Source organism: Zonotrichia leucophrys, chromosome 12 (assembly GCF_028769735.1).
Source record: "Zonotrichia leucophrys gambelii isolate GWCS_2022_RI chromosome 12, RI_Zleu_2.0, whole genome shotgun sequence".
NCBI lineage: Eukaryota > Metazoa > Chordata > Aves > Passeriformes > Passerellidae > Zonotrichia > Zonotrichia leucophrys.
The window spans coordinates 14,393,811-14,465,899 of record NC_088182.1 but is presented as its reverse complement, the minus strand read 5'-3'; the positions used below and the strand labels follow the sequence as shown (position 1 = coordinate 14,465,899).

The 72,089-nt window shown below is 45.5% G+C and overlaps 1 protein-coding gene across 10 annotated transcripts; it reads right to left on the bottom strand.

The window, feature by feature from the left end:
- Nucleotides 1-19,784: 19,784 nt before the first annotated feature.
- Nucleotides 19,785-69,272, bottom strand: POC1A (POC1 centriolar protein A). 10 transcript variants are annotated; one of them, XM_064724230.1, is made up of 11 exons: nt 69,138-69,245; nt 62,399-62,483; nt 61,565-61,736; nt 60,512-60,691; nt 59,305-59,412; nt 57,934-58,049; nt 53,575-53,708; nt 45,699-45,767; nt 44,391-44,486; nt 31,717-31,857; nt 19,785-20,069 (listed from the first exon to the last, which is right to left on the bottom strand). In XM_064724230.1, the coding sequence occupies exons 3-11, from the start codon at nt 61,723-61,725 to the stop codon at nt 19,971-19,973; spliced, it is 1,104 nt and encodes a 367-aa protein (XP_064580300.1). In that variant the 5' UTR covers nt 61,726-61,736; nt 62,399-62,483; nt 69,138-69,245; the 3' UTR covers nt 19,785-19,970. The 10 variants fall into 10 exon arrangements, with proteins under 10 accessions (XP_064580300.1, XP_064580301.1, XP_064580299.1 ...); XM_064724231.1 differs by lacking the exon at nt 69,138-69,245 and adding an exon at nt 67,314-67,334; XM_064724229.1 differs by lacking the exon at nt 69,138-69,245 and adding an exon at nt 66,101-66,194.
- Between the last annotated feature and the right edge of the window lie 2,817 nt (nt 69,273-72,089).

Sequence of the window (72,089 nt, the reverse complement as noted above, 5' to 3'; positions counted from 1 at the left end):
CAGAGTGGCTCTGTGAAGCCATTCTCTGCCAACAGCCTTCTCCTCCCTGCCATCCTCAGGGGCACAGCAGCAGTGCCCTGCTGCAGGCTTTGCTTCCAGAGGCACCCAGAAGGAATCCTGGCTGCTCACAGAGTGCATGGGGCACCCAAACGAGGGCACTGCCATGGAGCAGCAGCCCCCAGGGCTCCTGTTCAGTGGGCTGGGTGACACTGCTGGGAAAAGGCTCAGGGAAAGCAGCAAGGAAACAACTCACCCAGCTTGGTCTGTCTTGAGCCTGATGCTGTGGACAACCAGGAGTCCATGGATTCAGCAAAGCCTCTGCCCACCCCAAGGACAAGAGCCTGGAGCAGAGACTCATGTGGTGCAGAGCAGGAATGCATGGGGATGCAGAAACCTTCATCTAAACGAGAGAAACAAGCATTAGTGATGAACACCTTCCAGAGGGGCTCCAATAGCAAAGGAGGCACTCACCCTCACTGCAGCAAGGGTTTCTCCTCCACTCTCTTTGGTGTTCAGCACACACCCAGGCACAGAGGGCAGGGAGGTGCTGGGTGCCCAGGCTGCTGACCCTGGGAGCAGGGCATCCCTCAGAGCCAGGGAGAGCAGCTGGGAGTAGCTCCCAATTTAACAGGAGTGGGGGCTGAGCTCCTGTGTTGAAGTATTTAAAGATTTTCTGGGCTGGCGTCTTCACCTCCTCGTCCACCCCAGCAGCACCCGCCGTGGTTCTACCAAAGGCAGTCCCAGTATAGCTCACCCTGCAGTGCTGGGGCTGCATCCTGCCCTTCCACAAGCTTTTCTCTGCTCAGAGTGCCCCTGCCAACACACCCACAAACACTCACCTTCTGCCCCAGTTTCCAAATCAAATGGTTTAATTTAGGGCTGGATGAATTATTTCAAGTGGGGAGGAAAAAATGACAGGCAGAAACTGGAATTTCTCTGCCTTTTTCCAAAAACTAGCACGAGCCATTTCTTTAAAGTTCTTAAGAGATTGACCAGAAAATTAAAAACACTTGGTCTTTTCATGACTTCTTCCATTTTTTCCTCTCATTTTTTTGCTATGACAGAAAGCAAAAGAGAACACTGAAACCACTGAAAATCATTTACAAAAGGGAAGAAAATCTTATTTCTCAATTACAACACACAAGATTTTTAGTCTTTTTTAGCATCTTCACTTTCTACCTTCTTACTCCTAGAATACAGCAGAACAGGGAGATATCTTAAAAAGATTCAGGAAAAAAAAAGCTCCATTCCACAGATTCTGGCTTCTCATGCCTGAGAGAAGTTGCCAAAACTTTCTGATACTTGAAGACAACATACTAGCACTGGAGCAGTGATGGTGGTGGCAATAGCCAGGAATTGATTTGGAATTAATTGGGTTTGATGGTGTTTTTACCATTTTGTGTTCCCTTCCATGCCATTGGGGTTCAATAAGAGGCTGCAACACAACTCCTTTGGGGCTCAAAACTGCCAACCAGAGACAGTAACTTTTCTCCAGGCTGGGGACAGCAAAGCCACACACGACTGCTGTGGAGCTGCAGAGCTGGGGTTTGCTCATTTGACTTCCAAACACATTGCAATTTGAGAATCAGCCTCCTCTGAGCAACTTCCATGACCAAGTCTGAGATAACCACAGATCTCTGGACCTGCTGGCTGCTGTGCCAGCAAGAGAGGATGCACTCAGGAATGAGTGGATCTGTCCTGAATGCCGGCAGTCAGCTGCCCACAGTTTGTTCAGATGGCCAGGGGACACCAGCTTGGCAATGAGGTGTCCTTGCATGTCCCAGAGTGACAGAAAGAAAACACATCACATGAAAGTTGTGTGTAGCTCAACGTGCTTTAGAGGTGCTCTTTAAGAGGCCTACAAGCTCTTGCAAATCAAATGCACCTAAATACCAAACGGATTTCAACCTAATTCCAGAGGTAACACCACCTACTCACATGCCAAAGCAGGGAGCAGACAGCTTGCTAATTAACGTGTCTCCTTCATGAATATTGCACTTCCCGAGGAGGAATTTGGTGCTCAAGCAAGAGGCTGCTGAAAGGGAGCCAAGCCAGGCTGAGCAGCGAGGATGCTTTGAAACTGCTGAGATCCCTCTGGCAGGGCTGGTGCTAAAGCCAGCCCCTGGTTTCACACCCACCAGCTGAGTCAGTGGGTGCCACCCGGGTGCCACCTCCAGAACACACTGTCAGCTCACAGCCACATCTTGGGGGCCACAGCAGAGGCCGTGGCTGCCATGGGAAGGGGAAACACAAACCACAGGATGTTTGTGGTACTGAACCTCTGTGACATTTGACAGTACCTGGGGCCTGACCTTTTCTAACCCACAACCAAACCCCTCCCTAGAACCTTCTGGAGCTTCCTCAGGCTGCAATACCTGCCCCAGCACTGCCCTATTTTCTGTTGTAAGCAGCCACCAGGGCAGTGTCCCACAGTCCCATCCATGCACAGCTGTCACACAGCCCCACACACTGAGCTGGGAAGAGCCAGCTTTGCCAGCCCCACTGGAGCCCATCAGGCAGGTTTCCCTCAGCCAGGGCTTTCAAAGCTCTCCCATGATGAGGCATTACCTTGGTCTCTGTTTCCCCTGGCAGCCTCCTTTGATGTTACCCCATGAGACTGAGTGAAGAGCCACCACAGAAACCTCACCAAGATACACCTGGCACTTTGAGAATGCAGCAAGGTTCCTTGGTGTCCTTCCCACACCAGCATCCCCAGCACAGCTCAGATGCCTGGTGCTCCAAAAACCCATGTGGTGCCTAAATCCTGTTGGTCCTGTGCATGGCTTGATACTGAAGTAGAAATGACACTCCTGAGCCCACCCAGGAATCTCACTTTACAAGTTGTAGTTGAACTGGACAAGGAAAGCCAGGTTTGACCACATTAAAAGGGTTCCTGCTTTTTTACCAAAGTGCTGGAACTGCTGGGGTCAAAGGACTCATCATTTCAGATCCCTGCAAACTCAGCCATGGTGCTGACAGTGCTGGAGAGCAACCAACCAACAGCCCCAACCACATCAACCAGCACCAGTGACCTACCAACAGGCCTCATGTGGAAGAGACCTCCAGAGGTACCAAATGGACCCCCTGGGACTACACCACATCTCCAGAGGAGACCACCTTCATCCCTGGCCAAGCAGAGAGTCCTGCCCAGCTCCTGCTCTTCACAGATTAATTTCAAGGGCTGTGTGTGAGCTCTCCCCACAGCCTGGCTGTTGGCATTCAGCCCATGACAAACAGCAGCAGGCTCCAAGCTGAGACTGAATCCCACAGCATTAAAGCCACTTCTGAGAAAATGCACAGCCCATGTTATTACCCTGTGGGACAAGCAGGCTTCAGAGACCTGTTCTGTAGCCCTTTCTGGACAATCACCCCTTAAATTTAGCTCCTACTACACGTGTGCATGAAATCTGCTTGGCAGAGCAAAAAAAAAAAAAAGTCCCAGAAAATTCACTCAATCTTCATTAGCATTTCCAGCATTGCACAAACAGCCTCCCTAGCCACTGGAAAGTCTGCCTTTACCCAGCCAAAATGCTCCTTTGCAAGTCATTTGAGCTCTTACCTCAGAAAACTCCTTTCCTGCCCACACACACAGGGAAGGAGCTGTAATCTGACTTTATTATGGTCACGCACGTGCTGTTGCCATGGAAATGGACACGATGCTACTGGATCTGACTGCAGCACGGCCAGCACAGGCAGGACCACAGCCAGGATGCTCGAGGCAGTGCTGCTGGAGAATCCCCCTTGGCAACTTGCTAAAAAATCCCCCAACCAACAGCAGTGAAAGCCCCTCAGACCAGGAAACTCAGGGCAGCACCAATGGCAAGTACACCAGAGGCCACCTGACACTCATGGTGGCAGCAATGCAGCTCTTTCTTTGTCATGAGCTCCACTGGAAAGTTATAAAGTCAAGAGGAAAACATCTCCAAATGTTTCTTGTTCTTCAGGTGACTGTGCTCAAGGACTTGGTCTCCTCACTGACTTGGCCAGTCAAGCCAGCCCTGTGCAGGTGTGCCATGGGTCACCACAGGAAGACAGAAAGTCCTTGCAGTGACAAGCAGGACATAGCCCAGCCTGATGCACACTCCTCAGGCCAGAACCTGCAAGGTGCAGCCCCTGAGGTCAGGAACAGCAGCCTTGGTGATGGGGGTGTTCCCACAGAGTCTGGAGGACAAGCTGCAGCTGTGATAATAACAGAGGCTATCAATTCCTGGAGAAGCCATCCTCTCTCAGCATGATGGAAACCATCTTTGCCAGGGGAAGCAGAGTTTAAACAATGGCTTGCCAAGGGCTGCCTGCCAGGGAAGGATGGGTCCACACATCCCCCTGATTATTCTTCTAGGCTCTTGGCATCCCTCACAATTGCTGCTGGAAACAGGAGATGCTCCAGTCGGACACACAAAGGCTGTTCTTATCTCCTCCTTCAGGGCTGTGCTCAAGCCCTGTGCTAGGCAGGGCTGGGGACAAGTCCAAACCCAAGGCTCAGGCTGTGCCAGAAAGGACCACACTCAATCCTGCAGCAACCTGCCCCAGGGGGCAGGACAGAGGACAGCTGTGCTGGAGCTGAACAACAGCAAGGGCTTTGGAAAGATGAGAGGCAGACAAGTCCTGTGAGTTTAGGAGTTACCAGCTTGTCAAGCACAAAGGGCTCCATGTTCAAGGCCAGATTGCACAGGGGCTTTGAGCAAGCTCATCTAGTGAAAGGTGTCATCTAGAAAAGCTCATCTCCAAGGCATGGAAGTGGAATTCAATGATCTTTAAGGCCCATGCCAACCCAAACCATTCTATGGCCCTATGATGGTCAAGATTGCAAAGGAAAACAGAATAAAAACTTGATGCACTGAAGATAGAGAGAGGACAGTGCTCCAACTGTCACAAGTGGGTCTTGATGAAGCAAAAATGCTCCTCTAAGGCCCTAGGAAGGAAGGAAGGACATCCCAGCCCAAGCTGCTCACTGATGTCCAACTGCTCCATCACTCCAGGCTGTGTGAGGAGTGTCAGCTCTCCAAACCCCTCAGCCTCAAGCAGTGTGGAAACGTCAGGGTGCACCCAGTGCCTGTCACCGAGGTTCAGCTCCTCGTGTGGGCAGGAAGGTTCCCAGCACCCTGCCATGCTGGATGGAGCCAGAGCCATCATCCTGCCATGCTAGAGGGAGCCAGCACCCTGCCACGCTGGAACCAGGACAATTTCTCACCAGGCTGGTGCTGGAGCCGTGGCAAAGGGAGATCCCACATCAAGCACAGAGCTCTGTGCTGCACCCTGAGCTGCCAGCCCACACTGGGGCTGGGCTCCCTGCTCACCAGTTACACATCTGCCCCTTCCTCTGGCCCTTTCATCATCCCAAACCTGGCACTGGCCTCTCATTTACCTTCCCAAGGGTTGAAAGAACCTGGCCAATATTTATAGCAGCCAATCAAGCCAGTAGTGCACTGGATGCTTTGAGAAAAATAGCTGAGGCTTTTCTGAGTCCAGGATTATTTATTATTCATCAAATTGGATTCCAGCTTCCTCCTTCAATTTTATATGTTGGTTTTTCCTAAAATATGGATTTTAGTTTATGATGAGGTTTTACTTTAGGATTAAAAAGGAGGACATAGAAAGGCAAAATAGGAGAAAGGAAAACAAGATGATAAAAAAGGCATTCTGTAAAAACAACAAAATTTTCAGTGACAAAATTTACCCTCACACAAATCAACAAAGGCCAGGACATCAACAAAAGTGACAGTGCACATTTTTTATGAATTACTTCATATGAATTACTCAGGGGATCAAGAGCCTAGTTTACACCTCCACCAGACCCAAAGTGTCACAGCTGACAGAAAGTGTCCCAAGGTGGCTGTGGGAGAAGTACCCTGCCAACCAGGAGGATCCCTCTGGGAGGAGAGGAGAGGCAGGAAAAGACACTTGGCTGATGCAAGGCTCCTGCTCAGAGCACCTTGCTCTCCTGTCAGCCACCTGGGGCACATCTGACAAAGCCAGCTGACCACAGGGCCGTGAGAAAAGGATGGGACCTGCAACTGAATTACCACATCTATTTTCTCCAGGGATTGCCCAGGAGTGAGTCATGCCAGGAGGAGGCTTTGAGCAGGGTCTGGACCTGGGCAGATAAAAGCAGAGTTATTTGTGTGTGTTTGCTTGAATCAGCCAGAGAGAAAAGTGCACAACACATCAATCCTGCAAAATAAATATGGCACCATAGAGGGCTACCCAGGAGAGATGTCCTGGGAAATGCTCTCCTTCATTCATCATCTGCCCTGGGAGGAGAAACCACAATGCAAGGAGAAAGCACATGGCCAGAGGAGAGATGCCAAGGCACAGGACACCCTGTGCCCACCCAAAAGCTGTGGTGGTGGCTGGGGCAGACAGTGCCCAGCACTACAGAGGGCTGGGAGGGAAATGACAGGATCAGATCTTTCTGCATTGTTCCTCCCTGCTCTTCCCCTTTCCCTCAGAGAAAGGCACCCCCCGGCAGAACAAAACTCCTGTCTCAGAGGTGGGAGATAAAGGGATGATCTCTTCCCCAACAAAAAAAACAAGGCAGAACTGACTACAGTCACATCCCACTTGACATGAGGCTGCAGTGGGCACATGGCCCCTTCCCCCTGCACCAGGGACCCACTGTGTGGGGTCAGGGTAAGAATTACCCACAGATGCACAAACACACTGTCCTACAGTGCTGCCAAGCCCTGAACAGGGAGGGGAAACAACCAGGGGAGCTTTTCCCTCAGCAGAGTCTTTTGGGAGAGCCACATAAGGGCTCTAAGGCAGTCAGGCAGGCATTTCCCATTTCCCTGGTTACTCCAGCAGTGAATCTCTCTCCCCTGTGTTACAGGTGTTCTCCACTGCTGCAGGATCACGTCAGGACAAGCTCTGCAGTCCCCAGGGCTTGAGCAAGTGCAAGTCAGACAGGCAGAGCCTGAGCGTGTCTCTTCCATGCCAAGGGCAGGGAGAGACAGCAAGAGCCATTTAAATGAGGAAAAACAAGTTCACAAAAGGGGAATCAAATCCACCACAAAAACCCAAATCCAGCACCAGGATGTTGGTGGGAAGAAGGCTACAGAGCAGGCTTAGGATGGAAGACCAGGAAGAGGGAGAGAGCAGCACCTGCAGTAAGGGACCATGACTGGAAAGAGAAGAACCAGGCTGAGGAAGACACCAGGAAAGGCAAGAGACACCTCCACAGCAAGAAACAGATGGTCCAAAATGACAGGCAGGTCCTCGCACGTCACGTCAGGCACCCTGGGTAAACATTCATGCTGACATTTCACACCTACACAGGGCTGCATCAACACATCCCAACACCCAGCAGGGGAGACAACATCCTTGCTGCACTTGTCCCCAGGGCCAGGTCCTCCAGCCCAGATCTCTGGAATTAGACCTCAGGTCTGTTCCCTGGAGAGCCTCAGTGGAAGGTCTGTGTGTGAGGAAAGGGAGTCCAGCTCAATTGCTTTGTTGCTCTGAAGAGCTGCTGTGCCTCAGACATTTCTGCTCTGGAGAGCTCCAATTTATTTGGTCACTTTTCCCCTGCTCTTCTGTCCAGGGCAAATATTTGCAAGGATTTTCCAGGGGCACAAAAGTTCCTGAATTCTCCTTGATTTCCTCTTGAACCCAAGGGTCACAGCAGCCCTCCAAGGCTTGTGGTGAAGGGCCACATCATCTGGAAGGGGACACCACAAACATCAACAAGTCATTTTGTCATCCAAGGCCAGGGGGGAAGCATGCAGGTGTCCCCAGGCAAGCAGGGAACATCAGAGTACCAGGGTGTGTGATTTAGAGAGCCTTTTCCTCCCTGACACCTTAGAAATCAGCTCTGATGTCCCAATGCCAATGATCATTTAAGACTTTATCTTCTCCCATCTTCATGAGCTTCAACACAGGACAAACTGAGCAGCTTCTTACATGACTTAAAAAATACTGAATAAAACAAGATTATAGGATTTAGGAACTGGGCAAAATGGATTCAGATCTTTCCAGAAGCAAGAGGAGGTTGCACCTGGATGCAATTCCAAGGGAGTGCTTTGAGCACAGGGGAGCAGTAAAAATCCCAGCACTGCCCTGACCAAAGTCAGGCTAAATCTCTGATGGGCTCAGGGCAAAGGAAGTGACTTTTTTTGCAGAATTGCTGTTCACCTGAATCATTCACCCAACTTCACTCACAGCAAGTCAGTAGATGCTGGCTGGTAGCAAAGGCCATTTGCTGATGTTGCAGAATGACTCCTGCTGAAGCACTAAATTGACCCCCAAAATTTCCACTTTTGGTAAAGAAAATTTTCCCCAATGTTACCCAATGAGAAGTCTATCATATTTCAACAACAGCAGGGAAATCATAACCACTTGTCCCTTGGAAGACTAAAAACAACTAAGCAATAAAAAACAAGCAATTTCAAACAGAACAATAAATTTTCTTTCAGTCATAAAAGAAAAGTGTCATTTTTTCCCCTCAAAGACCCCAGAGGTCTCTAAGCATGAATGAAAACCAGAAAATTGCTGCTTGATTCCTCCTCCACAACACAACTGAGTATATGGAAACATCTATGGGATCTGTGTAACAGGAAAAAAAGTCAGAATTACCTCTAAGAGAGCAATGAGGCTCCAAGTTCCTGATAAAGGATGTTCCATTACACCTTACACCTGCATTGCAAAATGAGTTTGTGCTAAGGGCAATTAATCCCTCCCACCCCAAAACATTTCTATCAGATCTGGAGCGTGCTGGAAAACAAAGGCACTTTTTATGGGAAAATATTCACACTTGTTTTTCTATCCACACGTGTCAAAATTGGAGTGGGAAATCAGGAAAGCCAACTCATCAGAGAATGCAATAGTGTCACTATTTCCACCAAGGTACTTGTCCATCCTTGCCCATGACTGTGTACCCTGGCACAGCTCACACCCCACCTGGGTCCTGGGCAGACGGACAGTTCTGTGTGCAGCATGCACTTCAAACACTTCCTGAACACCTGCAACAGGTGTGACACATTTCCCAGAGCTGTCAGCTCTACCTCAGCTGTCCAGCACCTCAAGAAAGGCAGTCAGCATTTCTTCTACACCCACCTGGTTCCTGATGGAAGGTACAAAACCATGGCCCCCTCAGCACTGCCTCCAGTGACATCAGCACCTTCAGCCTGGGAGCCAAGCAGGAGTTTTACTGACCTGGGCTCTAAGATTTAATAACTGTCAGATCTCTGAAACAGCCCACACAAAATGAGCTTGTGCAGAAACACTGGATGGGCTCTGAGAAGAGCAGGCATCTGCCCTGAGGACAGTCTTGCTGCAGTAAAACCCAGCTCCTTCCACAAGAGCTTACACCAGTTAAGTGTTTCCTAACAGTGCAGATGTTCTGTTCCAGAAAACTGGGGTGCAGCTGGAGGCCCACGCTCCCCAGCCTTCACTCATCATATCCTGAATGCCATTTTCAGCTCCACAACATGAAACCTCACTCTCTAGAGCAGTACAGAGACTCCAGGTCAGCCAGCCCAGAGGCTTTCCACAAGCATCATGCACCAAAGACAAGATATTGCAAGCTTCCCTTCCCAGGCAGGCATCTGCTGCTCACCCAGCCACACCACAGCAACCACCTGGTAAACTCAGACCTGTAAGCTTTTGTTGCAGAAGGCACAACTGAGGGCATTTAGATAAGAGATGGCATTTAAGACAAGAGAAGGTATGATAAGAGATGGCATTTAAGATTAGAGAAAGTATGATAATCTCCTGATTATGCCTCCCATGCAGCCTAATCTGTCCCCACAATCTGCACAGAGACCACCAAAGCACTGTTCCCCCAGGCTGGCTGACCCTCGGACCCCCAGGCAGGATCCATGGGTGATGAAGGGCAGATGAAGTGCACACAGCCTGGCCAACCTCATCTGCTTTGATCTGCAGCTTATTGTCTTGGCATGGTTTAGGGAGCTAATCCTCCCCTGTGGCTGGGGGAGGACACGACCTCCCCAGCTTCCCTCAGCGGCACAGCCCCACACAGCACGGGGTGGGGGGAAGGAGCTGCCTGGGGGCAGGTCAAGCTCACAAGCTCAGGGAAAGCGTTGGGCACGTCCAAATCGTGTGGGTTTTTACTGAAATCCTCCTGCTCCATAGCAGCCAGCTTAAGCAGCAGGAGCCTCATCTCTGGCTCCTTCCCCTGCCTATTGCAGCAGCCTCTCCTCATGCCCTGAGCCACCCTGAGCAATGGTGAAAGTGCAGGTATCACCCCAAACACATTAGGGAAAGATGTAACACTGCCTGACAAGCCACTTTGTGCAATGCAGGTGTAACACAGCCAGCCAGGGCAGGTCCCATCCAGCACAGCCTTATCTCACAGCACAAGCTCCCTGGGTCAGCTTTGAGAGGCGAGTTCACACTGCAGGATATCACTGTGGTTATCAGTAACACACTATGTATGGCACTTGCTGGACAACAGGAGATGCTTTCTCTTGCACTCTGCAAGCCTTTGGGAAGGAAACCTTAATTTTGGGATTTGCACCTGAAGCCCATGACCAAGGACACCAGTCTCAAAGTGGTGGTGATAATCTGTTCCACCCCTGATACTTGAGGAAAGATGTGGTTCTCAGGAACTGCAAATCCTCTCAGTAAATTCTGAGCATATTGAGGGAGAGCCAAGAAAATGGACTTGAAGCAGGGACACACTCCTGGTCACTCAGCACAACACAACAGGGAGAAGGGCCTTTTATCAAGAGATACAGTCTGCAGGGAAGAAAAAAGGAGAGAAGGATCCCTTCCTTCTCAGAGATCTCCAGTGAAGCTAAGAAGGCATGAAACCCTCGGGAGACAAAGAGGAAGAAGCAAGACACAAAATCCAAGGGTAGAAACCATCCTGTGAAGAGTCAACAAGGGAGGAGGTTTGGTGTGGAAGACAAGAAAGCCTCTTGAGAAAGCACTCGAGAGATGAGCTGCAAGATGTACAGGAAATGAAAGAGCACCCAGAGCTCTGCACCTGGGCTGTCACCCAACCAAACACATTTCAACACAGCCACGAGCTATTTCCTCAGCCAAGCACAGACACAGGTGAGGGATGCAGGCAACTGTGAGGACATGTCTTTAGGATGCTGCTCTGCAATCTCCAAAGAGACTGGTTCACCCTCAGCAGCCTCTGTTTTGACTGACATTTCCATCTCATGAACTGTAACAACAGAGGGGAGAACATCACCACAGTGGGTTTTCTTGTAGTTTTCCACACCAGCAGGTTTTTTATCAGTAACTCTGGTACCACTTAGCTTTGACTTCCACACCACCCCTTCCATAGTAATATTATCCCTGTCTATGGAGAAGAAGGCCCAGGTCTCCAGGGGCCTCCAGGGTCAATCACCAGCTCCAGCTCAGGACAGGGAGCTCAGAGCCAAACCAAACTTTTGCTGCAACACCACATCCCTACCCAGCACCCAAACTCTGGGGTGCCTTCCAGTAGGGAAAGCCACAAGTGTCCAACAGGACAGCCAAAAGAAACAGAAACACAGGTGATGATGTTGGCTCAGCCACTGCAGCTGCAAAGCTGAGCTCCACACAGGCTGCAAGGGCCAGCTGAGGCTGTGGCACCACAGCAGGATGCTCCAGCCACACCACACTCCCACTGCCAGCAGCACCCAGGCAGCTGCAACCAAACCTGCCTCACCACGTCCCAGCTGGAGGCCACAGCACAACCACTGCAGCCAAGTGCCACGGTCTGAAACAAGTCACTGCAGCTCCCAGTGAGTCAGGATCCCTGTCCATGAAGGGTGGCTGGAGTATGGCCTCTCACACCTCACAGGTCTCCAGCAAAGATCCCAAGGATGTCTGTGCAATGCTGGCATTATGAAACATCCCACCTTTGTGACAGCTTCCACCAGACAGGAGAGCAGAGAAACCTCCCAGCAGGGATGTGGTGGGGCTCCAGGAGGGATCACCAGCTGGAGAAAAGGACTGTTCCCAGCACTGTCCCAGACTCCTGGATGTAGTCAGACTCACACAGACCAGCACACACAAGTGGTACATATTTTTCCCTCCAGCCCTGTGTTGTCTCACAGGACTGGCCCTAAAATCCTTTAGAAAGGGGTTTTGGAAAACCCACCAACTGGGGGACCTCAGGTGTGGAGCCTGCAGAAGCCCATGACTGCCAGGGTAGGATGAGAAACAGTGCACACAGTTCTCAGTCAGGCCAGGCTTCTTGAGAGGCTACAGGAAAGGAGAGGCAAACAAAAATCACAAAGCAGAAATACCTGGGGAGGAGGTGGAGCCAGATCCAGCATCTCCCTGGTGGGCAGGAAAGGAAAGTGTCATGGTCTGTGCAGGCAGGAGGGTTTCAGGAGGATGGAGGCAGGTTACAGGTAGCCACAGGAGAGGGGAGTAAGCCACACATCAGGAATAATTTGGTCACTGCCACATCCTGCACTCTGGCTGCAGAGCCTGGGGGATGTCACTCGCAGTGAGCAGCGTTTGGTGCAGTGTGGTGGGAAGCTGATGAAGGGTAAGAAAGGGTCCCAGGACATTAAATAAATGCTGGGATAAGAATTACAGTCATGCTTTTAAAGAGGTTTCTGCCAAGGCCACAGCATGCTCTTGCCCCTGGGCTTGGTGGCTGCGCTGCCTTGCCACTCACTGCAGACAGACAGGCTCCAACCATGGCAGTCACAGTCCCTTTGTCACTCACTCAGTCTTGAGCTCTCTGAACACCTGAGATAGCACAGCATCCATTTCATGCCAGTCTCAAAGACAGGGAAAACCTTTCCAGTGTCTGCTGGAGATTTACCATTTGGCATTGCAGCACCTTGTCCCAGAGCCTGGGCTCCCAGGACAGGGCCACAGCAGCTGGCTGCAGGATGAGTGGCAGCTGATCCCACAGCTCTTTGATCCACACTGTGAACTGCTGGGGTGGATTAAGGAAAGAGGACTTCAGCTGACTTTCATTAGCTTTCTGCTGCTCCTTTCCCAACTTGGAAATTAGCAAGTATTTGCATCCAAAAGGCAGGTGAGCCAACCTGCTGGGGATCGGGCAGAGGCACTTTGTAGAAGGGGCAAAGGGGCTTTTTATTGAAGTGAGGGGAGAAAAAGACTTTCCTGTCTACCTGGGCCAGGCTGGAAAATCCAGACAACAGAGATGCCACCTGGCTTTCCCCTCCCCTCTGGTGCCACAGTGGAGGCTGGTAAGGGCTGGCCAAATGACCATGTGAGATTTCAAAGCTGCCTCCCAACTTCAATAGGTGGGAGAGCAGGAAGGAAAGCAGCCCCTCAATCACCACACCGATTTTCATTGCTATTAAATGTAATTATCTCTGCTCTCTTTCATCTTCACTTCTGCTGTGAGAGCTGGCAATGAAGGCAGCACACAGTGAGGAGAGGCAGAGTGGGGAATTGCAGCAAAGAACATAACCTCCAAAATGCACTGCTGACCCTTGGGGAGGGAGCACAGGAGACAGGGAAAACAACAGGCCCATTGCTGTCAAAGGGTGGGGACAGGGACCAGACACAGAAACTTGCTCAGCTTTGTTTCTTTCCCTCACCACAACTGCAATGTCTCCAGAGCACTCTGAGCCTGCTCAACACCACCAACAGCTCCTCCCAAAGGTATCCCAAGAATTTTCAGCATTCTCTGCAGCACAGAGTGTGCACCATACCCCTCACCTGGGCTGCCAAATTTAAAACACCAATATCATGGCCCACCCTTATTTCTGGCCCTGCTCCACTGTGTGACCTGCAGGTACTCAGGCAAGAATTTCTGCTTCTGCCCCCATCACCTGGGCTGCTGTTAAGGAGTTTTCAGGGACAATCCACCCCTTTGTGCTCAGGTGAGCTCCTCTTCTCTCCACCAAAGGCTGATGGGAAAGGCTGGCCAGCAGGCAGATTTTCACTTTCTCCTCAGCACACCTTGCTCCAGACACTTTGTGGTAGGAGTTTCTTTTTAAGACCTATTGATTTCATAAATAATAGAGTAAACGAAAGAAACACATCACACAAATACACAGGTCAGATAATCTCTCCCTTAAGAAACAAAGAGGAGCTATGAAGAAAAAATAGCCCAGCAGGCGAGCATTGATCTTTAAGCAGGAGATCAAGTGGCATTAGAGTTATTTGTTAATTAACTTAACAGCACATAGATAGGGCCAGAGTCAAACAGGTCACCTTGGGGATCCTGCTTCACAAACATGATCTTGAAGCTGCCTTTCTCACTCCAGGAGCACTCAAGGAGTTTCTGCAACACCACAGCTACTTCTGCCTTGGTTCTACTGACTGGTGTCCGCAGAGGACAAGTGCCAAAAGCCAAAATCTTCATCCCTAACTCCTGTAAAAAGCTTCCAGCCTAGGGAACTCAACATGCAATGAGAAACTTTTCCAGCCACAGGCCGGCATCAGAAGACTGACACAGAAATCAACACCTACTGCTCCCAGGATGAAACAAACAGTGTCTTCTGAAGTAACCACAGCCTAGAAGAACAAAAGGAAAAGGATATTCCTGGGCTTTCACAGGATGAAAACCATCCCAGTTAGCCCTGGTCACCTCATGCACCAGGTGTAACAGGAGACAGGCAGAGCCCTTGTGGCAGAGGGGACTCACACAAGGGGAACAGCAATGCCCCCCTCATACCCTGCCAGAGGATCCCATGGTGCCCAGCACACTCCAAGGTGCCCATTTCAGCTGGAACAGGCAAAGCCCTTCCTGCAGTTGAAGATCTGCAGCACACCAAAGCTCAGCTCTGGCTGTGAAAACCTGAGGAGGGAATCCCCGCCAGGAGCAGCCACCCCAGAGGGAAGAAGGAGCTCAATCCAGGCAGCTGCTCAGCTTAACCCTTTCAGTCACCAGCTGCAAGAACAGCTATCACCAGTGGCACATGCTCCACACAGCCACAAGCTCTTGCAGAAAGCAGGATCAGCCACAGCAGCATTCCCCACTGGAAATTTGCAGAAAAATCCTCGTGCCACACAGAGCACCACTGTATCCTCAGATTGCCTCATCTCTGGAAGGCAGCAGTGAGTTATGAGCTGCATGGAAGGTGCCTGCAGGGAGCAGAAACAGCCAGGGAGAACAGGGGTGACAGCTTTTTGGCACTGGGTGACAGCACTGATTCAAGCCCAGCATTTTTGTGACAACAGAGTGGTGTGTTTCCAGCTGTATTGCATTATCAGGGAGGAAGGGCTGGAGTGAGTATAAAGAAATCTAAAGGAGGTCACTGGGGAAAAACTTCCTTGCAGATGGCAAATTCCTGGCCCGGAGCAGTGGTCACCTGGCCTGTCTCAGCTACAGCTAAGCAGAAAATGACCCTCTGCCAGAACATGTCCAAGTGTTCACAGAGCTCACCCCCACCAGAAACCACCCCACAGCACTCCCATCTTGCTGCTTTAACCATATACCCTCACCTTTGCTCAGAATTGATCCCAGGTAACTTCAAACTCCACCTGAGGTGACAGCCACCACTTGTGCAGAGCAGCACAAAGGCTCTCAGCACACGTTTACCAGCAGCACGGGCTGCTGTGCTACAAGGAGACAGGGAGAAAAGAAGGGATGCCAGAGACCTGTGCCCTGCAAGCCCATCACTCTTTTCACTGACACCCCACATTCAAATCTCTGACAAACTCTTCTTTCATGGAACCTGTACCTCAGCAGAGGAAAGAATTTATAGACATCTCCTCTGACAAGGAGAACAGGGGGACTGAAGAGTGATGTCTGCCTGCAGTGACAGCTCTGTTGTAGAGCTGCAATTCCCAGCTTTCCCTGAGACACACGTAAAACTTCCTACAGCACAATAAATCCACAGGTCAAATACACAGAAGATTATCAATACAAGAATCTTCTTTCCCAGCTTATTTCCTTCCCAAAACTACCAGTGATCAGGTCCTGCCACTTGAGAAGCAGTTGCAAACCAACCATTTCTAAAAGCAAGAGAAGAAACACAGCCCTGCTCTCACGTCAGAGTGACAAACCTTTGTAAAACGATTCGCTTCCCTCCCCTCCTACTCACTCGTGTTTCAAAAAACATTTCGTTCAAAAGCAGCTCTTTAAGGAGGTTATATAATAAGTGATTTGTACCACAAGGCTGGCTAGTTTTAGCCCAGCTACTTAGATCATAGTTGGATTTTATTTCCTGGTTAGCTGGCAGGACCCATGTCCAGTGACGAGCCTGTGGGCAGAGGATGCTCCTGGCCATTGCATTTCCTGGCCAGGAGAGTCACAACCACAGTGCTCTGCTGTTTCTGCCTATTCAGTAAAGCTCTGCTGTTGCATCTGTCCAACTCCAGCTCCCAGACAGGAAGGAAAGTGGGCAGTGCTTGAAGATTCTTACTTTTTCACAGATCACGGTTATGTTTAACATGCTCCATGCTCACAGCAGCCAAAGCCATTTGCAGCAGCACCGGGCTCCCCAGGGGCCAATCTCAGCACAAAGAACCCTTGCTGAAAGTTTAGTGAGGTCATATGTCTGGCAAATGTAATGGCAACAAATTAAACTACTTTTTTAAGAACTTGGCTTCCACCGTGCCTTGGAGATCCAAAACAAAATCCTTAACTCTTCGTGGGCTCCTCCTGCACAGAGCTCACCACGTGAGGTTTGCCAGGCAGGATTTGTCCTCGAGCAGTGCAGAGGCCATGGCAGCCCAAGGACAAGCCACAGGCTGCTCCTCACTTGGCTGCTCCACTGCTCCCCGAGTTAACAGCATCACAAATGGGACACTGCAGATGTGCCTACATTAAATAAAAAAAGATCATGAGTGTAAAAGTGGGTTTAACTCACTCTGGAGGCTACTCTCTCCTCAGCACTCCAAAACTGGGGTGCTTCATGGATAAAGAGCCTCAGAACAAGACAGACAACAGGATTTGGGCTCCTCAAGATTTTTTTTTTTAAGCTGTTTTTCAATCTAAGCCCAAGGATTAAAATGTCAGTCTTGTAGTTTCCAAGCCTTGCCTGCCCCTCAAGCAATAGCCAGCCTTCAGATGTGCTGGTACATTTTAAGTCCTATTCCAGGTAGGAGGGTTGTAAGGGGGAAAATGAAGTTGCTGAGATTTAGGATAAAGGAGGTAGTTAATATTGTCAGAATCTTTTTCTTGCCTCCTAAATCATATACAGGTTGTAAGATTCCCTCTCCTTCTGACTCCCCACTGCCATCCACCCAGAGTTACCACTACAACAACATGGAACAGAAGGTAAGAAAAGCAATTTTCCCAATCTGCTGCTTTTGATTGGGATAGTTTATGTTTTTACCCAGTAGCTCCTACAGGGCTGTTTCAGATTAGTGCTGGTAACAGAGCTGATAATTCAGGGATGCTCTCTGAGCAGTGCTTACACAGAGCCAAGGCCCTTTCTGCTTCTCACCCCACCCCAAGAGAGGAGGCTGAGGGACAGCGTGGGGAGGGGACAACCAGGACAGCTGAGCCTAGCTGACCCAAGGGATATTCCAACCATGTGGCATCATGCTCAGCATATAAAGCTGGGGAAAGAGAGAGAAAGGTAGGGCATTCACAGTGCTGGCATTTGTCCTCCCAAGTCATCATTACATGTGATGGAGCCCTGCTGTCCTGGGGATGGCTGAACACCTGCCTGCCCATTGGAAGTGGTGAATGAATTCCACATTTTGCTTTACCTGATCAACTGTCTTTATCTCAATCCACAAGTTTTCTTTAGTCTTCTGATTCTCTTCCCCATCCCATTGAGGTGAGGGGCTGGGTGGAGATTAGCTGCCAACTGAGGTTAAAAGACAACACCCAACATCCCACTTGTCCACAGCACTTGAGCATTTAACCTCTTTTAGAAGCACAATTACATCTTTCAAATGGATTCACTCAGAACATCTGAAAAGGAAAAGCATCTGTGTATCAAAAGTGCCCAAATGCGGGCACCTCTGGACACACATGAAATGTGTTAATTGTACTGCCATCCTCTCTAAAATACTATATACAGTTGCTTCTGTGTCTCTAAGACATTAGAAGCTACACATTAAAAGGATGCAAAGGCTATTTTTAAAGTTAATCACAGAATATTCTGAGTTGGAAGGAACCCACAAGGATTATTGAATCGAACTCTCAAGTGAATGGCCCATACAGGGATCAAATCCACAACTTTGGCATTATTAGCACCACGCTCTACCTGGGCTTAAAAACTGATATAGGAATGTTTCAGTTTTCCCCTCCACACCCCAATCCCAAAGGCCAGTCCACAATACTGAGGATCACGTTGGAAGTTTAGGCTCTTGCAACTGATTTATGTCATTGTTTCAGTGGCACAGATCAGGGCAGGAACAGCTGTTTTTCCAGCAGCAAATTGGCCACAGCATCTTTGAGTCCCCTCCTCCCCACCCATCTGCATCACCACACAAGCTCATTTCAATAAAAATGATGTCAGGCTCTCAGCAAAAAGCCACTGAAAGCTTAGAGCAAGAGCACAGAATATCACCACTGAATTGATTCCATTAAGGGAAAGTAATGATTTATCAGACTCAGAGCCTGGAAACAGAAAACAAAGTCTGTGGCAGAGCAGAGAGAAACTCATCATCAACCAAGCATGGAAATGAGAAAGCTCTCAGCCTCCCACAACTAAGGAGTGAAATATTGTGATCATGCCAGCAAGGGGCTCTTAGAGATGTACAAAGGACCAGGAGGGAAGAAGACCAGAAGCTTCCTGGTGGCTGGCAGGAAACACAACCAGCTGCCCCCCATGAGGGATGAGGAGCACTAACACCACCAAGGTACTGTCCCAGCCAACACAGCCTGCAACAAAACCAGGTGCAACACCTGAAACCATCCCAAAGCCAAAACCACGTGGCCTGGCCTTAAAACCAGCTAAACCCCATGTGAAGTAAGGATGTCAAGCCTGTCCTCAGGGAAGCATCCAGAGTGCCACAACACACATGGAGATGGAGGCCCTGCAAGCTGTGCAGGGCTGGCAGGGGCTGTGGCACGAGGTTCCAGCAAGGGCAGGGACTGAGGCAGCCTCCCTGCCTGCAGAGCTCAGACAGACAGTGGTGAGGAAGGTAACCCTGGGGTGCTCAAGTTTCTCCAGGAATGTGGGTCAGAGTTTATTGCAGGAAAGGAGACCACCAGTATGTGTTAGCAGAAGAGGTGTTGCAGACAGGATCTCCCAGAAGTCCAAATTCTTGTGCAGCTACATACACAGCAGCTGCTCAAGCCCCAGAACAGTCAGGAGGAGCAATGAGGGGAAGAAGGTGCCAGTGATGAACTACTCAATTGTGAAAACATCTGCAAAATGACCAAAAATTAAAGGCAGTCCAGTATGAGAAGAGGGGAGTTCCATGATGGAGAAAACATTCCACTTCCTGTCCCTTTGCCCTGTCTTTAATTTAAGAAGCAAAGATGAAGCAAAATCTCCTTGGAAATCACCCTGCATTTGACACGCTGGGGCCTCTGTTCCAGCCTCATTTTTCCTCTGTTGCACATGGGAGCAGGTTGAATGTGTCAGATTTAATCACCTCTGCACAAATATCACCCAGGGGCTCAGCTGCTGTGTCAGATTTGCTGTGTGAGACTTGGCTGAGACAAACCCTTCCAGGTGCCAGCTGCACAGGACCTCACCTGCTTGATATGGTTCTAGAGCAGAGGTGAAAGCTCAATATGGTCCTAGAGGAGAGGTGAAAGCAGACACCACTGCCCCAGATATCCTGAGAGCACTTTGCTCCTCACCTTCAGGCAGCACATGCCTCAGCAACTGGCCTAGTACAGCCTGGGCCAGGCATCTGGCAACTCCAAGGTGCTTACACACTTTAACTTAGTAGGACCAGAGACAGGAGAGATGTGACCTTCAGTCCCCATGCTGGCTGCTGGACTTCTGGAAAGCACATGAGATCACAATTGTTACCCACACTTAGGAATAAAATATTGCTTTTATTTTAGTGAAGTAACAAAGCTATTTACAGATACAGTAACTATACATTCCAATTGAAAAATAGATTGTGCTCAAAATTGTAAAAGCAAGTCACACACAGTCTGTTAGGAACATACACAACCTCAAACCTCCCAACTCCTGCAGCTCCTGTCTGATCTCAGGAAATCAGTTTGTTTTGTTCTGAATGATTTTCTGCTGAGTCTCAAGACATTCCTTCAGCTTGTCTTCAGTGAGTGTCAGCCTCTGCTCCAGGATGGAAACTGTCTGCAAAACAAAAGTGAAAGCTGCTGCTGAGCTACTGACAAAGACACACTGCACTCTCAATAAAATGTGCCCAATAAAATCCTAAATTCACAGGAATATTTCAAGGTATTTCTAGGCTGGAACTCCAGTGTCAGTGTTCCAGGAGGGCAGAGCCCTGCATGACTTCAGAGAGGAGCAATAGCAGACAGTGGGCACAAAGCTCTCCTGCAGACAACACCAAGCACCCATTTCAGCACTGCCCCTGCATTTCCTTTCCTGGACAGGTTCATGAGGCACCAGACACTGGAGAGCCACCAGACTCGCTTCTGCTGCTGAGACACAAATTTTAAACAATTTTACTCAGTTATGGCTCTGATTTTATCTCTCTGCTTCCAACCATTTCCTTCCTTCCCTCAACACCATGGGTCTGATGTAATTAAAACACTCAAAACTTGCTGGACAAGCACCATGATAGGCAAGAAAACCTTCCCTGCCCAAGACAATACAGCAGGAGATGGAGGGGAAAAACTCCACTCCACAAGTGGCAATATCTCCCTCAACATAATGCCTACATTTCATTGTGTAATCCACTTACCCTGCAAAGGATTGCTCTCTTTCTCCTGGAGCTGAAGTCATCATGTACAGGATGCACAGGAAGAACATTTTAACCACGTGGCAATAAAAGCTTCTGCTGAAAACCTTTTATTGATCACTCCAAGATAATCAAGGGCCCCAGCTATGCACAACCACTTTCAGCTTCCAGAGATACCAGAATGGCTGATAATGGGTGGCGATGATTTAATGCTTTAATATCCATAAACTTATCAGCAACGATCGATAGCTTCACATTTTGGGCATTTTTACTGCATAAATAACATCCTCTGCTAAAAACAAAGGATGCTCAGAACCTTGGACTTTAATGAAGTAATTCAAATAAACTTGGACAACCGCTGTTTGTATAGCAGTTATACATAGAAAGCCTTTTAATAGCACATTTCGTAAGCACATCTCTAAGTGCCTGACAAAAGCAAGCAGGTCTCATTATCCCCATTTTACAGCTGGGGAAACGAAAGCACAAAGAGAGGAAATAGCTTGGCTAAGGCCACTTGAGACTAAGAAAAGTCTGCTGTAAAATGATTTGGGGAATGAGACAAGTTGTGGGGGAGAAGAGAAAACAGACATAGTAAAAACAACAGCAGGCATAAGGCAAAGCCATCTTGCAAGATTACATCAAGGAAGTCAGGAGGGCTTGAGGTTGTCCAGTGCATCCTAATGCACCTTCCTCTCCTCCCTAAACACAGTTCAAAGCTTATTTCTGATATATTTCTTATTTCTGACCTGTGACAAGGCAGAAGAGCTCTGCTGCAGCTGTAGAAAGCTTCACCTGAAAGAATAAACCCTGCATTGCCCAAATATTTCATGGGCTACAGCACTAGCTGCATTTAAGTTTTTTCCTCCTCTACTTCCATCCCTTAGAGGCACAGGAACTGAAGTACACAGAGAACCAGAAGAAACACTCTGTTGCCAGCAGGTAACATCCAGGTGCCCCAGAGCCTGCAGGAGCCCTCCCATCTATTCAAAGGAAAGAAGACAATCTTTTCCAAATCCAGCCATGCCATTGCCTAGTGACTGTCTTGGAGAGCAGGACAAAGCCACCAAGGGCAGAACACAGCAGGCCAAATGTCTACCAAGGGTTTACAGCAAAGATCTTACCCTTTAAACAGCCAGACAGAGAATGAAAACCAGTAGGGATCCTGGCTTTTCCATCTGAAAAATGAACTAGTAACTCAACACTCCAATAAAAAGAGAGAGAATGAAACATTGCATCAAATTTCCTTTAGAAGGATAATCAGCTGAATTAAAGGCCCAGTCACACTGCCCTGCCAGAAGCAATGCCCAGATCACTCGTGGCTCCTCTGTTCCATGATTTACTGCCACCATGATCCTGTCAATAGGAGTTAAGAGCTGTTACACACAGCAGCATCAGACACAAGTAAAGCAGTTTTCACAGAGTGTTGAATTTGTGAGAAAGCTGTAAGGAAAATGTTTATTGGAATGGAAATTGCACGTAAGTATAAGCAGAAACTTGCAGTAAGTATTTTTTGGAAACTAAAAGTGGAAAAGTAGGAGTCAGAAATTAAATTCAGGAAGACCAAAGTAGGAATCAATGACTCTAGTCCATTTAGACTTGAATATATGATGAATATAAATAGCCAGGGCATCTGATATCCTAGGAAGGTAAGGGAAAGCACAAATACTGCCCAGCTGCTATAAGTGCTATATTGCAACTTGCACAGAACAGCTCCTTTATTAGCAGCTGAAAGTTTTACAATATTTCCATGCTGCTATTTATAAAGCAAGTCATTCTCAGGTGGCAAATGAAACTGCACCCATTCAACTCCTGCAGGCTTTTGCTATGGCTTCTCAAAGATAACAAACCAGCAGTTAAGCCAAGGAGGAGAACACTGTTAGCCAGATCCAGTGAGGATTCACCAGAGCCCAGTCTGCATTCTGAGGCAGGATCTGGGCTTCCTGGTGTGTCAGGAACTCAGTACATGTCTCCATTGTGCACCAGGGAGTAAATGCTGGATAATTTATTGAAGTCCTGGCTCAAACTGGCAGAAGGATAACAGCTTAGGCTCAAACAAGAAAAAAAGACCAAGCTATTTATTTTTTAAGGAGTGTTTTTGACATTGCACTAATATACTGAGTATTACTATGGGCACCAGAACAGAATACAGGAATTTTTCACAGAAAACCTAAATCACTTCTACCAACACTTTTGGCAACATTGGTCTTCATTTATCTTCACAGACTCAACATTGAAAAAAAACCAATCTTCTCTTTGGAAACATTAATGAGAAGCTATGGATAAATGAAAAGTTGCCTCCAATTCACTTAAAAATTCTGGGGAATATTCACTCCCACCTTCCTCCAGGACACCTGAACTGAGGCCCCCAGTAGTCATGCTTGCTTACCTGAAGACAGGTCCCTTATGGCATTCCTCCATGTAATTTTTACAACCCAAATAACAGTGATTTGGGATGCTGCTCCAAGATGCTCTCATGGTATCTCTTCCTTAGTCCCTCTTAAGCAGCAGAGACAGTTCAAAAGCCACTGGCCTTAGGGCTGAAGCTTCTGCAGCAGGCCTGGAGGGGCTTTTGAGGAGGACAGATAAGGGGAACCAGGTGCTAATTGAATGCCAAAAGAAACCAGTTCCACCAGCATGGAAGGAAAGCTGAACAGGAGTCCAGAGCCAGGGAGCAGAGGTCACCAGCAAGGCTCTGCAGCAGCAGAGGAGCCCCTGGAAGGAGAGATCCAGCCAGCCAGATGGGCCAAAGCAGGACTCAGCCTGGAGCTGGGGGCAAGGCAGGCAGGAATAACTAATGGAATAACTAATGCTCAGCTCAGCCTGCTCAGGGACACTCTGCAAGGCCAAAGGGCCTTTCCAGTATGCAGCCACAGTGGCTCTGAGTTAGCCATGGAACAGCACAGGGGACAGAACTGCCTGACTGATCATCAATCATCAGGAAACTCTCCCAAAAAAGTATGGACACAGCAGTTCCTCAGGGAAGTAACAACAGCTTGGCTGCACCTACAAGGGATATGATCCTGCACACTGACTGCACCACAGATGTGTTCTTGGCTCTGGGCAGGAAAAATAGGACACTTACACTTCTATTCCTGTTTCTTCATAGCAGAAAATCCCTCTCTCCACTGATCTCAAAGGAAGCACAAGTAGTTTCCTAGCTTTACTTAAAAAGATTCTCAAAAGTTTGCTCCACTGTTTTTTCTAAGCATATGCTAAAACATTTTGCAGAGCACTAACATATCAAACAGCTCAAAGAAAAAACATTACTTATGCCTCTTCAGATTTTTCTTCCCTGACATGTTAATTTATGAAGAGAGCATTTTCTTTTCAATTTATAAAAAAATAATCACCCACAATAAGCACACAACAAATGCAGAAGTTTGTAAGTTTCTGCACCCACACTTTCTCCACTCCACTGTGTGGGTAAAAAGCAGAACTTAGGGATTGATGGTTTTTAAGAAGTCCATTGAAGACTACAGATTGCCCACAGATTTCCAGAATAGGACTTGTCACATTTGAACTGGAGTTGCAGGTCAGGGAGCTCTGCCCTCTGTAACAAGCATGGCCAGTGCAGGTGTGTTCTCAAAGACGCCCTGCTGTAACTTCATGTGATTTTCCCTAAAATTAGCAATTTCAGAGCCCACTTCACTCCCAAACATGGCCAGGAAGTACATGTGAACTGCATCATAAAAATGCTGCCTTAGCATCCAAGGGGCAGCCAGGTAAATTAAGCTTGGGAGCCCTTTCTGCTAAACTAATGCAAAGAGTGAAATAAACTACATGGGAAGGGTTTGCACTGGGGTAGCCCTCCCTACCTTTTACAGGAGGAAAAAAACCTTAACTCCCACAACTGATCACAGCTTACAACTCCAAACTGCAGCTGCAAGATTGAAAGGCTCATGGGAGAACTTATGCAGAGAGTTCAAGCACGAACCTGTCTGGCAAGAACAGCTCCTCCTCCTCCCATGCCCTGCTGGGCTTTGCCCCAACCTGCAGCCAGTGCCCCTCAGCTCAGCAGCTGCACCTGGACCCCCAGAGCAGATCCCTGCTCTTACCAAGCACACCTAGAGAGAGCTGGGCTGCTCTCCTCAGTGTAAATTGGAATTTAGCAGCTTTGAGATGGCACCCAAGCCAGCTACACCTTCTGCACCTCTGAAGCATTCTCAGAAGAGCTGGCAGCTCAGACTGAGTGAGGAGAGAAGTCTCATCTCACAGCAGGACAAAGCATGAAGCTTTCACAGAATTAACACTTTATGTAGCAAACAAATGCCTGCAAGGATCAGCCTTACTCCAGTGGTCAAAGCCTTAACCTCACAGTGGGTTTTGATTTAAAATAAAATGTGGGGTATTTCTATTAGAAATGATAGCTCCTCATGTGCTCATACTAAAACAAGATGTGCTACCTCAAACAATTAAAATCAGGTCTGTAGCCCCTCACCATCTGAATGGTTTTGAAGGCAAATTCTAATGTGAACTCTCACAAAGCCTATTTGCATAGAATATTTAACACCAGGCTGAGTTAGTGAGTGAAGACTCAGCACTATCCCATTCTCTAATTCAACACCATGAACTTTCCTGGATTTACTTTGTAACTTGCCTCAAACGTGGCTGGACAGGAACATCTTGGTCAGTGCTGCTGCACAGACTTGAGTCAGGAAGTTCCACAGAGCCCTCAATGCAGGTTTTGCACATCCATCCAAGGCTCACTGTGGGGTCACATGCATTAGGAATACATGACAATGCCTGCAGAAGGACAGATGCCAGCACTAGGCTGGCCTCATCAGGATCTGCTCAAGTTGTGTTGCTAAACAACCTCCTTGTCTGCTCTCTAGTGCAGGGCATGAGAGTTCATAGTCCCACCATTCAGACATCCACTACTGAGGACACTTGAGAAGTAAAGAATATTCTGTTTAGCAGCCTGAAGCACTACAAGAGGGAAATGGTTACTGACAAAACTCAAAGCCAGTGCTCAGCTACCCTTCCCTTAGAATTACAATGAGGGTGCTGAGGCCCTGGCCAGGCTGCCCAGGGAAGCTGTGGCTGCCCCATCCCTGGCAGTGCTCAAGGCCAGGCTGGATGGGGCTGGGAGCAACCCAACCTGGCAGCAGGTTGGCAGCAGGATGAACTTTAAGGTGCCTTCCAAACAAACCATTCTATCATTCTCAGCTGCCACCTCTCCTTCCACCTCCCAGCACACCTCACTTTCTGCAGAATTACCTGAATTACAGTTTACCAACCCTTTCACTAAATTATAGGAGCAACTTTGGTGTAATGCACAAATCCCCTGCAGTGGTACTCAGCACAGCAACAAGTGATCACTTGCAATGCTCACTGTGCTTTTTGCAGTAGAAAAGCCACACAAGCACACACAAAAATTCCAGTATTTGCCAGAGCAAGCAGCATGATCAGTACCAGTATCACAGCGACCAAAGGAACCCTGGGGTACAGAAAAGGTTGTCCTTTGTATTAAATCAATCTAGCTACAAAAATGTGCCAGTTTCATCCACACAGGGTGGAGACACAAGGCACACAAGCCCCTTGCAACTGAGTCTTTCCATTTACAGCCCTCTGAGTAGAAATGTTTCATCACAAGTTGCTGCTGCTTGACTCCTGACAGCTGCTCAGCCAAAGCTGAACTGATGGCACTTGCATCACATCCTGCACGTTTCTACAAGGAATGGCTGATGGCTTCAGTGCAGCCTCCTTGCTGCAGAGCCCCCAGACCTCTGGGGCCGGGCCAGCACAGCAAAAGGAGTCAGCAGACTCCCAGTTTCACAAAAAAACACAGCCAGTCAGGATGAGCTACAACAAAATGTCCAAACATGCACCATGACAGCAACTGCACAGTACAGAGGTTAGAACTCCAAATGACCAGAAATCTTCCCCAACCACAAAGACTTCAAAGCTTCCCATATCCGTCCCCAGCCTCTGAGAGGATGCAAATCTCTCACCTAAATGAACTCAGCTGCTGGTACCAATAGCTGAATAACAACTTATATTCATCTTCAAAGGCTGCTTGTGAAAACAAATTGTGGGAGGTGTTTAATATTCCTTCCCATTGAGGGAAAATGGAAGGTGAAGGTCCTGTGACCATCCAGGGAGAGGATGAGCACTTCTGAAAAGCCAGCCTTCAGAGGGTGCCCTGCTAACACAGCAACAGCCCTCAGAGTGCATTTAATTTAAGCAATCTTAGAAAGGAGAAAAGTGTATTTGCATCAAGATTTTATAAAAGCATATTTTAGAAGTAAATTTCAGGAGGAAAAAAATGTTGCTCTGCTGAATGACACAGAGGACTGGCAATAAGCAGGGTACTTAATTTGTTTTGAGTGAGAGATCAAAGCTACTGAATCTCTAAGAGATGGGTCTAATTCACAAGAAATAGCTTCTGTGTCTTTTAAATTCAGATTTAAAAACCAGGCTCATCTGACACTGCACAGATTTTCAGATGAGAACTTTTTTATTAGTGTTTTAGGTTTCAAACTATTTCTCTTGCAGTAAAAATTACTTGCAGTTTTTTCCTGTATATTGGGTCCACTGGTGTTCAGGTCTTGAGAGCACTACAGAAACCAAGATATTTGTGCACAGTAAAGGTAGAAGCACTTGGGATATGATCCCCCCACCACTGCCACATATTTCTTCTTGACTTGAAACTACTTGAAGCCATAAAGCATATATTTTACTAATTTACATTCAGTGTCTCTCAAAAGAGAGACCACATTCATCCCTCACCAACACAGGCTTGAGACTGCATCTCAAAAAATTTGATTTAACTCGCTTTCATTACTAAGCACTGGACACACAGACATTTTCAGCTTTAATTAAAAAGCAACTTACTTGTGTTCAAGTCTTTTTTATGCTAAAAAAATAATTTAGACAAATTCTTTCTCCGCCTGCAATCTTTTCTGGAGTGAAATAATCCTTTAATCTCACATGAGCTAGATTGTCCTTCAATTCAGGCTTTGGATTATTTTACAGATTTATCAAGTCTTCTCCATTTCACTGTGTTGTTTTCTCCCAGCTTCAATGCAAGATTAGTTTAGGGAAGCATATAAAGCCATTTCCTGTGGGTGGATTATCGCAGCTATTTATGAATTTTTATGCTAACCTGGTTCTGAACTCTTCTTTTGGAGAAGACATCTTCCTTCCCACATAAAACCAGCAGCTTTTGCCTCAGTGCCTGCTGCCCACAGATGAACAGTGAACACAGCAGCTGGAGGTGTTTGGAGTGAGGACAAGAGTACATTAAACTGTTTGAAGATGATCACTGCAAATGCAGCCAAGACAGTTACTCACAGTGATCTTTGCAGAAGGGCAGCTCAGCTGTAAATGCAGGAAATGCACCTGAACCAAGCAAATCTTTGATATCTGCTACATTTTTGTTTCAGCCAAAATACACTTTTCTGTGCCAGGTTATCCAAGAGAGAAAATCACCTTGTTTTCCCGTTAAACTTAAATATTCACCCCAACCCTTCAGAGATACTGAGGTCCAGTCCTCAATATAAACAAATAAATGGATGAACAGTTTGCATTTTCATATCTCTGAAATGCCAGTAGAGGATTTTTAAACACTGAGACACTGAAAAGAGAATAAGCTGCAGGAAAGCGAGGAGCAAAGCATCAGTATCATACATTGATTATTCTCATCTTCCTCATTCCTTTGCCAGATGTGAATTGCCTGCTTTCCTACAGAGGGGGACCAGGGCATCTAAGTAATCCAAAACTACTGGGAACAACTGGCTAATGTCCAGGTCTCAACTTCACTCTTCAAGGCAGCAGAATTATTAAGCATATGCTACTCTCCTGAAAAAGAGCCATGTAGGGCCAAACACAAACTGCTGTTAGGAAAAAGTATGAAGACCCTGTCAGGTCACATTAGCCCAGTTTCTTACAAATAAAATGAAAGAGATCCTGACAGAGCTTTGGGGAGAAAGAGGAAAAAAAGGTTCCATTGAATTAAAGACCAGTTGAAAGAAAGTTGCCAAAACTTTAAAGAATTATATCAACAACATAAGAATGAAGCTTAGCAAAGCTTCTATTCACTCACTCTCATGGATACTGCTGGTTGTGATACACAACAGCCACTGGATTCTTTTGATCCATCTCTCTCTGATAAGAGCTGAAGGAGCAAGTTCTGCTTCAGTGTATCCTCCTGTGCAGGGCACAGCACCTCCACAGCCTCGGTGATTGGTGACTGGCTGGGAGAGACCTCTGAATTGAACAAAAACAATCTCACTCAAAGCACACGGCACCTCATTTCATCTGGAAATCTACTGCCAGCAGAGGGAAGGTACTGATAACTGGTGATGCAGCTTCAAGTGTGCAGCTCAGAACAAAGCTGTGTGCTGGCAAGAGATGACAGCCCACAGCTGATGTCTTACTATCACCTCTTTCAGCAGAAATTGGAAGTATTTTCTCTCCTTCCCACTTCTACATGATACCAGGTTTAAACCTTGAAATGAGAGCTACAGAAAAAAATATTAGGAAAATAAATTTGGCTTAGATCTGCATAATTTCCCCAAGTCGTTTATCACAACTTTAACCTTTCCCCACTGGTACTTAACATGATGGCAACAGAGCCTTGCATCTACAACAATGAACACAGGAATTCAAGATACCACATCAGAAATTAATCCAAGCTCCCATGGAGCTAACAGATTAAATTTCTGAGAAGCCCATGGATGGCTATATCATTTCTGGAAATGTCATATGCTCTTTCCCTTCAAGTGGATGGCCCTGTTTATGCCCTTAGAGTTCTCCTGAAACACACAATACTCAGGAATTAGGATTTTAACAATGCACTAGAAGCATCTTCAGCACTTCTCCAAGAAGAGAAAATAGTGACACCTGTTAAGTGTTGCTTATGAAAGCTTTCTGTTGCTGTGAAGAAGCAGTGGTGTCCTCCTTTCCCAAAGAAGCCATCAGGCCCAAAGCTGCCACACACACACTGGTTTGAATCTGCTGCCTGCAGGGAGCAGCACCCATTTGTGCTTTGGCAGAAATGCCTTGGAATGACAACCACCCCCACACCAGGCCCTGCTTCCAGTGCCCTTGGATCTCTGCACACACAGCTCCTACCAGAGCACATCCAGCTGCTTCAGAGAGGGGTCACAGTGGCTCTGCTGGAGCTGCACTGCCTTCTCCCACCAGCCCAGGGTGGAAAAGCCAAAGTTCAGACAGGCAAGTCAATGCCCTCCATATCTGCCTTGCTACTGCCCACATTCCTCCTCTCTGAGGTGCCTTTTTTCTGCCTAGTCCAGGAATGAGGAATTCTTCCAGGCTCATTTGCTAATAAAGTTTCTTTGGTGTCAGTTTGTGTTGCTTCTACACATCAAAACCTTGGCATGAGAGCAGCACGTCAGGAACACCTACCTGTACAAATGCATTAAAATGGTGTTAATACAACATACACAGAGTAGAACCAATGGGAAATGAAGTGCTTCAAAGATGGTAAAAATGCTACAAAAAAAGGTAAAAGGTTGAAGAACACAGTTACTCAAGGCAGCTTTTTGGTTTCTTGCTATTTCAGGGCTATTTCCAATTTTATCCTATAACTTACTAATTTATTCCTCCCCCACTGATCTCAATTTCTCTTTCTGCTAGGTTTAAAACAACATTTAGAATTTTCTACAGTTACACAATATCTTCGACAGAGATATTTGCATTGCTTATATTTAGGTTAAATCCCACACGTACTGTTTACTGCAATATTTGCCTCCTCTAAACACCTATGAAGTTGAAAAGGAGCCATTACACATCTATCACCAGAAATGTGGATGTGATTAATGTAATGAAAGATAACAATCACATTCCAAGCTTGCTAGGGAGACGTAAAAACAGTATTAAAATATTTTGTGTATACATTGGGTTGCTTTTTACTCACAAGTATAAGGGCCTAGTGTCACACAAGATTTCCCTCCCCTCCTCCACTGTTCAGTGTTTTAAAGATCACAGCATTAGTGCTTCTTTGCATTTCTGCCAAGTGAACTTAAATACCTTTTGGGTTTCATCCTACACTATTTTAGACTGCTTGTAGTTGTGGCATGTTTTTAATCCCTAAACCAGCCTTCAATCTCCTGATGGGCCCTCCAACCCATCATCTTACACTCTTTGACAAGTACTTTGACAAGTTAACTCTCTCAAGAGCAGAGAGCTAACTCAGACTACTAATCAGTATGTTCAACACCAAGAATTTAAGACCTACTTGTTCTTCCTCAGAAACAGTATTTAAACTCACAGAAAAACCCTCCCAACAGATTTTTCCATCCTACCACCATAGTCCCAGCTACAGGACACCTCCAATGTTTGCCATTCCATACTTTCTCCCTGCTTCTCACATACCTCAGAAAAACACAATGAAATTCAGGTCCAGCCCACTAGAAACAGTATTTCTCCACAATGAGCAGTTTAGTTAATCAAAAACACTTCTATCCCCAAATTCTTATTAAGTAAACACATTCTGTGATGATCACCATTCATGGCTGGTTCTCTTCAAACATTGCTTATTGACTCCAAGAAAGAACTGTTTGTTAATGTTTTAGCAAGGGATTAGTTGTTTGTAGCTGTAGGTGAAAAACATGTTCCAGCAAGGAGGCACAGAAGGGCCCAGACTTGTTGATGGGAGGAGGATTCTGCAGAGATGGGACTGTGTAGGTGACTGCAGGGTGGGGGAAAGGAGCAGGATCTGAACAGAGTTCACCTATGGGCTGTGGTATAACGGAGGAGGGAAGAGACACAGATTATTCACCAAAACAGAGTTGTTCTGCCAACCACTCCTTTAGGAATCACCTCAGATAAACCCTGGCTAACAGCACAGTCTATCTGAGCTGCTCCAGCAGCCTCTACCACGCTGCAGCACCAAGAAACCAGGGAAGAACAGGGCCTAAGGTGGAAGTCACTGTGAGGGAACTGATAAGAGACAAGCTGAGAAGCAGATGATGAAAGACTTATCAAAATACTACTAAAAAGCAGAGGTTTTGAACTAGCCATATTATTATTCTATGAAACTATTGCAAAACATTGCCAATTCTTTCAGTCACAAGTACCTTTATCAATAACAAATTAAAAAGCAAACCATACCTGAGTCAGAACATCCAGCTGTCCCATAATATGCTCCAGGGTATTTGCAAGACTGTTCTCCTCCTCTTGCTGCTCATGGGTCCTAACAGAATCCTGAGTTTTTGTTTTCTTATGATGAATGCCACCATCCATTTCTGACTGCTAGAAAAATAAACAGACATGATCTGCTATTGCAATGCAAATAACTGCACAGGGATTGCTGCTCCATGGAGGGTAAACAGTAAAGGACAGTTTATGCTGGGACAGTCTATGCTATTAAAAACAGGCAAAGGAGGAAAGGAATTGTTCTTGCCACAGCTGGAAAAGGAAAAGCTTCTGCTGACTTGTCTGCCTGCTCCAGGTGGAGGGGGGTGGTTTTGTTGTTTTCTGGGGGGGTTTTGTGTGTGCTTTTGTTTGTTTTTAAACCCCCACCGGGAAAGGCAAACCTTAGATAAAAATCTTGAAGCAATCCTACAAGATTCAAGTTTTCTATGTGCAAAGAACTTTGGTGTGCTCTTGTGGCACACAGGCACAGACTACAGGTAAGTGAAGACTTACTGGAGCTGCTTAAGGAAGCACTACATCCCAACAACAGGAATTAAGTAAGCTATCCCAGAGGAGTCTGATTATTTCACTCCAACAGTGAAGTTAAAGCCTCCCTCCATGTTTGGTAGTTGAAAGAAGGCAAAGACACTGTACCATAGTTAAGTTCAGCAGAAGCAAGATGTCCCAATATGCATTGGAACTGTTTTGATTAAGTAATTTTAATTTTGTTTATATCTTGAACTGGTTTTCCTCCTCAACGAGATTAAGAACAAGTTTACTTTGAAGTTTCAACTGTTTTAGTTATGCAAGCTTGAATATTTCATTCAGAATAAATTAAGTTTGAAAAACACAAACAGACCTCTACTAAAGAACCTATTCTTCTTTCCTTTTCTTTCAAAATGGTACCTTTCTTGTAGAACAAACACTATTTGCATTGTTTACCTGCAATATTGCCAGTAGAAGCAGTACAAAGAGGTTTAGCTAAAGGAGGTAGCCAACTGGTTAAGCAACTGCAGACTTCAGTTTCTCAATTTACACTAATGGACAAAATTTGAATTGAAAGCCAAGATCACAGCTCTCAAAAGACTTCTCCATAGCCCAGTGCCTGGTGCAGCCCCATCCCATGCACTTATTACTCACACCAAGTTTACAAATCAACAAAGCAAGGAATTCTGACAGATTGAAAAACAGTCTCCAGAAGTTCTTCCACATGTACTTTTTCTAAGTAGAAACAAAGATTTGCCTCTGTGCCTTCTCTCCTATGGAACAGCAGGCATGCATTTCTCACCAGCACAGTACTGATTTACCTGCTCCTTTCTGTATTTGATGCCAGATGTGTGCAGATGTGCAAATCAACTGCAACAAGACCAGCTCACATAACTTGAACCACCAAACTGTTCAGTACATCATGAAGATATATACACGCATACAAAAAAATTCATATGTTTAAAAAACGTACATAAAAACCCTTGTGCTGTGATTGAGGCCACATAAAGGCTCTCAAAGCTGAGATCCAGCTCAACAACACAGGCAAAATATGCAATAAGTAGTACAAAGAGCAGAAATGAAGTACCTAGAGAAGGTGGAGACTGGAGGGGATGAGCAAGAGAAGAAATAAGAGGCTGCAGCAGCTGTGACAGGAGAAAGCCTTGCTGGTGGCCACCAACTACAAGGAGCTGACCATTCTAGCAGACCCTGCCCTCCACACCACCCTCCCACAGCTAAGCCTCACATGGCCAGTTCTGCATAGGGAGCAGAAAGAAGGGGAAGGTTTCAGTGCCAGCTGCTCCACAGGGCTCACTGTGCTCCCCACAGGCCAGGCTGCAGCTGGCTATCAGGTGGCACCAGCCACACCAGCCTCTGCTCATTTCCTTCCTCCCACCTGCTTGAATAATCTGGATTGTCTACAGGCCCCTGGCCAACACAGCCCACACTCCAGGTCACACAGCATGGGAGCCACACTCCAGCTACTCCTGTGCTGCAGGAAGCCAAAGAGCCACACATTGCTCACTGATGCATTGATTTAATCAACTAAAATAGGTTCTTGCAGAGATGAGATCAATCAGTCTTAAAAACCTCCTATTTGCAGCTTAAATTTAAAAGTGAAAACAAACAAAACCCACAAACCACTGCTTTTCAATAGGTAACTAGCATTAAAAAAACATTTTCTTTCTATTTTAAGGCTGACTAGCTTATGCTGATGATGTAACTTCAGGCCAGTCAATCATGGCACAGCAGAAATTTTAGTGAGCTAACGCTGCATACAACCTGCACTTAAAAACCCCAAATGATGATGAGCTATCCTCTTCAAAACCCATTAGAACAAGCTGACTCACAGAGCAGAAAAATGACTGTAGCAACAGATTTTCTCCATCTATCTTTATAGCATATGTCAGACAGCTTTTCATAAAAAGCTTTGGGGTTGAACTCTGAGTCTATATTCTCTTTGTTACAGTTCACAAAGTGTAAGAGCCTGGCAAATACTGCAGAGATGTTCCCACACTGATGCTTTAGGGGTCAGGTGCTCCCTCATCATGTCAGGTTGAAGGCAGAGCTGTCAGATGCCATGTTCTGCTGCTCACCTCACAAGCTATGTCCCACTCCCACAAAAAGCCACCTCCCAAAGGCCATGGGGGCTCCTGAAGGCAACAGCCCCAGGAACAGAAATATATCTACATTTAAAAACAGAAACATGACAAGGCATACTGTCCCATTTCAAACAGCACAGGCTCCTTGCTCCCATCAAGAAATGCCACAGCTGCAGCCTTCAGCAGTGAGGTTCTGAGACAGTGCCTGTGTCTAAAGCAGGGACACAGCCAGCCAGCAAATAACCACTGGGTCACAGCAGCCACTTCCAAAAAGGAGCTCCCATCTGACCAAGGTCTTTCACCACTCAGTTCTGGGAAGTGTGCACCTAGCTGAGGAAGAACCAAATTGCAGGCAGGTTGAAATAGTTTAAAATATTGTAAAAGCAGACTAAATCAGCTGCTGTTCCCAAGAATGAACAGGAAAACCCTTAGAAACATACAGCCTTAGAGAGACTCCAGGAGCCCTTCTAAAGACAATTTATATAATCTGAGCCAGCCATCAGGAATTTAAATTCTAACAGGTTTAGAAAAACATTGCAAAAATACAAAATTGTGTCAGTCTCAGTAGCAATGACCATTATGATTACAGGCAGTGACACCTGTGCTCTCATCTGACTCACCTGTGGCTGAAGTGCCAGCTGAATCCTGGGGACAGGCACCAGAAACAATGGCACTGCTGCAGAGGTTTGATTCATTTCAGTCAGAGTTCAAGTGTACAATTTATTTGGCACAACCAAACAAATGTGTCTGCCATTAAATATCTTATTACAACATCTGTGTATTACACCCTGGGAGCAGAGCAAGGAGCAGCTGAACATTAAAGGAAGAAGAGATGAGCAGTTTCAGAATACAATACAGATCTCAGTGACAAAGGGAAAACACAAGTGATTTATTTATAGCAACCACTTAAAGACAGCACAAGGCACCTACTTGGGGGAAGGGGAAAATTAATCAGCCTTCATTCCAGAGGTCTCTTAGTGAGCCTCTTATGAAAATTGTTCTGGCTAAACAGTGTCCTGGCCAGCAGCTGGAGTGCTGATCAGGGGTTGGGGGGCAGGTATGAACTAAACAACACGTGCATCTGTAGGAAACTGCAGGAGACAACTAAAAATGCCATTTTGCTCCTTAAATGGTGATCCTCAGAAGATACATTGATACAATAACCACCTACCTCAGTTTTACACCTACTAATAAAATGTAGGATTCTTATAATTCAGTCCAGAAGAAGTATTTCTTCTTCCTTTCCCTCACCTCTCTCCACTGGATGGGAAGAATTGAGTGGTGTGCAGGGGGTAGGTTCAGCTCTACCTTTAAGTCCCTTTAATTAACACAGAGTATTTACTCTTTTGAGAGTTTTGTGTTTTGGTGGGGTTTTTTTAAGACAGTATGATGTTGCCAAGAATTAATTTTCAAGTATCTAGAAAGACAGCACACCCCTTAAACAACACATATATCCAATGTGTTCAATTCAACACAGACCTTCAATGTATGAAAATTCCCTAGTGCAATCAAATTCATTATCTTAGCTGAAAAAATTCCCCTAAAAACAAAGCAGCAGAAAATCCTCAAAGGTGCTGTATGCAGTTCATCTGAACCCCAATTCTACAAATCCAAAAAAAGAGAAATACCTTTAAAAGTCTATTTTGAGAAGTCATTTTCACTACAGGTAAAATACTTTAAATGTGTTCCCAAAGAGCAACAGTGACATCCAGTGGAAGCACATCAGCTCCAAGGTAAGCTCCACAGGCAGGTCAGATGGAGCACACCGTGCTAGATAGAAGGGCTGATGAAAAGCTGAGAAGTACCTCAGTCCTCCCTGCTGCACACAAAGTACCACTGACTGAGCACAGGCACATTTCTCTGGCCTGGAAAGGCATCCCCTCTTCAAGGCAGCACCGAAATTTCTGGAGCAATCACATTCTTCAAGATATGCATTACTCCCCATCTACTGTGCAGACCAGCACAGGGTAACAACTCAATTTAGGACACAAGTTAAATTAGCTTTGTGAAACAATTTATGACCATTCATCTATGCTCAACTCTTATGTCAGAATTCAAGTTGCAATAATGCAGAGAATTTGGGAGGGAGAGAGAGGAAAGAGAAGGCAGGTGAAAAGAACATTACTTACTTTTATTTTTGCTTCAGACAAACAGTACCTTGGGTTTGATGCAATCATTTACGCAGAACCCTCCTCCCTACTGGTGTTCCTAAAAAACCACTAAAATTTGGCACCTCTACTGTAGCAGCCATATTTCACCATAGGCCAATAAATATTAAGTACCTGATAAACTCAGGAAGAAATAAGAGTTAATATGGACCTCTCAAAGCCATTTAAATGCCCAGGCACTGCTGTGCCAAAGCCTAAGTGAGGCACTGGCAGGAGGAGGCAGAAGCAGGCTCGTGTATTTAAGTGAAGCAGCAGCAGAGCATCCAGCCCTGCTGACCAGAGTGCCCGGAAGGACACAAACAGGGGAAGAGCTGGTGCCCAGCTGAGGACTCAGAAGTGTACAAAACAGCCTGTCCATACAGAGAAGGCTGCACTTGCACTGAAATTTGGATTTGCTTGCAGAAATATCAGCATCCTATCTCTGCAAGGGACCCTGTCTGGCCATCTCCAGCCCAGAGCAGGTCCTCACCAGAAGGGAAAAGCTGTTCCTACATTTCAGTGACCTTGCTCTGTGGTTCAGTGTCTATTGGTCCAGTTTACTTACCCTATAGTCTGTGTCACCTTTTAATCAGGACAGACAGTAGTACCATCAGCTTCAAGGTAACACTGAAGACAAATGGGAGCTTGGCACATATTGCATTTCCAAAAGCACAAACAGCATTCATGTCAGGAGTGAAATGAGAAATAGTAATGCCAGACACTGAAAGCCCAGTCACAGATAAAACTTAATGACTGCCAACTGTTAAAAAAATAAAGCAAGCCTGTATTTCTTGAGAAGGAAAAGCTAAGGGTGGACTTTAACATTTTAGATTTATGTTTCCTGCATTTTATCTCCCTTAATCAATTTTCCCCTCCCATCAGTCCTAGAGTTTCTTTAGGAAATAGGAAGAGGTCTTTCAGAATTCAGTATGGAATAATTGAGCTTTGTTGCATAGGTGATGTTCAACTGTCTAACACTGCTCCTGGAGAATAACAACAACAAAAATTTCAACAGAACAGTTTGTGTGGAAACAAGCCATGATAGGAACAAAAACCTAAGAATGAAAACCACTTGCAAGAAGTGTCACCAAGAATTGAACTGCTTCTGTCTGGTCCTGATTTTGGAAAAAAACTCCCAAATAAAGGCAGCCAAACATTGAAGAAAAGTGTTTCTTCTCAGCCTTGGGTTGTCCAGCTACAGGTTTTTTTTACACTAAAAGCATCAGCCTCCAAGGCAGGTGATCTGCTGAAATGGGAACAACAGCTTCATCAGAATAATTTTTCTTTTTCCACTGAATTAGGTATATACACACTGTGTAACATACAAATCATGTGCATACCTATTTTGTTACTTATATACATGTATAAAAATGCATGCCATGTATATGTAAATGCAGACACAGACACTACAACACACGCACTTGTTCTTACTCCTTGAAGTTTGAATTTTAGCAGAAAAGTTTGAGATGTTAGAAACTTTTAAAGTTTAAGCTAACTTCATCCATCTCCAAGCTGGCACAAAACTGCAGCTTGAAAAAAACTTTAAAATCTTGCCTCCATCTCACTTCTTTGAATTATGACTCAAGCATTAAAACAAACCTCATACAGCAGCAACCTAAGTGGGAGAATTTACATTAATTAGCCTGAGATGCTCAACTTAAAAGGCAATTTTTATTCTGACCAATAATGACTTGTCAGGACTTGCCTTATTGTTCCAGAGTCTAAGAACAAATCTATTCACTGTATGATGACAGAAATTCAAAGCTGATCCTCTTATTTCTGGAAGAAATCTTGTCAAACCAGAGCACAAGGGAAAACAGTTGCAGCAGCACAGCTGCTCCATCCACTACCAGGCAAAGCTGCTGCAGGTTGCTGCAGTCATTCAGGCTCCTTGCACAGCCAAGCTGAGGGTGCTGCCTTTTCCTCTCTCCCAGTTCTTCACCAAGACACTCCTCCTGTCACTCCATGCCCTTATCCCTCTCCACTCCTCTTGTAGTCCCCCCTCAGGTACCTGAAGGGGCTCCAAGATCTCCCTGGAGTCATCTCCAGGCTAAACAATCCCAGCTGTCTCAGCCTGTCTCCACAGCAGAGGTACTCCAGCCCTCTGATCATCCCCAGGGCCTCCTCTGGACCCACCCCAACACATTTTTGTCACTTTGGGGGCTGCAGGTGGGGTCTCACCTGAGCACAGCAGAGGGGCAGGATCAGCTCCCTCAGCCTGCTGCCCACAGGGCTTTGGATGCAGCCCAAGACACATTTGGCTTTCTGGGCTGCAAGTGCACATGGCTGGGTCAAGTCAAGCTTCTTGTCAAGCAACATCCTCAAGTCCTTCTCTTCAGGGCTGCTCTCAATCTCTTTTTCTCTGTTCCTGTTTAAGATTTGTTCCCTCACAAACCAATTACAAGGTCACATCTCCAAACAGGCTTAGATAAGTGGGTAAGAGGAGAGGCAGCTATGGGTAACCATCTGCAACCACCCTGCTTGAGAAGGACATAGGGAAGAGCTCCTGTGATCAATCACAGCAAGGCTCCTGTTCATCCCCACAAGGTTTCTGCTTGGACAGCCAGGTAGGATAGAGAACAGTGGAAATATCTTGAATACTCATCACACAGTTTCTTTTAAGTAAACAATCTACCTACCTATCCCAGGAGGAAGGCAATTGTGCACCAGCCTAAGTTCCTGGAGAGGGAATCCTCAGAAAAGTAAGGTGATAGCAGATGGGGAAAAATCATCATTTTGCAGACCACATCTTCACCACAGACTGAAGATTGGATCCCTGCTCTTGAACACAGGATCCCTCCCTTATAATGCTTAAAATTACATAAACAGAAGGGGGTGGAGAAGGTGCAAACAAAAAACCACATTCACATCCCATTGCAAAGAGCTGCAGCTCTATGCAATCAAACTGATTCCCAGGAAGGAATTTCACAGGAAGTAAAAAAGAAAAGGTACAACAGGATTCATAAGTATTAACAAATACCAAAATTAGATACAGTTACCAATTTGGAGCCAAAAGGTCAAAAAAAGAGGCACATCTGGCCTGTGAGTAATTGAGAAGGAATTTGTTTACACAAGGACAAGCTGACAGGATGAATTGCTGCAGTCAGCATGAGACCATGGGCTGAGCACTGGAGGCACCCGAGGTCACCAAACAAACCCAAGCAGCAAAGGAGAGAGGTGGCGTCAGCTCTGGACATTCAGTGATGGACTTCAGACAACTTTATCATCAGATCACATTTTCTGGAATTTGCCTCCAATCCTATCCAACAGGACCATTTGGGATAATTTACCATTGAAGAAATAAGCACAGTCCAAGGCCTGGAGAAAGCTCTAAACCCAGCAGCATCAAAAGAGCCTAAATGTCTGTCTTAACTCAAAGACACATTTGAAGAGTCACAGGGTGCTTGTTTCTAAGTCCTTTCTGCTGAAATGCTGCTCTTACCAAGCTTTCCTTTGTGAAGGTCAGCCACTTAACTCCATAAGAGCTAAGGATATCTAAAACATTTGTGTTCCTGAATTTCAGAAGACAATGTCAAGAGGACAGTTTTTTGCCAAGAGAATGTCAGAGGACAGTTCCTACTTCTGGCCATGTCTCCCAAATTGCCCTACCAAGGGATTAGCTCTTTCTGAGTCTGTCTGAGGTACCTCAGCACAAGCAAGTTTTAAGGTATTTTTCATTAGAAAGTTATATATGGATGTTGAGGCTAAAATCTGCAAAGGAGGAGGCTTATGAGGAAAGTAACACATTTTGCACAGTTACAACATGCCAGGAGGTTTATGTTTAAATCTGAGGAAGAAATCTACATATCAACGCATATTTCCTATTTTTCATAACATTTCATTAAAAAACTGTCTACCTACTTAGTTTATACTACAATGCTTTTATTCACCATTTTCAGTGTTTAGATAAACAAGCTCAGATGAACACCCAAGCACTGTCTAACTGTCCATGTGACATCAGCCATTCAGCATTTGCTGTGACACTTGACCATACACAGCCTTCCTGGAATTAGTAACAACAGCAGCAAATCTATCCCATAATGACACAAGTGTTCTTGCACACTCACATCAGCCACAGCTACACATGCAAAGCTTTCCTTGTACCTGTAGAAAGAACAAAAGTCCACCACCAAACCTCCAATATAAAGCACATTATCTGCCCTCTCTGGAAAAAAATAAATCCTATGTTGAATGTTTTCATAACTTATAAGAACAGTGAACACACCCTCTGATCTGATCCTAAACAACTCTTCATCCACACAGACCTACATGCTTACAGTTCCTGACCCCAGATAATTATAAAAGCTTGCATTTTTGAAATCACCTACAAAACCCATTCTCTCATTCTGACTTTCTTTTAGGTCCTCACCACCCAATATTGTAGCATAAAGCATAAATTTACCAATTAGATTCTAGATCAAAGGAAGCACAGTCAGAGGATAAAGGCACAGGACTGCAAGACTTCCTTTCTTCCCATCAGCTTCCCACTGCACACACCAGGAGTGCTTGCCCTGAGCTTTGGGTTTCAAAGTTATTATGCAACACTTTAAAGCAACAATTGTTAGCCTATAATTTCAGAGCAAGCATTTATTGCAGAGCTACTACTTCTGATCTAACATCTACAGTCTCACATCTATGCTAACAGAATTCACTTCTGACAGCTTCAGCAGTTTATCACGCTTTCACATCTCTGCTTTCACACCAGCCATGGCTGCAATTCTGCCCATGTGTCCTTCTCTCATTTGCATTAGTCCTTGCACAGATCAGTTCCACTTCCAAAGCAAGCTGCATCTCCCAAGCCTCTGCATTTACAGAAAACACAAGCAGGTGGGCAGAGCAACTTTGAAGTTTCTGTCCATTGTTACAAACATGTCCAATAGCCTGATTCATCCTCAACTTAAACCAACAGCCTGAGAAATCAGAATCTTCTAAAGGCTCCAGTCTCCCTCTGCCTAAGAAAGTGAAAATTGGTTTGGAGCAAGTTTGGTTTTAAGCTCACCAACCTTGACAATATTTCATGACTCTTATCCCACAGCTTATTTAGGATTATTTTTCCTTCCTATTCAACTTGATGACAAACTAGTTTTGATGTCTGTATTCAGTTATTCTTTCTTACATGTTAGTCAGCCTCTCTCCATGAGAAACCAGATACTGCACTGAGTAGTTTTACACAGCCACTGCTTTCATTAATGTCTGTGCCTTTACAATGCTTAACAAAAAAAAATTATACAGCTACACAGCAGTATAAGCTTTCCTTGGTAAAATATTCTCATAGACTTAAGAGTGAAAACAGATTCAAGATGTGTCAAGAATAGTGTTCATGTATTTTAGGGGTACCAAAACGAAATAACCCATATGCCTATTTTAAATGTAATTAAAATCCTGCAATGTCTGCAAAATCTAAAGATTATTCAATAGGCAGAATCCTGGCACACTAACACAGCAGCAGAGAAAGAAGGAGTAGGTTCACTTTTCATTGAAGGAAAAGGTGACCTTGGCATGAAATCAGGATCTGCAGGTGGCAGCTTCAAGTCTGAATTTGACAGAAAATAACTAACTCACCTACCCAAAACCCACCAAAATAAGCAATTCACTATTAAAAAAGCAAGCATTTGGCTCAATACAAGAAAGAAATTAAAATACAGTGAAATTTAAGTCTTGCAGTGGGTTGTAGGAGTGGTAGTACTCTTAAAGAGCCCAGCACAATCTATTTCTAAAAGATACAAGACATGACATCCACTTAACAGAGGAGACTGACATGAGTGTGTAAGTTACTATGGAGCCAAGATCTTCATGCTCAGGTTATACTTAAAATAGAGAATGAAGCCATTTTCAGCTAACAGTTTCTTTTTAACAGCAAAGAACATTTCAGATCAATTCTAAATTTAATCTTAACCTAGGGGTATTCAAATGTCTCAGAGGACATTATTTATTCTTCCCCTTCTAACTTGAGCAATTTTAACTGCCTTAATAATCCAAGGATATAGTACTAACTATATTTGCATCTCCTATGCTGCATGCCCAAGCATTTGGATGGCAGTTTAAGAAAACTCTTTTGAAGTAATTTAGGACCCCAAATCAAAATATCTTTCTGCTGCATGATTGAGCATGGATTCAGTTCTGCCTCTGCAAATACAGTGCACCTGGGCCAAGCCAACACATGACACCTCAGAATACAGAGAGCCTTGTTTCCTACAGGCTCAGAGCATCACTGGAGCAAACCCTGTCAGCCACCAGTACATGACACAGATTTGCTGTCAGTGGCACACAAACAGCTGCTCCCAGCAGCATCTGCTGGATGTTTGGCCAGGTAAACACTTGTGTTGGAGGGACATGTTCAAGGTGGTTAGGCATTGTTCAAGGGATTTGTTCAGCAGCTCCCTTCAATGGACATCTTAAGAGGTTTTATAATGAAAACCTAAGTTTTAGAAGAGCTCAGGCATTTTCTTCCTTTCTTTAAAAGACTACTGGATAAGATGCTCTGGCAATAGTGGCAGCATAGGAGAGGGTAAATTGACCATCCTTTCCCATTAGCTGATACCTTGTCTACATTTTTGAAGCCATTAAGCAGGCTGCAAACCAAAGTGTTATTTTTCCCCCAGAAAGGATGTATCTATGCTGTATTTCAGCCCAGTATTACACTATGCCATGTTTTAAATTAAAGCAGATAGAGTTCAAAGCTAGACCAGTTCAATAGGCTAATAAACAGAGAGGTCATTGGACTGATAGTTTCATAGCCTGCATAACTTTGGAGTTAGAACAGGAGGGGAGGAAAAGGAAGAAGTCAAATTTAGCTAAAACCAGCCAAGGACCAATAAACACTTTCACCTCCTTCCTCATGTGACTCTTTCCTCCCATGCTCTCCCACTAACCTTCATTAACCAACCTCAGGTTTTGTTTGCTTTCTTTACACAGCACACCATACAGCAGGGCACCAGGCTGCGAACTCCAATCACGTTCATCCCAAAATACTGTGGCTATTCCAGTATCCCCAGCAATGGACTGAAGCCATATTAAATAAAAACACCATTGTGTTTGAGAGGTAACTGTAGTACCCCAGTAAAGATCTAAACTGATATGGTCAAAGACACTGCCACAGAGCAACAGACATTGCCTAGGTCTGCCCTTCAGCTGGGGCAATGCCACTTCTGCATGGACCCCTGGTTCACAGAAAGCCTTTCAGCTTACAGCTCACACTGAACAAGATTAACTAAAAACCAGCCATGGTAATAACACACAGCAGAACCCTGTAAGTATACCCAAATGTATCAAAAATATCCAGAGATTGACAAGACAAAATAAAGACCTTTAAATGAATCACCACCGTGAGCAAAAATCACAGCTTTTACGGGCAGCAGCTTCCAAGGGTCACTTTTGTAACAGCCAGATCTGATGCATTGATCTAAGCTGCACTCAGATCTGTGCATCACTGAATTGCTCAGCTGCTGGATTTATCCTCAGGTACAGTCAGAACTCAGAGGTCTAAACACATGATTCAGGGAGCAGATATGAACTAATGTCTCCAGGTATTGAGGAAAGAAGCTCCAGTACAATATGTCACCTATTTGTCATGTGTGACACCTACACACAGCAATTTTTTTTGTCTTTGCTGACTGTCAGTGAAAAGATATTGTGAATTCTATTTTCAGGACTGACACCAGCCTGAAGGATTCATGTCAGCTAGCAAAGCCAACTTCAGCACTAAGTTTATCTTCCTTTTAAGATCATTATATGTAATTGCCCTATGAGATAAGTACAGTTAAACAAAAACAAACAATACAAGGTTAGTTAAAAAACAGCAGCTCCAATAAACAGCACAGAAAGATGATTCTACAGTTCAACCACCTGAGTCCCACTCCAAGGCTGCACAAGTGTATGGAAAGGAACTCTCCACAATTACTGGTTGCTGACCTACCCCAGTGCCATGGGTCCCATCCACACTGCTGCAGTATTTCTGGGGTTTCACTGCCTCACCATAATCAGCATCAAAGTTGGTCTTCCACACCATCACCTGCAAAAGAAAGTTAACTCCATTAAAATTTCCCATCTAAGTTTGCTTATAGGCCATTTTTTTCAACCCTTCAGAGAAGAATCTGCAAATCCACAAGAAGTTTCCCTAGGAAAGCTTTGCCATTGATTAAATTAAGGATGTTGTTTGTAAATGTGCTACTAAATACAGACAGTTGAACTGAGTTCTCAATGGATAAGTGACCTCTTTCAGCATTCTTTAGGTCAAGAACATCATTAAACTAGAATGACCAAGAGAACTTCAAAGTAACATGAAGCATACACCATTAAAACCACAAATATTTTTCAATACCATGCTCAGCATTATAACATTTATCAGCCACAGCCCAACTCAGTCACTCATTTATCATGAGACTCAGAGGGAAAGGAGGCTTAGTACCAATACCAGCATCAGAGATCTTGAGCTAGTTTGTCAGCTGGACACCAAACTTAAATCCAAATCCATAACAGTACTGATTTCAGAAAAGAGGCCTCTGACACATAAATCACTTCAAGATATCAAGAGGAAATCCATGAAATAAACCTCTCAGCAGTGACTTTACAAGTCTAAAAAAGTTAAAGAGCAATCAATCAACAATTTCAGAGGTCTGAAAGACACCCAAGAATCCAGACAGCTCATCTGGTTATCAGAAGGAGCACTTATTCTTCATTAACAAATTTGCATCACTGCTTTGCATAAAATAAAAGCAATTTTCTGTCACTGTTGCATGGACAACCAACAAGGCCATTCCACTGTGGAGCAGGGAAAAACAAAGTGATGTTCTTAATGAATAGACAAATCTGTCTCTTCACAAAGGTGCTGTTAGAGATGGGCATTGCCACCTGGTCCAACCTGGGGATTAGGAGCAAACACAGCCCTTTGAAGACTGATGATCCTTACTCAGGGTTGAAGTCTGTGTCTACAGCAGGGCAACTCACAGTGCTAAAACCAGGACATATTTGCAGCACAGGCTGGGCCTGATTGCAGTTTGGCAATTGAGTATGGGTTTCTTGGGCTACATGTCTTATACTACCAGCAAAAAAACTGGGTTTGACCTCCAGTTTTTTGTTCATAAAATACAAAGTTGTTTCAGCATGGTCCAGACATACCAGATAAAAGTTACACTTTTGCTTTCCCCATTGTTCAACAGAGAACAAAAAGCAGCAGCTTTTAAGGAAATGTGAATCTGGATTATAACTCAAATTAATCAGGTACCTGTTCATCAGAACCTCCAGAGGCAAATAAGTCTCCATCTCTTGAAAATGCTACACAGGTAGCTGGTCCCTGCAAACACATTTAAAAGACAGGTTTAAAAAAAAGAGAAAAGAAAATGAATTGTTATGTTCCATTCATTACAGCTTTACAAGGTATTTATCATTTGACATCAGCAATCTAAAGGCAAAATTTGAAAAGCTCTTACCTGTCAGGTAAATGGGCCATAATTAAGATGCTCAGCTTGCTGGCACTTACACCATTTCCCACACTTTTGACCCCAGTTTAAGACACCCACTTTTCAATTTATGGCAGAGACAGGAACAAGCCAATTTTTACATCACCAGACTTTTTCTTGTTCCCATCAAACATTCCCTATTCACTTTAGAATTAGCAATTTCTAAAACTCCTGTTCATTTATTAAAAGTGTTGAAACTATGAGGTTTTTTGTATAGTAGGCTGGCTTGAACTGCTTTTCTCTTCGTAGTCTGATAGGAGAGATGCCAGAGTTAAGGTATCCAGGATTACCTCTGCACAGGACTTGCATTTTGAAGAAGGCTCATGGTTAAAACACTCAGTTCTGAGAGACTTTAAATGCTTCTGAGTGCTACAGCACACCTTGCACACCACACAGCTAGCTCCATGTGCTGTCCACCCTCCAGCAGGCACACAGGAGGATGCACTGGCAGGCTGAGGCAGGAGCTCTGAGCTGCAAACAGAGCTGAGGAATTGCTATGTGTGTTTGAGCCCAGGCACAACAGACAAACTGTTCTGCTCCGAGTAAACAGCTGAGAACCCAGATCCTGGAGTTTTATGTCAGCTGCTGAACACATTCCTCTGCACAATGTTCAGCAGCAGGGGCAGAGGTCAAAATGAGAACTTCCAGAGGCTGCCTATGGAGCTGACTGGCTGGGGAAGGCTTGAGAAAACACCAAAAACAAGCAGGAAAGCCACGACAGCCACCAGAAACCTCCACCAAGTGATCATCCACCTCCTGACAGAAGCAGTTACCCCCTTTCAAGTAAGATCATGGATCTCAGAAGGCAATTAAGAAGCTTCTCCTTCCCATGCTGGAAGGAGACACAACTCTGAGTCCACATCTTTCCAATGGACACTGCATGAAAACCTCACACTCTTTCTTTGCCTTCTTTATAAAAGTGCATTCAACATAATAAATCCTGAAGACAGACAAATACCTGCATGTGAAATAAGGGTTCTTGGGTCAAGAACATCATGTTCTTGACTGCATGTGAAATAAGCACCCAGCTGTCACTGCAACCTGTGTCCCACAGTCCTGTGGGCATCCAAACATGCTGGCATAAGGTTATGGCAGCAAAACCAGAGCCTTGCTGTGCTCAATCCCAGCATGAACAGTTTTCACTTCCTTAAAACACAAAGGTGTTTCCATATTATCATTTAACACACAGTGATTTCCAAATGCTTTGAGGCTTCCCCCAGCAACACCTCACTGGAGAGGCCTTGCCAGGAGAGCTCCAGCAGCAGCAGCTCTGAGGTGCAGGCGCAGTCCCTGCTGTGACTCAGCTCACTCACCTGACACAGCACTAACTGGGGTAGCTATTTCACACCAGAGACATCAACCAGCTGACACAAACTGTGCTCTGCCTTTATTCCCACCCACCTACCCCACTGTTCAGCTCTCTAATCACATGTCAGGAATGGAGGCTCTAAAGAAATGCAAAAGTGAAAGACAAGCAGTAAGAAACAGTAGAAACAACCCCACAGCCAGAAACCTGCAGTGGTGAATATTGCTCCAAGATAACAGAGGTTGAGCATACAGAAGCTGCTCTTGGACTATAATAAACCAGTCAAATTTTTTTTCTGTCCTCCTAACTCTAAGACAAAGTGTTCAGGAACAAGCATAAGTGAGGAACACTGGAAAGGAGCAGTGTTTCCTAAAAATATTTTTTATCAGTCTAAATATTTCAGTGTATTTAGACAAAATCTTGTACAACACAAATCACATCAAAACAGGCAATGAACTGACTCCAAAGTCATGGCATTATGAAGGGAAAAAAAGTTCAACAGAACATATTCTTCCCAAAATAGAAAATTATATCAAAGACTGAATGTGCCTTTATAAATTGAAAGAAAGGGAACAAACAAGTCTACAGACGCAACATCCTCTACAGATTTGTTGACATAAGTTAAGTGAAAAAGTATTCCTGCTCCATACACTCCCAGAACTCTTCCAAGATACAACAGGTTTGCTATAGCAACAGTTTGCCAAATGCCCTTGCAATTTAATATTGACACACCAAACAAAACTAAAAAGCTACACTTGGCAGTTATTAGACACAGCCTAAATTCCATTTGTTCCAGGAAAGCACAGCAGAAATCCAACAGATTTCTGATGAAGATCTGGATAACAGAAATGAGATTGGAGAATGAAGAATTGAAACCTTTTCCCCCTTGTGTTAATTTACTGCTTTCATTAAAAGTATCAAAAAGTAGCAGTTGCATATTCTTCTACAAAAGTTGTAGAGGGAATTTTAAGCTTATTTCCTACACAACTAGACCTTGTGGGATGCAGTAACCTTCTTCTACTGGATCTGTAGAAGGATCTTATTTTCTGTAGCAGGATCAAATGGCCCTCTATTAGTGTTTGCTGGAGGTTCAGAATTTCCAGTCTGAACCCCACGGCCCAAGGTGCTCCCCACAAGCTGCTGGCACCAATCCCCAAACTCCAGCAGCTTCTTGCCTCAGACTACACAGCAAGCTGCAGGAAGAAAGGGTTGGGCAACGACATACACCAAGTCAGTGGTAAGGAACATTTCTGTTTAATCCTCAGCAGGTCAATGTCAGGACTGCCAAGATTTTGTGCATGTCCAGTAGAGTTTGAAATTATAACAGCAGCTTTAGTGATACTGGGAGAGCTGCAGGAATTCTGAAGAAAATACAGAAGAAAGCAACAAGTCACCCACTGAAATTGCTGAGTGAGAAGAACATGGCCCCTAATTGGCATTCAGCTCACCTCCTCTAGTGAAAAAGTACCAGGCAAGTACCAGAGAGCCTTGAAAAGGACAAATAGCTCAAATACTGGATGGAGCAAAGCAACCATAAAGAAAAAGGAAGCCAGAGAAAGGAATGATAACAGCATCAAGCCTCATTGCTTGCTGCTGCATTCCCAGTGAACACAGCTCAGGCAAGGTCAGATCTGCATGGCATGGCAGCTGGAACACCAGGTGACAGCCCATTTCCAGCTGCTTGCACAGGTGAGAAAGGTGAGGCCCAGCAAGTTACATAATTTATGTGCAGAGACAGAGATCACACCTTCTGCCTATTTTCCCACTTCCTACAAAGGAGGTTGGTGACTGCAAGGCCTTTGTTGCCCTAGCATTGCCCAGGTTGATCAGCTTACATAAAACATGTTTGGCCTTCAAAACAGATGGTGAGACTATTCTGAATGACTTGAATGCAGTAATCACCAAGAGGGACGGGATCTGAAGCCAGGACACAGATTACACCCCCAAGTGACTGGCAGGATGCTAATAGCATCAGTAACAACTGACACAGGGGTGACATAAGACAACAGGAATAGCATCACTGAACACAAAGCTTTCAAGGGTAGAGCTAAAAATAGATGTCTCTGAAAGAAATACTTAAGAGAAAGGCCAAGAGGTTAGTCTGGAGAAATATGACTGGAGCCCAGAGTCACACCTGCACTCAAGCAGCAGATGAATGAGTACCATCCATAAATAATGAGTGGACAATCACAGAGAAACCCCTCTTGAACACCCTCTTCTTCTCCCAGAGCTGCTGGGCACAGAAGGCACAACACTTCAACAACAACAGGGCCAACACCAACAGGCAAGTCAAGAGAGGCCAGACTTTCAGGCTTCAGCTTAGGAACAGAGCTGACATTTCAGCTTCACAGAAAAAACAACAGCCAGGTTGGAGAGGGTCCAGGGATAAAGCAGAGAAGAGCAGTTTAATGATGCACTGGCTGCACTATGAAAGGAGAGGCAGTGTGGAAGGAAGCTAGAGAGACAAGTGGGGTCAAGGACGCTAGCAGATTTTTCCTTTTTTTGTTTCAGTCCTGCAAGAAACCAATGCATAGTAGAGAAAAGCCAGGTAAGAGAGCAAGGAAAATGCCAAGAGTTGGAATAAGGCATACCTAGAGGATGCAAATATTTGAATTAAAGGAGAGCTTCCTCTTCCACTGCCACAAAAGGAGATGTAAAAGTGGGAGCCAGTACATTCAGCCAAACTCTCCAGGAACAGACTAACTAGTGCAAAGAGAAACAGGAGACATGAGAGGAGACAAGGCCTGAGAAGCAAATCCAGCAGCAACCACACTCTGGGATCCCAGCCCTGGCATCATCAGTTCTAGGCATAAAAGAACCAAGAACAAACAGAGCAGTCACTGCCACTCCTGACAGTGCTTCAGCTGCTTCAAGCATGGGAGAGGAGGGCAAGTCACATGGGAAAGGAAGAAGGGAAGGGAATCCAGGAGAAAAGCACAGGGAACAGAGGTGGCAATGACAAACAAGGATGTTTTCAGGTGGAATACCTCTGACAAGAAGCCCCAAGGATTCTCAGTACACTGGGCTTTGAAAAATTCCTGAACAAGACTGATATGTTTGCATCCTCCTTCAGCAGGGAATAAGACCTACAACTAACATAGGGCAAATTTATACTGGCATCTTACAGCTGAATCTTCAGCAGCTTTAACTCCTGAAAGTTTCAGTCCATAAAAACATAAGGCAAGGACAGAGAACTCATATTTCCTTTCAAGACTCAGAAATGCTAGCCTAAAGTCAATTGCTTGTTGTGTGCAACACACATTTTTTTGTTTGACTTCTGTGTAGCCCAGAGATGTCCCCACACTCTTCAAAGACGACAGGCCTGCACAGATGTTTATTGTCACCTAGGCAGAGCTGACAGTAAAGGAGCACATTTGTTTCCTGTGCACCTGCTCAGGAGACTTCACTCATTAGTCAGTGATGTTGCCCAGGTAGGTAAAATGTAGCTACTTCAAAGTTCAAGTGAAGGTTGTTTGAAGAATTGTAACTGCATTTTCTATCTTCCTATTTATGAACATAACCATGAGATGTTTTCTAAATATTTACTGAGAACTTCCATTCCACTAAGGAAGTCAGTCTGGAAATGCTCTAATTAAACCACTCCAAAGGGCAGACAAGTACCATGTACATACCTGCTCTCCTCTAGCAACTCTCTGGGGTGGCTTTGAGGCCTCAAAACATTCTGTTCTTCAACAATGATTCAGTACTAGAGGTGGATTTACATACCAAGCCAGTGTCTCATCTGTATGGAATTAGATAAGGGCACTTCACAGCTTGAAGCACTCCAGAACCAAAATATGCAGCACAATACAGAATGATATTTTGCAGCTGCAAGATGTCAGCTCCAAACTGCAAACTTCTGTCTCTAATGATCCTTCTGCTACAAGGGGCCAGCTACATTTCAATTAAAGACAGCAATGTAAACTTGGCCAACCTCCCCATGTAAACTACAGCTAATCAGCTGCTAACAAATTTCTGGCACTCCAGCAGTTGCGTCAAAGAATGTCTAAAAGACCTCGGGTTTTTTTCCTTTAAGTGTCCACTTGCATGCAGCCTTCCCAGAACAATGTAACAGCAGCCAGCTGTCAAAGCAGGAACAAAGTGTCAACCAGAACAACCTCAAAAAGTCACAACTCAAGAACATCCTCAGAAGAGGCTGTCCATTCAGTGACTAACCTGCAGCACTCACTTAAAAAGGCAAATTAATTTAATGACCAAAAAGTCCACACCACTTTGTTTTTAGCCTCTTGGGGATACTGGCACAAGTCACAGTAATAACAGAGGGACAAAAAAGTCTCTCATTATTAAGTGAAGTGGATTTATCTATGAGCAGAACTAGCTGGGGAAGCAGCCAGTGCAGGAATCCACCCCTGGTGACAGCACAGCCTGTAGCCACTGACCATGGCTAACTGGGAACAAAGCACAGGTTGCCATAAGCTTTAGGTGGAAAAGCAGTGTTCAATCAGGGAGTAAAAGAACCACCCCACAGCAACACAGCACGCTCCAGACAGGGAATGCCAGGCAGGACTGTGCCAGGACTGTTCCACAGACTTCTCAGTGCAATATCCTTAAAGGCAACCAGAAAGCTCCACCAGCCACTTCAAAACTTGCACTTGTTTCCAAACAGAAGAAGCTGTAAATGCCACAACAGCAGCTACTCTTCAGCTGTGCCAAAGGCAAAGCTTTTCCAATGCCACTTAGATGCCCAGGAGAAAGAGGCAGACACTGTTTTATTGATCTGAAGCAGCAGGGAGGAAGAACAGGGAGCTTTAATTCTACTTTTGAATAGATGATCCACAAACTGTTCTTTTAAAGCCTCGAGTTAAGTACAACATTAGCCTAAAGGGACTTTCTATTGCTCATTCTGAAGATCTCCATCACCATAATCAGTTTTGGACTCTCATTCAATGCTAAACTCTTTTTTTGTGTGTGTGCTACTGCAGTCAGTGAGGCACAGCTAGCAGCTCAAATGGGAGAAAAATGGAAAGCAGGTTCAGCCATAACCAGGCACATCCCTTCCTGAGGGAAGGGGGGAAGTGGAAAGATTTCCCATGCTTCTAACACTCACCCTTTCCCTGGAAGCTTCTTCCCAAGAACTCACTTGGCAGATTAACACAACAGACAAATATGAAAACAAGATTAAAGCAACAGAAGCTTTGCAGCCCCTATCTGATAGGAGTATCCACTCAGTCCAGTCTTCCAAGAACAGTTTTATACAGCCAAGGCTGACGTGTTAGGATAACCAGCATTTGTTATCTCCTCCCCATTCTTTTAACAGTTGAACCCTTTGGTCAATTTTAATCAAAGCTCTACTTCATGAAAGATTTAAGCATAAGGTTTTCCTATTTTCTCACATTAATATTACTAAAAAAAAAAAGAATATTATTAATATACAGCAAAAGAAAAGTTACAGAAGAAACGTGATCTTTTTAGACATCAAACAAGGCAGTCACTAAACAAAGCCACAAGAAGACAGAATTATCAGATTTAGAGCTTACACAGATACCATTATTGCCCACAACAATCCCCACCAACTCCAAAAGGCTTCAGGCTGTGGTTTTTCCCTGACAGTTTTTATGCTTTAAAATTCAGCCCCCACTTTGAAAGAGACAAGTGGGTTAAGAATTTCTGTTCTCTTTGTCCCTTTGGAAAGGGATGCCTTCAGGCAGTCCTGCTTTTTCACACTCCACTCTGCATGGACAATGAAATTACTCTATTTATTTTCATTTAAGATTCAGAAAGAGAGCTCCAAGCATTCATAAAATTAACCTTACAAGCAACACATCCAGCAGCATAATACTAATAGGCCAATCAGTTAAACTTAACCAACCAGCACCATTTATCACCTTCAATTGTATGATTCAGTCCATTAACAAGATGTTCCCAAACCAAATCCCAAAATAGATATCCTCTATTTTACTGCTACTGCTCTTCAGTCTCCTGCCAGGTGAACAGCATTTATCTTCAGAACACCTGTGTCAGGGGGCCAAGTGTTATTTGCAGCTCTCTAGAGGGAGGAGACAGAGCTGCACTGGAGGCTGACAGGGTCAGTCAGAGTCAAGGGTGCTGCTCTGAGTTCCTTCTGCCTCAGACTTGAATCCTCAATATTGGAGCTCACTTTTAGCCTTGCTTTCTCCTTCTCTCCATTCCTGCCTCACCTCCACCTCCTTCCCCTCAAAACAGTGATGATCTCAAAGATTATTAGCATTATAATAATGATTTTACACAAAGAAGCTTTCAAACAATTTCTGGTCACGAAGAATGAAAGTCTCAAGCATGCATTTGCTCAGTTTATTGTGAGTCTGTGCATTACTGTAAAAAAGGCTTTGCCTCACCTGGTGACCATGCAGAGTATAGAGAAGTCTTCCTTCTAACAAGTCCAGAATCTTCAGAGTTGAATCACTGGAAGCAGTAACCAGATAGTTTCCAGAGGGATGAAAGGAAAGGCTGTTGACCACAGAGCTGTGCACTAAGGATGGAAAAAAAAAAGTATAATAGTCACCAAGACCAGTTTACATAAGCCCAAGGCAAAAGAACAAAATAAAGCACAAGCACATTGCAATTTTCTGTTATAAAATTTAACAGGAAAATTATCATGGGGGAAACATTCCACAAAAACTCTTCAAAGCACTGGAGAACAATAACAGTAACTCAATTCTTGTAAAAATAGGCACTACTTTACTGAAAGGAAAAAGGAAGCTTTGCCAATTATTCTGAGAGATTCAATGTTACAAAAGCTTCCAGTATAGCCCAAAATGTACTGTATGTGCAAGTGAACTACAGGATTCTGTGAGAGTGCTGGACATTGATGTACTTTACTACTGTGGAGCTGCTGGCCTCACTCCTAAGTCATTCTAGATTAAAATCTGCATCTCAGGACACTGAGAAGACTGAAATTACAATGAAAGACACTCAGAGTTGACACTGCACAACTTCTTTTGGTTTACTATCTGACTCTAGCCAGGACTGGGGTTAAGAGAAACTAGGAAATAAGAGCAACTTGAAAATGGTCCAGTACAAGCATTATTTCCTCACACATCCTATTTGTCTCGCCAAAAATTTAAAACAAATACAAACAGCCAAACTATCAAGAGTGTGAACTTGCAATAAAGCCATTTTCCCTGCATGAAGATGAAGCCCAAGATTTATTCTGAAAAAAGCTAAAGAAAATATTCTAGGAAAAAAGTCAAACTTCACTGAAGTTCAGTGCAACATTAAACATTTAATATATGACTTTTTTCCCTCCCCAAACTTTTGCAGAACAGGCTATTGAACATATTTATTTATGAGAACATGCAGTACCTCACATATGCCCAGCTTCCTGAGCGTATGTGACACTGCAGAATATTAATATGCCTGAGGAGGGATTTAACCATCCAATTATTCCTAATTATACTATATGCCCTCCAAATGTTCTGGTATCTCAAATCTACTACTTCTGATACATCACACCCAACTAAATTTATATTCTGTTGAGAGTCTACTGTGCATTTTGAATCCACACTGCATATTAAGAAATCCCTTAAAATACCATTTTAAGTACATTAGAAGCAAATATTTTTTGCATATGTGGATTTGAAGCAGATAGCAGAAATAACCTTGCTCAACTGTAAAACAGAATGTCTCTACTTTTGAAATTCTCACGAACACCAAATACCTCAGTTAAATTCCAAAAACAACTCCTCTTGACCCAGACTGTTACAAAACAGAGGAAAACACAGGTAACTTCTAAACTGTTATTCTTGTTGGTGAATACTGTCTCTGTCACACAGCTTCCTCTACCCTCAACCCTGTATCGTGCTACCTATTGAAGGAGAAAAAGGTCTTGTGGAGTTTTTTCTTATGAAAGCATGATAAATATCTTTTTCCCTTGAAAATCTTATTCTGAGGAATTTGTAGTATTCCTCACCCCCTTAGAATCTATATTCAGATAAATGTAAACGTATCTTGTCAACTAAGGAAAGTCCTGAAAGGAATCACATCAGAAACAGACAAGGTTAGTAATGTATCACATTTCCAAGTTCTAGAAGGTAAATAAAGTATTTCCAGCTTCACAAAAAATCCTTCCCATAATGGAAAAAAGTCACACAGACTGTAGCTGCATAGGTAGTGACAGCTTCTGTGCCCAAGGAGCTACTGGCTCTTGTAAACTCAGAGTAAAGTTCATCTCTACTGTCAGGGCAGCTCATACCTCCCACAAGACCATTGATAACACCTCTCCAAAAGAAGTGCCAACACATCCTGCCACCTCACTTGATTTCATGCTGTGAGCAAGAAACCCAGTGCAGCACCACGTGGCATCTCCCAGTGACTCACTGCTACAAGCCCATTCTTCTGCCAGCCAAGGCCTAGCAAAGTAAGAGCCTCTTAGGGGACTTATACTGGGGGTGAACATCTAAAACTGAGTCCTCCCAGCCTGCTCAAAACAGTCCCAAGCCCCAAAGCATTTCTTTGATGTAATGCAACCCTTAGTATCACCAGCAAGCAGATAAATTAGGATGAATTTGAAACAGCCACAGTCTCCACTGAACAGATAACCACCATCAGTCCCATCCAAACTGAATAGAAGTACCAATTACTCTTTTTAAACAGGAATAAAAAACAGGTTAGAGCTGTTTCCACAGACCTGCTACAGAGGTGGTGTCCCCCACACAGCTTTGGACAGGGAAAAAATGTCAGGCAGTAAACACTGGCCATTTTTGTAGGGGCTGTACAAAAGAGTCAGTGCCAAGCAGAGAACCAAATAAAGCATCTGTGTGTTCTCCTGTACAGTAAACGTGACCAGAGCATACTTTGCTTGGCTCAAAGAAAAACACACCATACAAAAGGTTTTGCAGCTTGCTCTCTACTTCCAACTTTCATTTACAAATGTCACAGTTGGAACAAGTGCTGGCAACAAGAGCAACACTGCTAAAAGACTAATCAGTGCTGGAAAGCAGCCCAACTTCAGACGCAAGAGCCCCAGGCAGGGCCACTCAGCTATTAACTCCATGTTTAAAATGGAGTCCCTGGCAATCAGGCAGCACCAGCACATTCTGAAGGCACAGATGCCATCTAGTGGGACAGGAGTGGCAGCCTCACAGGGGAGACACAAAACTAAATCAGATTTAGCCAAAAGGAGGTGTGTATAAACCCTCCGAAGGGCAGGATTTATAAACATCCCCAGAACATGTTACAAACACATCAGTTTGCAGCCACAGGTGCATGAAGTGACTGCAAAAAAACCATCACTGCAATTTAAGGTTTCTTCAGCTATCATTACTATTTTTAGTTAAAGGTTTAATCCACAGTTAGGATTTACACAGTAGCTGTTAAAAATAACACTCACCCCAGGAAAATGATCACTTCAATAGCAAGGGTGTCACACTAAAATGCCATTCAGAAAGGGTGGGATATCAGGGAAATATGTCATTGCAAGGCAAAAAATAAACCTGGCAGCCAAGCCTAAACCACATCAGATTTGGACAATTTAATAGCAGTAAGTGGAAAGCAGGAAGAGACAACTTTTGAGCCAAGTTATACTGTGGCTGGAAACATGCACTGCAGATCTTGCCACCATTGAAAAGCTGATAAAGCAGGTTAAAGGACAACCTGACACTGCCCAAGTATTTAAAAACACTACTGATTTTAGCAACAAGACTCCAGGAAGGCATTTCCAAGTTGTGATATGGGCCACAAGCTAACAATGCTTATTACACAAATTGCACGCTCAATACTGACAAATCAGAACAGTCACCAAAAAGTTTGATTTCTATTAGATTTTGTTAACTATCAGAGAGCTGGGAGTGACTGTGATCCAGAAGAATGACTGAAGCTGGGAGGCTGTCACAGCAGGAATGCACAAAAGCTCATGTTGAGGGCAGAAAGAACACACCAAGCTCCAGCCCCATGTCTCTGATCTGCTTTACAAGCATGTCAGAAGCAGTTCCTCAAGGAAAGTGAGAAAAATTAAGTTTAATAAGCTATGAACATGAGAACAGTGCTGGAGAATGTATTCATTTTAAAATATCATAACAGCCTTAAAAGCTGTTGTTAGCAAAGAAAAGCCACATTTTGGCTTAAGAAACTAATGCACAGAATAGGTCAATCAATCTCACAGAAGCTGGCAGGCAAGGGAAAGCACCCTCTTCCTATCCAGATCTACCAAAGAGCAGCACCAATCAGTGGGACAAGAACATGTAATGGGTAGAGATACCATTTGGCATCATCAAAGCTAATTATGGAAGCTGAAAAACAGAGTTTGGAAAAGGAACCATAAACATGGATCATAGTATAGAATTGCAATTGATTGATTTTGATTTTCCTTTTTGTTAACTTTTCCTAATTTTCTCATAAAAGAACCTAACATTCTGAATTGCTGGAATACAATTCTGACTCCTCCTATAGGCTTATTCAGAGGCAGAGGCCACATCCTTTTTATTGCACAGCACCTTCTCAGTAACAGTGAACAGGAGCCAAATGGCATCACAGGTAAGACCCATGCCCACCTGCACCGTGGGACAGCCTCAGGATTAGCTCTGGAGCTAAACACAAAGCAAAGCATGGTGTCTGGTGAAGAAATGGGTTTTTTGCTGGCAGGCCTAACCCCGTGCCTTTGTGGAAAAGCAGCAGCTGATGGAGAAACAATCCTTAGATTTCATAGCAACTAGCATCAATAGCTGGAAAGGTTCAGCTGCTGTAAGCTGTTGACTTGCCTTGGTAGTGCTGCAGCAATCTGTTCATCCTGACGTCCCAGAGCTTCACGGTGCTGTCCGTGCTGCCCGCGGCAATGCAGTTCCCGCTGGGATGGAAATCCACGTGGTTCACAAACCTGCAACAGCACCAAACCCAGCTGCTGGCTGCAACTCCTGCTGCACACCAAAAATGCCTCTTCAACAAGGGCTGCTACACCATGACTCACTGAGCATTAAGGAAACAAGGAAATAACCTGAATATTGATTTTGCTGAATTTCTCTTAAGACCTTGCTTGCAAGCCCAGCCAGACTGCAGGCTCCTACCTAAGCACATCTTCAGCAGTTCACATTGCAGGTGTAGGAGCTGCAGACACAAACCTCCTGAAATCTGATGGATCCAGCTGTCACAACAACACTTTCAAGTCTTCATTTAATGTTTGCATAATATATGTCTTCTACTATATTAACATTATTTCTACAGTGATGTGTACAAGACTGAACAGAGATTTTTCTTCTGTTAATTAAATTTAAAATGGAACTTAGTGAATTTGTGCCTGAAATCATATGTTGACACTTGGAAAGTAGCAAGACTGAGGCCAAATTTCTTCCTGGACCTGAGTCCAATCAATTTTTAGTTTGAAAACAATTACAATAAAAGCTTCAGACTCTTCAGGAAAAGATAACTCCTCACCAAACAAATTGGATAAAATTAATTATCTTTTGACTATTCTTGTAGCAAGTACTGAAAAAAAAATGAGCTATTTCAATAGGTTATTTGGACAAGACACATACTTAAGAGCATTGAAAAAAATAAAGGTCTGAATTTGTCTTACCATCACTGTATATTACCTAGAAAGAACAAAATATTGCACTAGAAATTCAGTGCAGCAATGAATTAGGGAGATTCCAGTCTCTGTTCTCTGAGGATTTGTTTTATGTTTCTGGGTAAATTATCTTTTGCTACATTCCAAATTTAACAGCTATTTTTCTGAATGCAAAGTGGGGGTTTTGAATAACCTCATTATTTAAAAACTTGAAGATGAATCAAAGCATCCAAGTGCCATTCTGTCAGTACACTTTTGCACTTTGAATTTATGTCACCAAAAAGTGACAAAATAAGGAGAATGAATTTAAGCATCTCCAAAAATAAATAAGCACAAAGAAACTGAGGCTTGATGTGCTGGACAGTTACTGAAATATAACCCTCACAGTTCTAACCTTGAGCAGTCAAAGGGGCCAGGGCAATTCTGGACTGGGCCCTCACACTGGCTACTCTTGTAAAAGGTGCTAATGGGTTTTTGAAGCAGTTTTATAATTGCCAGGACAGGGACCTCTGAACCTCACAAGCCAGGTGCAAATTCCCCACTTCAGACATCACCACCAGGTACTTACCCTCCATGCTCACAGAAGGAGTGGATGCACTCTCTGCTGGTTTTGTCCCACAGCTTGACAGTTTTATCATCACTGGATGACACTATCAATCGTCCATCAGGAGAGAATCTAAGGCAAGGGTGACAGCAATTAACAAAAGCCATCAAATGAAAGGAGTACAAGGTCGAATGAATTTGGCCAGGTGTTTTGACACGTTGGTAAACACACCTAGCTTTTCCAAAAGTCACAGAGGCATCAGTGAGACTGAAAATCCAATCACTAAGTTGAGGGAAAAGAAAGCAAGCCCTAAGTACTCAAACTACCCCTAACTCCATGAGCACACAAAATAACCCTCAGGAAAGTCTTGAGTCTGACTTCAATTAAAACAAGTAAGGCACAAGACCTTAAGTGTACCTCAAGTACATTTGATCTCTGCCCTGATTCAAGACAATTCCTGCCTTTCCCACAAGAGTTCAGAGCAACACAGCCACTCACAAGAAAACAGCTGCAGCAGAGCCTTCACCATTCCAGTGCCTTAGGAGAATATAGAAGTTCCCATCTCAAAATATCACATACATGACAGATCCAGACCTCTCTTCACAGGAATACACATTACAGAATCAGGACTTGAGTCTCTTAACTCCAGATCATCAGACATACTGGAAAAACATCCTTTCTGCTCTTCTGTGGGCATCTAGAGTGCTACCAGCCACTGCCACCACCACGTTCCAGAACTGTAATGAACTCTTCACCTACAGAGGAGCCATGGCTTTAGCCTAGATACACGTATGCATAAATAACTCCTTGAAACCAAATCTGAAACAGTTATCAGGAAATAATGTTCTTATGGCAGCATTTAAAACATTCTAGAGATAGCACTGGTGAGCATTTTAACAAGGGGCAAGTCTAAAGAAACTAAGCTGAAATAACAGAAACCTCTCCTTTTTTTCTGTTAGCAACTTCAAGACACAGAATTCTCCTTACCAGATAAAAACAAAACATAACAAATCACAAAGCAGGAAAGCCTCTGCTTGACAGAGATTACTGGAGAAACACAAGGGGGTGCAGACTATTACTCAAAGGATGTCTCTGCAGGTCACCAATGTATTTCAGTCACTAGACACACCTGAACCACCCTGAACAGAAATGTGCTGCACCAGACCATGACACTGAGCCTCTGCTTTGAGGGATAAATCTCCATCTCTGTCTGTCAGAGGGCTGCACTCACCTGGCACAGCGAACCCAGTTGATGTGCTGACTCAGTGAGAACAGAAACTTCTGCCTGTGAACCGTCCACACTTTGATGGTTTTGTCATCAGAAGCTGTAACTAAGGACTGGCCATCGCTGGAGAAATGAACACTTCTCACGGTTCCCGTGTGAGCCTTGAACACAGTCGATTCTCCTTTGCTACACAAAAGGGAAGAGCTCTTTAAAACTGCACAACAGGGCAGCAAATGCATTTGTTTTCTGTACCTGAAAACACAGAGCTGCTGCATGCTGAGCAGTGCTCGTAACCATCACTTCTATGGGAACTGCATGTGACCACAGTAGGATAAAAACACTGATCAACCCCAAACTTGCTCATGCTTCATGAGCAGTACAGAACACACAGCTAAAACCAGTTGTTCCAGTTCCATACTGGAGGCCAATCCAACAGGAAACAACCCATGTGTCCTATAAAGGGGAGAAAAATGCCACAGCTAATTTGTGCAACCATTTAAACACAAAAGGATCAATGTAAAAGAAGACACTTTGGTTCTGTACTCTTGCCAGGTACTTTGCTGCAAGGCAGGCAAAGAGTGAGGTGTTTTCACAGCTCATTCAAACAAGAGCCAAGCAGGCAACGACCTCCCAACTGCTCCTGTAATGGCCCATGCCCAGCTGGCCATTCCAGTGCCACACCCCACACGAGTTCAGCACACCTGATGCTGTACAGCTGTGGGCAATCTGCCATTAACTCAGCCAGGCAAGACAATTCAAATCTGTTCGTTTTTCTTTACACATTTCCAAATGAATGCAAGATGCATTTTTCTGGCTAATAAACACAAGACATATTTAGAGATCCAACAGGTTTATGGAACTCTCAGTCCAAAATCTGTCTCCAGCAGGTACTGTACCACCAGGAGCTCCACATCCACAGACTGAAGACAAAGACACAGTGGTTCTTCTTTCCCTCAAACAGATCCCTGTCCCATAGCCAGAGAACTGCTACAAAGCAGTAAGAAGAAATTCCAAGCCATAGGTTAACACAAAGAGAGGCAGAAGGGAACAGGTACTCACACACTAGGGATCCACAAACGGACTGTTTTGTCTCTAGAGCCTGAAGCCACGAGGTGACCAGAGGGTGAGAACTGGACACACAACACTGCATCTTTGTGGCCCAAGAAGCGATAGGCTCTCATCTGAGGCTTCATGCTCCAGATCATCAGGCACGAATCCATTGAGCCACTTGCTGAAATAAAAAAGAAAAACAAAACCACACAAAACCAAACTTGCATTAGCTCTCCTCCAATTACACTAAAACTACATTTCACACTCAGCTCTCCATCGCAGCTTCCAGCAGTCTCAATACATTGCCCTTGAAGCTTCACCAGTCTGTTGCAAGCTGTGGATTTCATTATTGTCATGCATATCATTTCACCAGTAATTCAAACAAAGCAAGGCCAGCCATGCATTACTTTGGACTGACAATTTAATTCCAAGAGTCCAGACATTCAACAGCCACAGTTTGCAAATCGTCCACACACTCAGGAAATGAAGGTTATCTCTTCACTTTCTTATGGGCAAAGGCATCAGCTGCAGCAGGTTAAATGTCACTTCAGATTAAGCAGAGAAGACCACTGAGTTGGTGTCTTAAAAGCACGCTGGCTACACCTCCCTCCAACACCTCTCCCTTGTGGCAAAATATTGACCAAAGTAAGCTCAGCAGTTCTTCACAACATTCTAAAAACACAAGCTTGGCAAGGTGAGTGGAGCAGTGCTCAACTTGCTGTTAGCAGGAAGCAGCAGCAGGACCTTTTGCTGTAGCAGAGCTCAGTTACCTCCACTGCTCCCCCATCTAAGCAAAGCAGAACAGCTCTTTATCCTCTGGCCACCAAAACACAGACAATTTACCCAATTGTTTTTTAGCACGACTGAAGTCCACACTAGTGACAGCATCTCTGTGGCCTTTGAAGTGCCTCTCCAGGGATGGATCTTCCTAGAAGACAAGAATGTTCAGACACTACAGATTTAAGAACCGTCTTTGTACAATAAAATCATTTTATTTCTAGAAGAAGTGAACCAAGCCACATATTCACCCCACAAAAAACAAGCAGAGGCAAGAACCATTGTGCAGGCAACTGCACAACACAAAACACAAATTTCACATATTCCATAAATTTTAAAAGAAGCAAATTATGCAAGCTGTTATTAGCTTGGATCTTGAGTGACTGCACAAATCCCTCATGCACCTTTACAACACGCTGCTGGCACAGAGACTCTAAAGCTGACTGTAGAACAGATAAGCCATGTCCATGATCACCTGAGCAGGCAGCCAAGCTCAGCTTTGCTTTGACAGCTGCTCATCTCAGCTCAGGTGTAGCCAAGAGGCCATTATTTGCACAGAAGAGGCAAACTCACAAGATTTAACACACGTGTTGAACCAGGCAGGACAAATGAGAATTGCAGCAAAACAGACTGACACCTAACCCCTCCCACAGCACCTTGCTGCAAAGGCCAACAACAGCCAGAGGTCAGGCAAAAAAACAAAGACCTGAGAGAACTATTACAAGAGGTTTTAACACTTGAAAATCGTTCAGGACCGGCTGGTCAGCCTTCAGTCCTTGCTCTCACACACATTGCTACTGCCTCCCTGGCAATCCCCACACTCAGGATTTGACCAGAGCAGGGCAGCGCTCCCCGCTCAGCCCGGCCCCCCGGAGACCCAGAACCCCTCCAAGAGCCCGGAGGTGCCGCTCTCCACAAACAAACACAGACCAACCCCGGCTGCACAGCACCCCACACGTAGGGCTACATCCCAGCATTAAACTCCTCGAGCCCCTCTGTCCCCAGCCCCACCTGCATGAACCCCCCCCGAGCCCAGCACTGCCTCTCACCGCCACCGCGGCCTCAGGGCCCCCCACAGCACCAGACACTGCACCAGCCCTGCCTTCCCCTTTCACTCTTCCGGGCAGTGTCACATCCCTGCCGGCTGGGACACAGCGGCCCAAGGGCTGCCACCGCCGTCCCCCCGCTCGGCGGGCTGCCCCGGTCCCGCCGCAGCGGCCCCGCACGGGCTGTGCTGGTCCGTTCCCGCCCGGCCGGCGCTCACCTCGCACAGGGCGGCCATGACGCCCCGCGGCCGCCGTTCGGTTCCCGCGCCGCGCGCGCCCCGTAGCAACGGCCCCGCCCAGCGAGGGGCGGGCAGGGGCGGGCCCGGCCTGAGGGCGCCGTGGCGGGCCCGGGGCGGGAGCCCGGCAGCGCCTCAGGGCCGGGTGTGCGAGTGGGCTGCTCTGAGCACGGCCGGCCCCGTCAGGAGGCTCAGGACGTTGGGGGGCGTTGGGAAAGCCCCCTCCGGCGCTGTTACAGCCGTTATCCTGGCAGGCTTGGTGCCGCTCCCTTTCAGTGCCCACCACCCCTCTCGTTTGTGTCACTGCTGCCCTGAGGCCGAATGGCTCCCGCGCCTGGTGAGGCGGTGTCCGGATCGCAGCCAGGGGAGCAGCACAAAGCCGTGCTCTCCAGGGCTGAGGCCGGGCTGCTCACTTCCAAGTGGTTCAGCTGCTGGGAGATCAGTTGCTTCTGCTTGGTCTGTGAGCATTCCAAATAGGAACTCACCCCGGGGTTGTGCAAAGAGCACAGGACAACCGAGAAGGGTTTATTCTTCTAGTGGTTTAATACTAACTCAAATTTCTTCCAACTCTGTTCATTTCTAGGAACAGTACTATTAATTAGACACTACGGACTGGACACTGACTGCTCTCTAACAGGCGCCTGTGTGGAGCCCAGATCTGCCTCTCCACAAAGCTTGGGCTGACCATCTGAGCTTCTAAAGGAGCCTTTCCTTCATCTCTTCTGCATATACGCCCCTTCCTTTAAGGACACCTCTCCTCTTGCATGTTTCTGACAGCCAGGGGTGCGCTCTGTTGAAGCTGGGGTTATAGTAGTAGAGGATCTAAAACAGGCAAAGGAGAAGAGTTAGTTGCCACCATCTCCCCGGTTACTCCAAACCACAGCAGAGGATCATGTACCCTGAGGGCTGTGTAGAACCTAAAGCTTGAGATGGTTGTGTTCAGGCATCACCACCTCTGGGGTTTTGCCTCCTGAGAGCAGAGCAGTGTAGGATTGTCAAAAGCAGAACTACTTTTTGAAAATAAAACTATTTCTCAGCAGCTTCAGTGCAGATGTGAGCAGGCAGGTAATCCTGTTGGTCCTTTGATGCTTGGCATTGGGCAAGTGCCACAGGAAGGTTTCAGATTTGGTACAGCAAGACACAGAGCAAAGATATTCAGAGAAATCAGCTTATGCTGAGCCTGTCCGTGCCTTTAATGGGTTCAAAGTCAGTAGATCTCACCAAAATGTATCTTATCCACATTTCTACTAATCAGAAAGACTAACTCAAACATGCCTGAGAAGGAAAAGAGGACCAGACCACTTGCTCCCATCCCTTCCATCACAGAATCACACACTGTCTTGGGTTGGAAGGGATCTTAAAAATCATCAGGTCCCAACCCCGCTGCCTTTGGCAGGGATGCCACTCACTACCCCAGGCTCTCACAGCCCCATCCAGCCTGGCATTGATTACTTCAAGGGATGGAGCATCCACAAGCACTCTGGGCAACCTGTGCCAGGGCCTCACCACACTCACAGGGAAGGATTTCTTCCTAAGGGCTAATCTAAACCTGGCCTCTTTCACTACACAACTGCTGTTCCTTGTCCTGTCACTCTCTGCCTGCACTAAAAGTCCCTCTCCCTCATTTTTATGAGCCCCCTTATGAAAAGTGGCTTCTTTCCAACCTGCAAATGGCCCTCTTTGAGGAGGCCTTATTTGCTGTGAAGGTCCCTCTCCCCCCCAGATTATCACAAGCACTAGTAGCTGTGCAGAGCAGCTGCTGTACCTGGCTGTGAGCAGAAGCTGCTGCTTCCTCTGCCAGGAATTCGGGCAGAGAGGCAGATCTTTGGAAATTCTGCTGCACTTTGGTGAATCCATATGCATTCAGCTGTCGCATGAAACTTTTCATTTTCTGGGTGTGGAAGACCTGCTGTCCTTCCCTGCCCAGCACCTCCACTTCAAAGAGATCCTTGTTGATGGCCACACATTTTCCACCCTCACTCCACCAAATTGACTGAAACTTGCTACTTTCCAGCATTTTCCAAAGCTTCTGTGGAAAGCGCAGGGATGAGAACTCTCGCTCTGCGGCCATGGCCCTGGACAGCTTGGCTGTGTCCCACCAGCTGGCAGGCAAAGAACAACTGGCACCAACAGACAGCAGGTTCCAATGGAATGTTCTGGCATATCACTGTGGTGCCTGTGCTCTGGGGACATTGCAGGTGGCATCTCAGTGATGGTTGGTGGTGCTGCCCTGGCAGGGGGAGCAGCCTGAGCAGAAACTGCTGAAGGCAACTGTAAAGGCTGATCTCTCTTGTTGCTTCTCTGTCCCAGAGCCACCAGTGGTGGGACCCACAGAGCTGTCCTGAGGGGCTGTGGGCAAGGAGAGGCCTGGGCTGTGTCTGGCTGCACCAGGAGTGGGCCCTCACCAGGGAGGAGCTGGCATGGCTGCAGCCTTGTGTTGTCATCTTATTCCATACTGTTGTCTCCTTATGGCAAAAGTTTCATACCTTCTTGGTGCTTCTCGTGGGCAGCTCCTCCAAGCACTGACTCTTCCTTCGTCACAAAACAGCCAACTGACTCCAGCTCCCTTCTCAAGGGGCCACCCCACTCTTTTATAGCATCTTCTTCTCATTGCTTACAGCTGTGGCCTGTTAAAGCCAGGCCTGTTCCTAATCTTTGATAATTGGCCCAGCTGCAACTCCTTAGGGGTAAAATTACTTTCTACACTATCTTTGTTTTCTTATATCCTATCCCACTACAGCCTTGGGCATCCCAGGCTCTGTTTGGAGAGTTTTCTGGCTGGGCCCCTCTGACACCTGCAGAAATGGGGCTCCCTGGATCCCTGCAATGCAGAAACAGCAGCAATAGAATGGAGAATAATTTTCTTGACATCTCCTGCACCTAAGCAGCAGGTATTCATTGATGTCAACCCATTGTCTTTGCAAATTTCTTGAATAGGATTGCACTTTTTTATCTAGTGGGTTTAAAACTAGCTGGGAGAGATGGAGCAGGGGACACACTTGCTTCATTTCTGGCATGAGACACAAAAGCAGTAATTTCCTTTCCATCCATGAATGACCCAGCAATCAGGCTGGGGGAACAAAGCCCAAGCCATCTGGTCAAGAGATATTCTGGTTTACTTGGTCTGAATCACTCCTGCTTTGTTCATAAATGCAGAGCCATGAACACAATTCCATGAATGGGTCTTCTCAGGGAATCCATCCTTCCTTCTCCCTGATGCACTGCCTTCCTGCAGCAGACTGTCTGCTGGTTCAGGTATGTCTGTGTGCCTGAAAAGCTCTGCATTCCCCCCTGCCCTTTGAGATACTGCATCTGAAGAGATGCATTCCTCCCTCAGACATGGCCCTTCTGACCACATAGCCATGGATTTTGGATCTGGAAGTCTGAAGTGGTTTCTAGCATGGCTTGACCTGTTCCTCATTAAATTCTTTGGCATTTCAGTATTAGCTTTTTTTTCTCTGTACTGAAATAAAAAAGAAGATATACATGATGCTAAATATGCCTGAGGTCTGGAAGAATCCATTTTAGAGAAATAAAAAACCGGAAACATGTTGTAATTGCACTCCCACTTATAAAAGCAGGAAATGGGAACATCTGCTTTAATTGAAGGATTCCACCACTCAAAAAACCACCCCAAGCTGCCTTCTAGATAATACACAAGCAGCATCTATGGTGGCCATGGATGGTTACTTTGCTTACCTCAGCCCTGGGGTGCCACTGTATAACACCAACAGCAGATCATTGGCAAGACACTCTCACCTGTGGGAGTTCGGAGGAAATATCAAAAGAGAAAGAATTGAAGAAAATTCATTAATTCATTAAGAATTAAAGAAAATTCAAGAGGGAAAAAGGGGCCCATGGGAGCAACAAGCACGCATTGGGTCCAGCAGTGAAGCTGACAGTCTTGAATAGCCCAGTTCAGCCATTCAAACATCCTTGTGGCATTATCTGATGGGGTTTTCCCAGTGCCTCAGAAACAGTGTCCCTGGAGCCAGCCAGGGAGGGGACACTCAGGCTGTCATCGCAGTGTCCCCGCAGGGACTCCTGCCGTCCCCCAGGCCATCCATGCGCTGTCACCCAGTGTCCCCGCAGGGACTCCTGCCGTCCCTGAGGTGGCCACCGGGGGGCAGGCGGGGGCCGCAGCAGCCTCGCCTGGATAAAGGGAAAAGCCAGCAGGAAAAGGGATGAAATACAGCGCGGCTTCATTAGAGATAAATCAGGCCCATCTAGGCAGCTTCTTTGGGAAGAATACCGTAGCTCTCGGTCTGAGCGTGCCTCTTTCAAATGCCACTTCCCAGCTGGGCACCTTTAGCCATTATCTAGTAATTCTCAGCAAGTCCTTCCCTGGGCTTATTTTTGTCACAGTGAATCAGAAAGAGACCAGAAGCCCCAGGATCTGCCCCCTCTGTCACATCGACAGAGCCTCGCACTGGCAGCCCTGCCAAAGCTGTGATTTCTGCATGCTGCAAAAGCTATTGCAGAGCATCAGACACACCCAGAATTCAGGTGAGTTGTTCTTGCATGAAATTACAGTTAACCTTTGACTTCAAGCCCAATTCATAAAAGCCTGGATTTCTCTCTAGAGTGTGTGGGTCTAAGTTTAGCAACTAAACTTAATGTTTACCAATTCTATATGGCAAACCCCAGTTCTCACGTGTCCTGTTAATACTTAAACTGCTGAGCATACCAGTCCTTTGCAGTGCTAAGAATATTCCAAAGGACAGCATGCAAAGCTTCAGAAAGCCACTATGAGAGTTTTTCTGAAAAAGCTGAGGTTCTCAATGAGACTAGCGATGGGAAGAAGTACTTTGCCATTTACAAAGGAAGCTCCAAGAGACAAGGCGTTGGTGAATGCAATGTGCACACACTGAAATGGAACCCAGCACCTACACCCAGGTCTCCAGTTGCTAGCAGCACTCTCACAACAAGGCCATCCTGTCCCTATGATCCCCACAATCCCAGCATGGCTCCTTCACTGCTGTTTCATGTCCCATCCCAATCCATCCTGGAGATGGAGGCAGTGGCATTGGGCAACCAACTCTGAACGCTGTGGCATAGGTTGAAACGGCCATCAGGGGTGTGACAGCCACCTTGGTATTGGCACTTTGCATCAAGAGGGCACAGCAGGGACTTGGGCACCCCAAGCACACAGCTACAAGGAGCCAAAGAATGTAGATGAAGGTTCATAGCTCAGAGAGTTGTTGTCCAACCTCCTTTACTGCTGCTGTGGAAGGGGGCAGCTACAGACACGTTAGACACTGCAGAAGGGAGCAGACCCACCAAACAGCTCACCTGATGACAGTGACGTGTCCCACTGCTTCCATGGGGAGAGGCTGCTTTACATCAGCTGAAGATGTAGCTTGCTGCCACATCAGTTATTTTTTCTCTTACTAATGATTTTGTCCTCCCCTGTGTGCCAAACCTGTTTATGTATAGCCCACATTTCTTTTACGTGCCTGCCTTTGTGCTTATTACCCTTCCTTACAGAGTTAAGAGAAAGACAGGAGGAAATAAAATACCAACCTTTTACTCAAGTAAGTCCAGACCTAAATGCAAATCTGTTCAAGCAAATTCAGAGAGCTTTGATGCTGTATAAAGAAGAGAAAAAGAAGGAGAGCAGCCTCTACTGCTATCGAAACAGATCTTTACTGCTGCATAGAGGAAGCTCAGACAAAGGTCACCTGGGTGCCCCAGGTGCTTGTTATCAGTGCCTTGGAAAGCGGGAGGAAAGTGACAGGAGCTGATTACAGCAAGAGCAGGAAACAGCTGACAGGGCTGGGGGAGCCCTCCCCTCAGCATGCAGAGGGCCTGCAAAGCCTGGACTCTGCAGTTGCTCAGGACACTAAGAGAAAATATTTCTGCTTCAGATTTGAAGTGTCTGCTAGGCAGAGAGCCAGAAAGCACCCTGGTAATTGCAATACCCTGTTTTATTTGCTGCCTAGTCTTTGCAGTGGATTTGTACTACTCAGTGCTCATGCGAGTGGCTGAGGGGAAGGTGGCAAGGGGATGCCTGCAGAAGCACCAGAGGAATACACTGCTACTCCCTCTGTGGAGCTACACAGTTCTTAAGCCATCTGAGAGAGAGCAAGTAAAGGGAGCTCATACATGCTTGCAGTTTCCAGAACTAGCCTAAAGGAGGAGAAGGATTCAGGAGTGAGAAAACCTCAAGCTGGATCTAGCCAGAATACCATCAACAGCCTCTTGGCATCTACAAAGTTGTCCCTGACCACTTACATTGGTTCTAGTGTCCTAAGCCACTATAAGATCTTAAAATCTGTTACAGGAATGTGGATCAAACCTGGCTTTAAAATGTCTCCAGCACAGGTGGCGCAGCTGTGCTGATCTTGCTGACCAAGGGCAGGTGGCTGCTTTCAGTCCCTGAACTTTCTCTGCTGGTGTCTGCAGGGGTGAGCAGAGTTCAGGCTTTGCTGAACTCACAATTGCGTCAACCCAGAGCCCAAAGTGCACAAAAACTGCTAGGAAAATCCTAGCTGAGTTCACAGGAGTGAAGCTGAAACCTTTGGGACATGGAATTCCTCACTCATGGGGCACATGTCCAGCACCCACACCCAGCAGGGTTCATTGCTACACAGAGCCTGGGGCTGGCCTGGCCAGGGCAGGTAACACTGCATGTCCAGCACCACCTACCTACAAAGCAGGTTGGTATGGCCAGTGCCATGCAAGCATGTTCCAGAATTCACCCATCCCCATGGGGCTGCTTTCCAAACAGCACTGATCACTGGGCTGGATCACATTTGGCCTTGACTTTTAAGCCTCTAATCTTATCGAACAGTTCTTTGTCCCAGAATTTCACAAATCTGGGACCTCACTCTGCAGATTAGAGGAGGGTATCAGTCAGATCCTGCTGAAGAGTATCAAGTGTCCGTGGAAAGTGGGAAAAACTAAAAGGATGAAGACTCAGCCATGCTGAGAGCAGAGTGGGCAGGGCAACATCAACCTTCCTAGAGAAGCTCCTGCTGACAGGAGAGTTTGGTCAGGACAGGCAAGCACACAACTGCCCAGTCTTTCATATAAAGCTCTATGCTCTCAGGAGCCTTGCACCTCCTGAAGACCCAGAGCTGGCTTCTCTCCTTCCCACACACCATTCCTGCACATTGCAGAGAGGAACGGCAGGTAAGTGTGACCAGAGCAGACCACAGAACAACCCCAAATATCTGTTACATTTGCTGCCTTTACTTGCTGAAGGGAAGGATGCACCTGTTTGCAGAATGTCAGAGCAGCCCTTGTTCCAATGAGCATAAACTCCATGGCACCCACCTGAGCATCTCCCCTGCAGCACTTTCCCCTCTGAACAGACCATAATTACTAAAGCTGGACATTCCTGCTGTGAACTGAACTGTGTGAGGGGACAGTGGCTCTTTGTATTTCCAAGCCAGTTGAAGCAGGCAGAACTAGATAGTGGTGGGCTCACTGCCCACCACCCAAACCAATTGCTTCCTTGCACGAATCATTTACCCTTCCAACATCTTATCCTCAGAGAGAGAAAGAAGGTCCTGGCTTCCTTTCTGTCCAGTGCAACAGGAACTCAGCCTTTGCTGCACCTCTTTGTGCTAGCAGTACATGGCCACATTTGTGCTGGGACAGATCTTGCTGAGGCCACTAAAGGACAAGTGGGACATTAAAGACACAGAATGATATAAGAGAGTTTTCCACTGTTCAAATAGGACAGGACAACCAGAAAGGTTTACTGTTCAGACAGTTTATTATCAACTCTTAGGTTATGGCTATCAGACTTTCTATCCATTCAGTGCTCCAGGAGGCTCAAGAAGCATGGGAGCAGCTGCCAGTGGAGATGGATGGGCTTCAGCTGACACCTGCATCTCCCTCCACACTGACCATCTGGGCTTTTGGAGGGGCCTCTCATCCAGGCCTGCTGCACACAGGGCTCTCTGTTTGAGGGCAGCTCTCCTTTTGCACGTTCCCAGCAGCCAGGGATGTGCTCTGTTGAAGCTGGGGTTATAGTAGTAGAGGATCTAAAACAAGGAGAAGAGTTAGTTGCTACTATTCCAAGACTGGAAAAACCCAAGCTACAAGAACTAGGACTCTGAATTGCAAAAGAGGAGCATGGCTAAGGAAAAGGACTTTGAACTTAAATATGCAACTTAAAGCTCAGGCTAAAGCATTATGTGGCCATTGTGTTCAGCCATCACAACTGAGGTTTTGCCCTCCTGGGGGCCAAAGCAGAACAGCTGCTTTCAAAAATTAAATATGACTATTTCTCAGCAGCTTCAGTGCAGATGTGAGTAGGCAGGAAATCCCATGATCCTTGGATGCATCTGCTTGGCATTGGGCAGGTGCCACAGGAAGATTTAATACAGATTTAATACAGCAAGACACAAAGCACAAACATTCAGAGAAACCAGATTACACTGAGTCTGTCTGTCCCTTAAACAGGTTCAAACTCAGTAGCTCTCACTGAAATGTATCTTATTTGCATTTCTACTAGTCAGAAAG

Coding starts and splice junctions, on each gene's coding strand:
- POC1A (XM_064724225.1), bottom strand. CDS start 65,685: ATGGCCGCAGAGCGAGAGTTCTCATCCCTGCGCTTTCCACAGAAGCTT. Junction 60,692..61,564: donor CGTTTGTGGATCCCTAGTGT/GTGAGTACCTGT, acceptor CCTTTTGTGTAG/CAAAGGAGAATCGACTGTGT. Junction 20,070..31,716: donor AGCTGGATGTTCTGACTCAG/GTATGGTTTGCT, acceptor TTTGTTTTGCAG/ACAGTTTCCATCCTGGAGCA.